Below are 72,089 nucleotides of genomic sequence, written 5' to 3'. Positions count from 1 at the left end.
TCCTTTTACTCTCTCTCTCTCTTTCAGCATGGTATCCAATGGTGTATTCCATGCCATAATCTCATTTTTTTGCTTGTTAACTAAATAACCTGATATTCTCCTGAAGTCATTTAAAATATCCAAGATGACAGTGTAGGCTCCTATAAGATCTGTGTAAATCATTAAATCGTCTACATAAAGGGCCTCTTTCTTTGTCCATTCTTGGTGTTGAAATGGCAAATTCGCTGTTCCTGCCTAATTCTCCTGGCTAAGTGTTCGATATATAAATTGAACAACGGAAAGGGGGCAACCTTGCCGAGAGCCTCTACCTATCTCTATTTCAGGCATAAGAGAACCATTAACCAAGATCCTTGCCATTGGAGACCTATATATATTTTGGATTGCGTGTTGGAAGTGTCGGAAGGGACCGAGTGAACGTGAGGCAAACCCGGGACCCCCATTTCCTTACACAGAGGGAATCACCTGGGGGAGAGAGTCACCATCCAAAAACCCGGGTAACTCTTGGTCTGGGTCTCTATTACAGGAAGTTGGAGGCGGGACCAAGGAAGGCAGCCAATCCAGAGACGACCCGGAAGAGGAAAAGGCAGAGCAGGACGTTGAGCGCGTCGTCCTGAGGGCCGGAAGAGAAGAAGAAGGAGGGGCAGCGCGAGGACGCGAGGAGACCGGAGCGGAGGAAGCACCAGAGCGAGATGCAAAACCAGAGGACTTCGCAGACGACAGCGGAGAAGCCGAGTAGTGGTGGATACCATCCTCGCCCCAGGAGGGCGCAGCTGCCGCCGTAACTCAGGAGAGTTACGGCCCGGACGGTGAGTGGCCTTGCACACGGGGTTGAACCGGTTACTCTGGGGAGGCGGGAGGATCGAGTGGGAGGTGGGAGGACCGAGTGGGAGCGGGTAGGACGGAAGGGGAGTGAGGTACTGACGTAAGCGCCGCACAATGTTAAATCCCCTCTGAAAGCACGACCTCTGTTGCCTGCCAATAGTCACAATTCTCCCCACCTGAATATCCTCTAACATTATGAGAATACCAGATAGCACCAGAGCATGACTTTGACTAAGCACCTAAATACAACCTTTAGAAACTATTAATAGGAACTTGAGCACTACCCCGGACTGTATCCAAGCACTACTGTCAGGTGATTTTCTATTCCCTCCTCACTCACCCTATCGATTTACAATCCTCTGCTACACCGGGTGTGGTGGTGGTTTTCCCCTCTCTAAAGAGTAGAACCTGTACAGGAGACCAAGGCACTTACCGTCCTCTTTGTTCTCTTTTCTTCTGAGCATCCTGGGGGTTGAAGGACGTACCAGAATCACATCGGCTACGAAGAAGATGCCAAGAACTTTGAATACCACCTGTAATATTCCCTGGATAGTGCTGTTCTAGAATAGATCCCACAACTTTCAAACTACTAAAGCCTTCTAGTGTCTATTTCCGCCCTTCCCTCCCACAGTTGGTGTCAGAAGTGGGATCGGAGGAAATGGAGGCTGTCATGAAGAAAATGGCCGACAATCAGGAACAATTAGGGAAAATCATGGAAAAATTCCTGGCAGTTGCAGAAGAAGACCGTGATAAATTACATTGCACTCTTACTGCACAGAGTACCGCTCAGGAAACAGTTATAGGCATACTAGCTGAGACCCTTGGTTAACCCAGACCGCAAACCACCTTACCTTCAGTGGTAATGCAGAAATATGTTGTTGGGAAAGACCCGGACTTCTATTTCTCTCATTTTGAACGTATGGCCAGGGCGGCAGTATGGCCACAGGACAAATGGGGGCAGTACTTAGGCCTATTACTCTCTGGAGAATTACAACCAGCTTACCAGGCAGCGAATCCCCTGGGTCTGACCCCATATGAAGACATAAAAAGAAGTATACTCGAACGCATGGGAATTGATACCGAAACCTATAGGATTCGATTCAGACAGATCCGGGAAGGGCCCCAGGAAACCCCAAGGGCCTTATATTACAGAGAAGGAGATTTAGCAAATAGATGGCTAAAGCCAGCAAGTGCCACAAAGGAGGAAATCATGGAGAAAGTCTATCTCGAACAATACTTGACCTCCTTACACCCTCCTACCCAGAAATGGGTCAGACAACATACACAACTGACCCTGGAAAATGCCGTAGAAATAGCTAACGCGTTTAGTCGGGCTCAAGAAAGCCAGAAAGGAAGAGAAGATGTTTCATGGAAACACCCAGACCGGGGAACTTCTACTCCGGCTATTAGACCTTTACCCCCCAAGAAACCGGAAACCGTGACCCTTGTACCCGGACCTTTACCTGTTGTACCAAGACCGCATATTCCCCAAAGGCCCCAGTTTTACCACTATGGAGCATATGGACACATTGCACGACATTGTCCCCAAAAAGAAGAACCAATGGAAATAGGGCTAACCCGATCATATCTCTGTCAGACAGAAGAAAACAATCCCCTGCCCTATCACCGACAGGTGTCTGTCAATGGAGAGCCCCGAGATGCCCTAATAGATACGGGATGTCTCCAGACTGTAATGCAGCCACAAAATCTTCCTGGAGGTGTCACAGAAACCCAGGGAACTGTAAACATTATTTGTGTACATGGAGACCAAAAATTATACCCCACCACCAAGGTCGAAGTACAACACAATCCCAACATAGACCCTGTACAGATAGAGGTGGGTCTCAAACCTAAGTTACCGGAACCCTTCATCTTGGGAAGGGATTACCCATATTTTGACGATATATTAAAAGAGAGAAAAAGCAGCGAAGATGAGAGGAGAGAGACAGCACCTTTTTCCTTCCTTACAGATCAGGAATGGCCAGCTTCCAAGCAGAGGAAAAGCAAATACCAAAAAAAGAAGGAGAAACGTGATTGGACACATGTAGCATTGACTAAAAAGGTTGATGAACGTCTGTGGTAACATGACCAGCAATCCCATTTCGCCCAAAGAGAAGACCCCACATTAAGAGAAGCATGGAACAAAGCCGTGGAAGTCAAGGACCCCCAAAATGTAGGTCCCCAATTTTTGAAAATAAAAGGCTTGTTATACAGGAAAGGAGGGAGAGACTAGAAACCCCAGTTGTTAGTACCTCAACCCTTTAGGGAGCAAGTCCTATTTCTAGCCCACAGTCACCTTCTAGGGGGACACTTTGGCGGGGAGAAGATGGAGAGCACTATCCTAGCTCAATTCTACTGCCAGGAATATACCATCAAGTCAGGAAATACTGTCAGGGATGTCCCATTTGCCAGAAAAACAGCAGATATAAGCCGCCTCCAGGCCCTCTTCACCCTCTCCCGGTGATTGATGAGCCCTTTTGCCCGAGTGGGGATGGACCTCATCGGACCCCTATTAACCTCTCGTAGCGGATGCAGATATGTGTTGGTCATTGTTGACTACGCAACCAGATTCCCAGAAGCCTTTCCGTTACACCACCCTAATACCACCCAAATTGCAAAAGCAATGAGTTCCTTTTTCTCAAGGGTCGGATTTCCCAAGGAGGTTATTACAGACCAGGGGACACCTTTTGTCTACAAAATTATGAGACAGGTCTGTCAACAACTCCAGATCAAACAGATCCTCCCCGCAGCTCATCATCCTCAAATGGATGGACTTGTGGAGAGATATAATGCCACACTCAAAACAACCTTAAAAAAGTTATTAGATCTGGAATATCGGAAATGGGAAGATATGTTACCTTTAGCCCTTTTTGCAATACAATGTCAACCCCAGGAAAGTACGGGGTATTCCCCTTTTGAACTCCTGTACGGTAGACGACCCCGCATCTTACTAGACATGGTCAGAGAAGATTGGGAAGAAGAAGAAAAAGGGGCTAAAGACCTACAGAGTATGTGCGGAGTCTAAAGACTCATTTAGCCCAAGTCAGAAGCATAGTCAGAAACCATATAGAAAAAGCACAAGATAGTCAAAAAAGACAGTACGATAAAAAAGCCTCTGAGAGAAAACTGAATATAGGAGACATGGTCCTACTCATGATGCCCAGTTCAGAACATAAGTTAATAGGTCAATGGCAAAGACCTTTTAAAGTCGCAGAGAAAATAACACCCGTCATATACCGTCTAGAATTAGATCCCAATAACAAAAGAAACACCCAGATATACCACGTAAATTTGTTAAAAAAATGGTTAGGTCCTATACCTACATTAGTAGCTAGAACAGAGGAGTCCCTTCCTTTGTTCCATCAGAGCATAGATAGTGACCTATCCCCATGCTTATGAAAGGATCTTTGTGGAAAGCTCTCTTACCTACAGGAGGTGTTTTTCCTAACTCCAGGAAAGACCTCTTTAGTACAGCATGAAATTCACACAATCCCTGGAAAAAAAGTCCTGTTACGTCCTTATCGGTTACCGGAAGCAAGAAGGGAAGCCATAGAACAAGAAGTCCAACAAATGCTCAAAATGGGGATCATTGAACCATCTCATAGTGAATGGAACTCCCCCATAGTTATAGTGCCAAAGCCTGACGGGTCGATCCGTTTTTGTATTGACTTCCGCTAGGTCAATAAGATATCAAGATTTGATGCATGCCCTCTTCCCTGAGTTGATGAGATGGTGAAACAATTGGGTAGAGCACATTACATCAGCACGTTAGATCTGTGTAAGGGTTATTGGCAAGTCCCTCTCAGAGAACAGGACAGGGAGAAGACAGCCTTCTCTACTCCTGGTGGGTTGTATCACTTCCTGGTGTTACCTTTCGGTCTACATGGGGCTCCTGCCACGTTTCAGAGATTAATGAACCAAGTACTCAGACCCTGTAGTGGCTTTGCAGCTGCCTATCTTGATGATATCATCATCTACAGTAATTCGTGGGAGGAACATGCGGACCATCTCCAGAAAGTGATACAGGCCCTAAAAGAGGGAGGGCTGACTATCAATCCAGCAAAAAGTCATCTGGCTGGAAGGTCAGTCAAGTATCTAGGATACCTACTAGGAGAAGGATACATCAGACCACAAGAAGTAAAGGTAGCCGCCATAGCCCAGTTGTCCTTTCCACTTACAAAGAAAGATCTAAGGGCCTTTCTCGCTATTCTAGGACATTACAGAAGGTTCATTCCCTCTTTTTCTCAGACCGCAGCACCCCTTACTGATCTCCTTAGAAAGGACAGGAAAACCGAGAGAGAGCTACAGAATCCTTCCAATGAGATGCAACACGCATTTCAGAGCCTGAAACAAGCTCTGATAACGAAGCCGGTGCTGCTCAGTCCTGACTACACTAAACTCTTTGTGTTACAGACGGATGCGTCTGAATATGGTCTGGGAGCGGTATTATCCCAACAAGACACATTAGGACAGGAAAGACCAGTCATGTATATAAGCAGAAAACTATACGAGAAAGGAACTATGCTGTAATTGAGAAAGAAGCGCTAGAGATCAAGTGGGCCATCAAATCCCTCAAATACTATCTAGAAGGACGAGAGTTCGTCCTTTCTACAGATGATGCACCCCTGGAGTGGCTTGCATGCAATAAGGGACACAATGACCGGATCCTCAGATGGTTCCTTGCCTTAGGCTCAGACCAATGCTGGCTTTTTATCTAGATATCCAATGGAACCCTTTCTTGTAAACGAGAAACTAAGGGAAAGGGGATGTCGGAAGGGACTGAGTGAACGTGAGGCAAACCCAGGACCCCCATTACCTTACACCGAGGGAATCACCTGGGAGAGAGAGTCACCATCTAAAAATCCGGGTAACTCTTGGTCCGGGTCTCTATTACCGGAATTTGGAGGCGGGATCAAGGAAGGCAGCCAATCCAGAGACGTCCCGGAAGAGGAAAAGGCAGAGCAGGACGTTGAGCGTGTCGTCTTGAGGGCCGGAAGAGAAGAAGGAGGAGGGGCAGAGTGAGGACGCGAGGAGACCGGAGCGGAGGAAGCACCAGAGCGAGACGCGAAACCAGAGGACTAAGCAGACGACAGCGGAGAAGCCGAGGAGTGGTCCGAGGAGTGGTGGATACCATCCTCCCCCCTGGAGGGCGCAGCTGCCGCCGTAACTCAGGAGAGTTATGGCCCGGACGGTGAGTGGCCTTGCACACGGGGTTGAACCGGTTACTCTGGGGAGGCGGGAGGATCGAGTGGGAGGCGGGAGGACCAAGTGGGAGCGGGGAGGACGGAAGGGGAGTGAGGTACTGACGTAAGCGCCACAAAATGTTAAATCCCCTCTGAAAGCACGGCCCCTGTAGCCTGCCAATAGTCACAATTCTCCCCACCTGAATATCCTCTAACGTTATGAGAATACCAGATAGCACCAGAGCATGACTTTGACTAAGCACCTGAATACAACCTTTAGAAACTATTAATAGGAACTTGAGCACTACCCCGAACTGTATCCAAGCACTACTGTCAGATGATCTTCTATTCCCTCCTCACTCACGTTATCGATTCACAATCCTCTGCTACACCGGGTGTGGTGGTGGTTTTCCCCTTTCTCAAGAGTAGAACCTATCCAGGAGACCAAGGCACTTACCGTCCTCTTTGTTCTCTTTTCTTCCGAGCATCCTGGGGGTTGAAGGACGTACCAGAATCACATCGGCTCTGAAGAAGACGCCAAGAACTTTGAATACCACCTGTAATAGTCCATGGATAGTGCTGTTCTACAATAAATCCCACAATTGACAAACTACTAAAGCCTCCTAGTTTCTATTTCCGCCCATCCCTCCCACAGGAAGATATTATCTAGCCCATTATGTCTTAGGACTGCATGAAGGAAGGGCCAGCTCACCCTATCTAACACCTTAGCGGCATCTACCATAATAATAGCTAAATGGAGCTCTTTGTCTGTGGGTAAGTCAATAGCACACACCAAGTCGTGTACAAGATCATGTAGGTGTCTATTCGTCATAAACTCTTTTTGGGAAGTGTTGATTTGCACTCCCAAAACCCTATCCAATCTCTTGGCCAAAATATATATGAACAATTTATAGTCATTGTTAAGCAGAGATCGGACTATACGGTTCACACTTTTTTTTTTAATTAGGGTGATTGTGGCGCCATTCCAAGTGTCGAGTATAGGGGCTTTGTCTAAGTATATGACGTTGAATAGAGAGGTCAGCACCGGGGCGATTTCCTCCACTAGAGCCTAGTAAATCTCACATGGAATGTCATCTGGGTCTGCAGCCTTTCCATTCTTTAGATGCTTGATGGCTTTAAGGACCTACCGAGACTTATTTGCTTGTTAAGATGTTCCTCTTTATCTTGAGTGAGATTTTGTGATGGGTCAAGTCTTAGCCAGTTATTAATCTGCAGGTCAGTCGCTGGACAGTCTTCCAAAAAAGATGTGAAAGCCCTCCCAATGTCTTGATCATTTCGACAATCTTTCCCCGTTCCGTCCACCACTACTTCTTTAATTGAATTTCTGACCAGAGCCCCTCTTGCCTTCCAGGCAAATAATTTCCCACAGCCTTCCCCGTATTCATAGTGCGCGAGTTAAATAGCATTCCATTTTTGTTGTATAACCTCATCCAGATTTGCGAGTTCCTTTTTAGCTTCATCTATTTGAGTTTGAGTTCCTATAATCTCTCCATGGTCAACTGCTATACTTAGATCTGTGTACCCAGCTGCTATTGTCCTTTCTAGCCCTGTTATTTTATAGTTAACTTCCCTCCTCCTGTGCGCAGCGTAGCTTATTAGTCTCCCATGTAAAAAGGCCTTCTAGGTGTTCCAGATTATTCTTGTTTGGGCAAAATCCTTTTTTAGATAAAAAAAGTATAGGGTGTCCAATTTCAGGCTAGTTACTATCTTCTGGTCTTCTACGACAGATCTGTCCAGAGTCCACCTATGGGTAAGTGCCCCACAGTCTAAAGTAAGCTCAAGTTTCACTGCGGAGTTTTCTGATAAGTGCTCTTATCAGACCACTGATGAGTGACTGACTTGACTTTTCAAAAAGAACAATTGATAGACAGAATGCAGAGCAATGTCATACATTCACCCCAGTACAGAGATCTGGACCTAAATCAATAGTTTTTTGCTCACCATACCATTCCAGTTTAGACCCAGCCATATGCAAATCAGTCTTGACCCTGTGCCCAATGGAACAGTCCAGCCCGAACTGCCAGGCCAGGTCCTCCCTGGACTGGTTACAAGCATCTTAAGACCGGTTTCGGGCTTTCAGTCCTCATCAGCCAGGATAGCTTGACTCCAGTGGCATGGAGAGCACGGGACCCATGTCTGGGCATACCCGTCCCACTCGGGTGACAAATTTAAAAAGAACAATTGATGGACAGAATGCAGAACAACGTCATATATTCACCCTAGTACAACGATCTTGGCCTAAAACCATCGTTTTTTTGCTCACCATGCCATTTCAGTTTGATCCAGCCATTTGCTGCTGAGGCTAGTATCAATCAGAAAATAGTCTATGCTGGAGGCATGGTCATATTTCTTGTTGTGATATGTGTAACCTTTACTGCTACCGCCTTGTATCTCCAGGGATCAATCAAACCCACGTTCTTCATTACGTTCTGTATGACATTCCTGAGGCGTCTGTGTGGAGGAACATGGCGGCCGGCTAAGGAGCAGGCCGTAAGCCACTCATCTCTCCGATGAACTAACCCACGGGGCCGAACTGATAATTATTGCTAAGATCCCACCCGAGTCTCTGCATCCACCATGGGGAAGGGGAGGTTAGAACGACCCTAACCATCGAAGCTGCATAGTTCCTGGCTTCTAGCGCTGCGGCCAGCCATCCATGGAGGTCCGTGGTTCCTGACGCTCTACAGCTATGCCTGGATCGGCGGGCTGCAGCCCAGTTCCAGCTCCAGGTCATGGGAGTCGGCGTCCGCACAAGCGTGCAGTCGAGCTTTCCAATACCAGCATCCTCCCCCAAGGGACTCCAACATCAACCTATGTGCCCTAAAAAGGCCCCCACGCTGGGCAGAAAGGAGAAAGCGCAGGGGAAACCCCCACAGTGCATCAGAAGGACATCAAAGAAGGTTGACAAGATTGGAACCACACAACCTGCAGAGGGAATACCACAAGGTATTTCTAGATACTCTTTAAGGAACTCTCGAATAGATTTGGTCTTTGGGTAGTCTGGGGGGGGGAGTAATCTAGTGGTGCCCCCCCCCCCAATAATTACATGTACAGCGCAGTCCTCCATTACTGCAACAACCCTGGTTGTTAAGGATCCTCCTCCTGAGCATATATAAAAGAAAAAGAGAGAGGGGAAGCTAACACACATATTAGACCCATTGAGTGGGAAAATTAAAATTACACCCTCCTTGAGATCTTTTTTTAAAGTACAAGGGAGAGAGGAAAACATACCTTCTGCCCAGACTAGTGTCCCGCCTCATACATACAGCTTCGACAGGATGGCCTCTCAGAAAACAGGAACGCCAGAGGAGCTCTGTAAAGTCAGGACGCTGGTTATTGAAGTAATAATAGATTTATTGCAGGAACACAGGAGCAAGGTAGGGTGCAGCCTACACAGGTCTTCTCCCACTTCAACTGCTCGCAAACATCCACCATGGAATGTTGCAGAGCAAGCACAGGGAGATAGAGGCTTGAAAGAAAACAATTCTATTTAACAATTCTACATGTGATCATGACACAACACATCTTCTCCTTTCAGGAAAAGAAACAAAAAAAAACACAAATAAGCCCAAAGAAAAATACAATTAATAAATTCAACAAATACAATCTTCAAACCATTTAGGTTTAGATACAACACGTTTCTTCAATGCAGATTGCACAACAGGAGTTGCAGAATCAACAACCGGAGTATCAGTATTGTTAAATATCTCAGGCAATTCAGATGTTTCATTATCATTGACATTTTCTGATGTAACAACAGATGTTCCAGAAGTCCCAGAAGTATCAGATGCAATCACATCACCTCGTCCCTCCTTAACAATATCATCAAAAATGCCTACATTCTTCCTAGTCGAAGGCACAGGAACAGTCAAACTATTCTTACCTTTGTAAATAGCAATTCTTCTAATGTTCCACACCTTCCCATCACTTAAAAGAACTGCATTGCATAAAACTTTTTTAATTTTCAGTGGTTCAGAAAATTGAGACTCTCCTTTGCGAACTTCCCAAGGTTTTTTAACTTTAACCCACATTCCACCCACAACATCAGCAGAACCTCCCCCAAACTTGTTGTCAAAAGTACATTTATATTGTAAATGTTTTTTGAGAACATTGTTCCTAACTGAATTCATGCAAATGTCATGACACACATTTTTATGCAACCAATCAGGATTGCACTTGGTCCGAGCTGTACGCCCTCTCATGATAACAAAAGGAGACATTTTCAAAGCTTCGTGAATATTAGTTCTGTAGGTCTACACCACTTTAAATACTTGAAGTTCCCAATTTTCCCTTTTTACTCCAGCAATTTGAATTGCGCTCTTGAGAACTTTATTAAATCTCTCACACATGCTGTTACCACTAGGGTGGTACAAAGAGATAGTTCTATGTGTCACACCAATTCTTTCAAAATACGATTTGGCCAATTTAGATACAAATTGTACCCCATTATCACTGATAACTTGAACTGGAAGACCTTCTTCCATTAAAACTCGGTCCAAAAATTGTAAAACTGCAGCAGAATCAACCTTGTCAACAATGGTGATACATCGCCATCTAGAAAATATATCAATGATAGATATTATGAATTTCGAGTTAGCACCAATAGGACCCATAATGTCTATAGCAACAGTGTGCCAAGGCCCATCCGGAACTATTGGTTCACACATATCAGGTCTTAAAGTTATAAGAGCTTTGTCTGAATTAGCACATACAATGCAATCTCATACCATTCTTTCTGCATTTATATCCATACCTGGCCACCAATACCATTTTTTAACATTCTGTTTAGTCTTAACTATACCACAATGATCCTCATGACACAATTCTAAAATAGAATTTCTTAAGGATGTGGGAGGAATAGCTTTATCTGCTCTGAGAACAGTGTCATCTACTACAGAAAATTCATCTTTTACTTCCCAAAAAGCCTTGGGATCCAAAATTACAATTCTGCCAACCAACACGAATGAAAGATATGAGTAATACTAAATTGCTCTCCTTAAGATATTCTTCACTCCATTTTTCCTTTTCAATACAAATTTGGATTTCATCATGAATTAAAGCAACTTGTAACGAATCCCTTTCGTTAAAATCACATTCTTGTAATTCAGAAGGCATACGAGACAAAAAATCAGCTAAAACATTACTTTTGCCTGGAACGTACTAAATTTTATAAATAAATTCCTGTAACCGCATGGACATTCTAGCAATCCTAGCTGAAGCTTTCAATAAAACTTCAGTAGTTAAGAGTTTTACCAAAGGTTTATGGTCAGACCTAACTGTACATTCCTTACCCCATACAAAACTTCTGAAATGTTCTAAAACCCAAACTACTGCCAAGGTTTCCTCCTCAATGACTGAAAATTTACACTCTGGAGCAGAAAGTGCTCTAGAAGCATAAGCGATTACACATTCTTTACCACATTCATCAATCTGTGACAGAACACCCCCCAAGCCTTTATTGCTTGCATCAACTGTGACTATGGATTTCCTATCCAAATCAAAAGGAGACAAGACTGGGCATGGATAATGGCTTCTTTAAAGGAGTTAAATTAATGTTCACACTCCTCAGACCATGAGAATCTAACATTGGGCTTAGGAAGTAGTCTGATATTAAACACTTTACTTGAAAAACCCTGGACAAACTTGGAATAGAATTCCACCATCCCTAAGGAAGACCTCATTTCATCTTTGTTAGATGGAGGAGGAGAATTTTTTATAGCCTCAACTAATTAAGGTTTAGTCGCTACGCCATCAGCACAGAAAACATGACCTAGATATGTAACAGATTTGACAGCAAATCTACATTTGGAATGTTCTACAGTCAAACCCTTCTCTTCCAAAATGCTTAAAACCTCATTTAAAACAGAATCATGCTCATTGTGATCTTTTCCAAAAATGAGAATATCATCTTGAAAAAATCTTACTTTTGGGTGCTTGCCAAATAATTGGTGCATAATGCGCTGAAAAATGGCAGCAGCAGACGCTAATCCAAAAGGCATTCTTTTAAATTGAAAACACCCCATAGGAGTAATAAAAGCAGTAAGATGTTTACTCTCGTCATCTAAAGAAATCTGATGATAAGCCGATGACAAATCAATCGTAGAAAAGAACTTAGCATCTTTAACCAGGGTCAACATTTCGGAGATTTTAGGCAAGAGAAATTTATCAATAACAATGTTTTCATTTAACCGCTTCAGCGCGGCGCGAATTTTCGTGCTGTGCTGAAGATTCTAAAACGGGCGTGGTCGTGACGGAACGGTTCCTTCACCAGCACAGCCCAACCGACGCTCGTGACGGATCCGTTTCGTCACGAGCATCGAAGGGGTTAAATGGCGTAGGTCTATGCATAAGCGGATTTTACCATTAGATCGTCTTGCTACGACTACTGGTGAAATCCACTCAGAGGACTCAAAAGGTTCTATTGTATCTTGTTTGACCAGTTTATCTAATTCCTTTTCCACTTCCTTGCGTAATATAATGGGAATGTTTCTTACCTTGTGAACTTTTGGGTTAGCCTTTTCTTTTAACACAATACGATGTGTAAAATCCTTGAAATTACCAACTTTTCCACTAAAAACTTTACCCAATTTAGAAAGCATGGAATCCCCAATACCACTCCCATCTTCAATCACCATGACGGGGTCAGAGCTATTGGGATTCAAAATAATGTCAAGATGTCCTTGGTCCTTCCATCCAAGAACAGAAGGTCCTTTTTTTGCAATATACAATTTTCCTAAGGATTCTCTTCCTTTAAACCTAAAATTCAGAAGTCTAAATCCTATCAAATCAATTTTTTCCCCTGAGTAACTTTCAGGAGAAATATCTGCAGCGTAAAGTGTGTTACCCAAACATTTTGAAAATTTTGAATTCCATACTTCTTTACTAATAATAGTGTACGGGGAACCCGAATCAGCAAATATATCAATAGAGATCCCTCCAATTGATATAATACAAATTGGTTTCTTCATCAAACTTTTGTTTGTAGGATCTCTAATGTTGAATAAAAATTGTTTTTCCTCCTGCAAATTTTCTTCATCTTCAATAGAACAATGTAAAATGTTCTTAACAATAAATTCATCCTCACTTGAACTGGAATCACAAACTACTTTAACTTTCTTGCTCTTCTTTCTAATACAAGCTTTAGTAAAATGTCCTATTAGACCACAATTGAAACATTTTTCTTAATTGCGGGGCACACTTTACTATTAGCTAAATGTGACTCACTAGCACATCGGAAACATTTTAAAACAGAATCTTTTTTAACTGCAGAAGGTTTGTCCTTAAACTGCGATTTAAGTTTGAACTTTTGTTTTTCTTGAACTTTAGAGACTACTTATTCCAAAATGTCCTTATTCTCTTTTTTTATAGCTTTGGCACTACGGACAGAAAGCTCGGCCTTTCTGACAATGGCAAGAATATCCTTAAGATCAGCATCACCATTGATCCAAAGTCTATCTTGAATTGCTGGGTCATGAGCATGCATAACTACTTGGTCCCTAATGAATTGTTCTTGAAGATTATCAAATTTACAATCTTCTGCAATTTTCTTTAACTCTGCCACATAGACATCGATGGTCTCAATTGGTTGTTGCTTCCTGTGGAAAAAATTATACCTTGTAATGCCTATACAAACCTTAGGAGAAACGTGGTTATCAAAGTCTTTTAAAATATCAGAAAAAACATTGGCATCACCCCCACCAGAAGTCTTAACCATTTCATCATATACTTTTAGGCCACCTGCGCCGATTGAATGTAGAAATAATTTCCTTTTCCTCTCTGGTTTCATTTTATTGTCTTAATCAATTGTTTCAATAAAGTTCAAAAAGTAAGCCTTCCATTGTAACCACTTCATGCCAGGTTCCGGGCCGGAAGGCCAAAATGCTTGAGGAAACTGAATAGTAAAATCTTGTGTGGCCATACTATATTAGAACTATTGTAACACACAAAAAAGACTTTAATGTAAAATATAATGTAAAATATTTCCTTTTTTTTAAAATGCAGTTCACTTGGAAAATAAATAAAGTCTTGAAAATACGTTTGAAATGCGGCTTACTTGAGGTAATGTTCATAAAATTGAAGTTGACATGAAGAAATAAATATCAAATGAGAAGTTGCCGACTGATACAATCAGCGTGAAAGGTAAATAAGTAAAGCTTTTCAAAATGTCTTCCGAGCGTATTGCATCATCGCTTTACGTCTAACGCGATGTGTTTGTGTCATGCGTTAGGAGCATAAGGAACGAACGCTGAAGATCAAGACGAACAAACACAATGGAACGCTGTTGCTCGTAGTCGCACTCTGGGATCCTTGAGGCAAACAGTAAGAGTTCCCTTTTTAAAAGATGCAACGCTTCGTATGGCAGGTGAAATGAAGAAAGTTCGTAATGAAAATATTCTTCACAAGGAAAGTTAGTAATCAACTATTCTTCACCATTAAAACGAAACGTAGTGACAAAATATTCTGTTCCTCTCAAATTAAGTTTACATTTAAACAATGCAAGGCTCACACCAAGAGTAAATCCGTCAAAGGTGTAATGAAGAAGGTTTATAATGAACTATTCTCCACGAAGAAAGTTAATAATCAACTATTCTCCACCATTTAAACGGATCGTTGTAAGAGAATATTCCGTACTTCTCAAACTGTTTAAAATATAGTCACAGTACTTACATAGAAGATGGCAATTCAAGAATAAGGTTGATCTTTTCTTTAAGTTCAAAAGAAAATCACGCTGAAGGTAATTCTCAAAATATTCACGCAAAAGATTATGGAAAAAAAATCGTGAAACTCTTAAAAGAAAAAGAAAAAAAGCAGGTTCGGTGGTGTCCTAGTGTTCGCTGCCAAGTCCTCCTTGCCAATTGCTTGAAAGAAAACAATTCTATTTAACCCTTCTACATGTGATCATGACACAACAAGCTCCCCTTAACTAAGCGGTTCCTAGCTCTGGGAGAAGACACAACACCACCCGACACTGCAACTGTAAAAGACAATGGGGTGACTGCATCTGCAGCAGAGGAGGACACGTCTCTTTCACCCATGACTCAGGAGAATATGAGGGGATTACTACGCACACTTTCAGAAGAGATCAAAGGAGTAGTTTCTCTCCTGTAACTCCAGTTATGTAGTTGGGGTATCTCTGTTATAGTCATAATCTAGTGAATAGTCCCGCCCATGTGCGTGGACCCCGGAGCAATCAAAAATAATCTCTTAAGGTGTCGAAAAAATGCAGACCTGCACAGACACTTAAGAGAGAATTTAAAGATAGATAATGCAGCCTATAAACAGGCTACACTGTCCAGTACTTCAACTAGAAATTCCACCAAAAAATCCACAAACAGCAAAGTCTGTCCAGATTTCCCTTGCCTCAGCAGCAAAAACCCTCTGGAATGATAGAGAGGAAGAGATGGACAGGCAAGCCCCATAGGCTGCCATTATGTGGCTCAAAACAGGATACTGTGAAAACTTTCCAGAACTTCACAATATCCCAGAATGCACTGCAGGTCCCTTTTACTTTCAGTTCTTTTTGAAGGCGTAACACGTCAGACCTGTAGCATTCCTTACATGAATATCTCTCTCCACCGGGGAGGAGGGCGGGCGCTTATGACTATAACAGAGATACCCCTACTAGAGAACTGGAGTTACAGGACAGAAACTACTCCTTCTGTAGTAGGGTATCTCTGTGTATAGTCATAATCTAGTGAATAGAATGGCAAGCCCATCCCCACACCAAAGCGGCGGTGGAGAAACGAGAAATAACACCACTTTTGTGCAAACAGATTTCGCAGCGAAGCCTGCCCAACCTGAGCGTCTGCCCTGGCATCCGTGTCCAGACAGTAATGCTTAGCAAAGGTATGGACCGACTTCCAAGTGGCGGCCTTGCGGATTTCTGCAATAGGAACATTACGGAGCAAAGCCGTCGTGGCAGTTTTGCCCCTGGTGGAATGAGCCTTAGGTTTACCCCCTAAGGTCTTATTAGCTTTCTGGTAACACAGTTGTATGCAGGACACAATCCACCTAGAGATGGACTGCTTAGAGGTAGCAAGACCCGTCCTGACTGATCCATAATTGATGAACAATTGGTCTGACCTACGAATATCTTAGGTCTTATCCAGATAAAATTTCAACACCCTCCTAACATCCAGGGAATGTAAGGACCTTTCCGCTGGAGATGAAGGATTCTGAGAAAACTTAGGCGAAGTTATAGTCTGGTTGACATGAAAATCAGAAATAACCTTGGGAAGAAATTTAGGGTGAGTACGCATAACAACCTTAGCAGCATGAAATACAGTATAAGGTTCTTAGCAACACAACGCCTGAATTTCACTCACCCTGCGGGCCGATGTAATGGCCACGAGGAACGCCGCCTTCCAGGACAGGTGCTGCAACGAAGCCTTATGATTAGGTTCAAAAGGCTCCTTCATCAATCTGGACAGCACCACATTCAATTCCCATGAAGGCGAAGGAAGCCTGACAGGAGGGAACACTTTCTTCAAGCCTTCCAAAAAGTCTTTGATCACAGGGATCTGGAAGAAGGAAGTCTGTGAAGGGCTTTTCCTGTAGGCAGTCAAGGCAGCGAGATGAACCTTAATGGAATGAACATTAAGGCCAGACCGCGCCAAATGTAGAAGGTAAGGAAGGATGACATCTTCCTTGCACGTCGTCGGGTCATAGTTCTTGGACTCACACCAGATACAAAACCTCTTCCACTTGTAAGCATAAGATGTCCGAGTGGAAGGTCGCTTAGACTCCTTCAGTATGTCCATGCAATCCTCGGGCAGATTTAAATGGCCATATTGCACTATCTCAGGAGCCATGCCGCCAAACTCAAAGACGAGAGGTTGGGGTGCAACATCTGCCTTCCGAACTTCGTGAGAAGGTCCGGCCTGCACGGCAGCCGTATGTGCGGAAGGAGAGACCGGTGAAGCAGGTCCGTGAACCACCACTGTCTGAGCCATTCCGGGGAAATCAGGATCATCCGTGCCCTGGACTGGGACAGCTTGATAAGCACCGCTGGAATCAGGGGATTGGGTGGAAAAGCGTACAGAAAGCTGTTCGACCAGTTGATCCATAGCGCATTCCCCAGCGTCCCTTGCTGGTAGTACCTGGAGGCGAAGTCTCGGCATTTGCTGTTTTCGGCAGTGGCGAACAGATCTACGCCTGGAGTCCCCCACCTTTCGAAGAGTTCTCCTAGTACTTCGTCGTTTATGACCCATTCGTGGTTTTCCTGAATCAGTCTGCTCAGTGCGTCTGCCTGAACATTCTACACACCTGGTAGATGGGTTGCCGTTATCGTCGATCCTCTGGCCAGAAACCAGTGCCAGATCGCCTGCGCCTCCTGAGACAGGGTGCACGATCTCGAGCCCCCCTGCTTGTTGAGGTAATATATCGTTGTCGTATTGTCCGTCTGTACAAGCAGAGAGTTGGTCTGGAAGGACGGATGAAAGGCCTTCAGTGCCAAGTGAACAGCTCTGAGTTCCAGGAAATTGATGTGATACGTGGACTCCATTGGAGACCACGTTCCTTGAATCTGTAAGTCTCCCGATTGCGCTCCCCAGCCGTGGAGAGAGGCATCCGTCACGATAGTCTGAGTAGGAATGTCCTTGTGGAAGGAAACCCCTCTGAGGAGATTCTCTGCTGAACACCACCACTTCAGAGACTGAAGAGCATGCAGAGACAGTTGTATCTTGTCGTCCCAAGATCCTTTCCTCTGGTCCCACTGGTCCTCCAAGCACTCCTGCAGAGGTCTCATGTGTAGCCGTGCATGAGGAGTGAGGAAGATACAAGAGGCCATCGACCCCAGTAGAGAAGACACCGTCCTCACTGTTGTAGATGGAGCGGTCATAAGAGCCTGAGCCTTCCGAAGGATCGATCGCCGTCGCTCCTCCGAAGGAGACACGCTTGCCGACAGCGTATTGATGGTGGCTCCCAAGTACTGAATGCACTGGACCGGGATCGGGACAGACTTGGACATGTTGCTGTGCAACCCCAACTTGTTCAAGAGAACGCACGTCTTCTGGAAGGGTGCTTGAGCTTCCGAGAAGGAGGAGGCCTTGATCAACCAATCGTCCAGGTACGGGTAGACAAACACCTTGTTCTTCCTGAGGTGTGCCGCTACCACTACCATACACTTCGAGAATGTTCTGGGCGCAGATTTCAGCCCGAATGGCAGCACTGTGTACTGATAATGATTGGTGCCGACTTGAAATCGCAGAAACTTCTTGTGTTTGCATGTAATGGGCACATGGAAGTACGCATCCTGTAGGTCTATTGCACAAAGCCAGTCTCCCTGTTGCAACTGAGGATAAATCTGATGCAACGACAGCATGCAAAACTTTTCTCTGCAAATCCACTTGTTTGCCTGCCGCAAGTCCAAAATGGGCCTGAACTCGTTCTTGTCCTTCTTGCGAACCAGGAAGAACCTCTTCCTCATTGAGACAGAGGTACGTCTTCTATCGCCCTTTTCCTTAACAGGATATCGGCCTCCGCCTGGAGCTCGCGCAGTTGATACTGTGAGCTGACCGGAGGGATCGCTGGGGGCGGGCTGATGAACCGAAGACTGTATCCATTGCAAACAATATTCAGCACCCACTTGTCCTGAGTAATTTTTCTCCACTCTGCCAGAAAAAATTGAACGCTTCCCCCCACCGGAGCGGGTAACGGATGAAGGGGAAGTAACCGCTCAGGGTCGCGAACCGGCCGGGCCCTTGTTCGCTATAGAGGACTGCTGTCCCCCTCTACCCTTCTGGCGCTTCTCGAAGGGTCTCCGGGACTGCTGCTGTTGTTGCTGCTGCTGTCCCGAAGACTGCCCTCGTCCTCTACCCTGTGCACCGAACCGTCTTTGGAACGGGCGGTAGGACTTCTTTTCCTTCGGCTTCTCCAAGCCCACAGCCGTAAGGGTCTCCGCCTCCGCCTTCATGCGGGCCATCTCGTCATCTGCGTGTTTTCCGAATAAGGTCTCCCCGAAAAAGGGCAGATTGGCCACCCGCTGCTGTGCCTCCGGCTTGAGTGACGTGAGCCTGAGCCAAGCATGGCGTCTCTGATTGATACCATGACAGTAACCATGGGCAGCCAACAGGGAGACATCCGCCGCTGCGCTGATGACTTGGTTTGACACCAGCATTCCTTTCTTGAGGATCTCTTGGAAGTCCTCCCTCTTGTCTCTTGGCAAAAGTTCCACGAACTGTTGCAGGGAGTCCCACAGAGCCCGGTCATAGCGGCCTAGCAGCGCCGCATCGCTGGACGCCTTCATAGCTGTGGACACAGTCCCACAAGCCTTCCTTCCAGCCGAGTCAATCCATCGACTTTCTTTATCTGGAGGCACAGTGGAGGACGGGGAGGTAGAGTGTAACTTCCTGGCCGCCGTCACTATCACTCAATCAGGGACCGGATCTATCCTCAGAAAGGCCGGGTCCGAATCTGGGGCCCTGTACTTCTTCAGAAACCGGGAGGGAGCGGCCTTCACTACCGCCGGTGTGAGGAACAGCTCCTCTGCAGGTTCGACCAGTCCAGGTACCAGTGGTAGGAGAGGGCGAGACAAGTGCCTCTTGTGAAGCGTTTCGAATATCACGGACGTCGTAGGTGTCGGAGCCGTCACCGTGATACCCGTTTTGCAGCCCCCCTCAGGAGAACCTCCTGGAATGTACTTATGTCGTCCACTGGAGACACTCTGGTCCTTGGGGAGCCCGTCAAAGTCGGTGGGTAGGAGCGGGTCCTGGAGGAGTCCGTGCGGGACCTAGATCCCCTTCTCCGATGGTGATGCCTTGATCTGGTGGAGGATCTGCGTCGACTCCTCGATCTTCCTCTCCATCCAAAGTGTGATCGTGACCTCCTCGGCCTAGGGCGATCAACCGGTTCCACCGGAGCAGGTGACTTGGGCTTGGCCGGGGCCTTCGGCTTAGGTGTCCCTTTGGGAGGTGTCGGAAGATTGGCAATGAAGTCGACCTCGGAGGAATCGGAGGCGGCTTCTCTGGCAACCGAGGTCCAGGTTGAGGTGGAGGTAACGGAGGAGGAGTAGGATTTCTCAGAGGGGGACCCCTCTGCAATGGAGGAGGTGGAGATACCTTCCCCGACGGGGTATACACCTCGGAATACACCGAGCCCGGTGAACCGCCTTCTTTACCAGCCTGGGACGTTGGCGAACCTCCCATGGCGTCAGATCTCCTTCCACTTCTCTTCGACGTCGAGCGTCGGCCCCGCGACGTCGAGTGTCTCCTCCTCAGCGTCGAACGCCTTCGCCTCGACGGCGACCTCGTCCGCCTCGACGGCGACCTTCTGCGCCTCGACGGCGTTCTTCTGCGCCTCGACGGCGATCTGCGCCTCAACGCCGATCTTCTATGCCTCGACGGCGATCTGCTCCTCGACGGCGATCTGCGCCTCGACGGCGACCTGTGCCTCGACGGCGACCTGTGCTTCGACGTCGATCTGTGCCTCGACGGCGATCCACTCCTCGACGATTAGGATCTCCTCGACGACAATCGTCTCCTCTTCGCCGACGGCGAACGGCGGTGTCGCCTCGACGGCGAGCGCCGATGCCTGGCCTTTCGACGTTGATCGCTCGACGAGGACGACGACGAAACAGTCACCGGGGACTTAGATGGTCTTGTAACATCCTTCGACGCCGAGCATCGACGTTGTTTCGCCCCCGACGACGGGGAACAGACCGTAGTCATCCCTCTCGACGCCGTAGTCGGTGCAATCGACCCAGACGGAGAATGGTGACGTTTGCTGGCCTTCCTGCCCCCGGGGAGCCCCCCAGAGGCCTCAGCATGGGCAGATGAAGCCCCTCCAGACCCACATTGTGCCTTCATTCTTCTTTCTTCGAGGCCCTGAAGTCTGATCTTCTTTCTGTCCTTCAGGGTCCTGCCAGAGAAGCCTTGACAAATCACACACTCCTCTGGGACATGGGAAGATGGAAGGCAGAGGATACACACCTCATGGGGATCTGATTTGGCCTTCTTCCTGGAGCACTCCGGGCATTTATTGAATAATGCAGGCATATTCGACAAAAAACAGAGTGCAAGAACCAGGGAGAAAGGCACCAAAGTACTATAAAGCACTTAACTTTGAGAAAAGCAGTGAAAAATCACCAAAAACCCTTAAAAAGGGAGAGCTCAGTGCTCCAGGGTCCTACTTACAGGAGCCGGAAAAAAGAACTGAAAGTAAAAAGGACCTGCAGTGCATTCTGGGATACTGTGAAGTTCTGGAAAGTTCTCTTAAAGGCACAGTATCCTGTTTTGAGCCACATAATGGCAGCCTATGGGGCTCGTCTGTCCATGTCTTCCTCTCTATCATTCCAGAGGGTTTTTGCTGCTGAGGCAAGGAAAATCTGGACAGACTTTGCTGTTTGTGGATTTTTTGGTGGAATTTCTAATTGAAGTACTGGACAGTGTATCCTGTTTATAGGCTGCATTATCTGTCTTTAAATTCTCTCTTAAGTGTCTGTGCAGGTCTGCATTTTTTCGACACCTTAAGAGATTATTTTTGATTGCTCCGGGGTCCACGCACATGGGCGGGACTATTCACTAGATTATGACTATACACAGAGATCCCCTACTACAGAACTAGATTTACACTATCCTAGGCAAATCAAGCAAAAATCTGCGACGTTTGCGAGAGTCTTGAAAACAAGCTCAGTGGTCTCGCTGAAAGAATAGGGAGTTTGGAAACCGCCTTGGAGACCGTGATAGAGGAAATAGCAGGGACTTCATAAATCTTAGGTTTAGTGAGAAATCACTACAGGAAAAGATTGAAGTATTCAAAAGCCATTCCAGGAGAAACAATTTAAGAATCCTCAATATCCCCGAGGGAAGAGAAAGGGGGGAACCTGAAAGAATTTGTGATGAATCTGATAAAATAATTTATACCAACTGTTAGGATTCTAGACCTCCAACAGGACATACGAGTGCATAGGGACCTGTTTAGGAAGAACCCCAACATAGCAAAGCCCAGGAAGATCCTTGTAAATTTCAGCACTTACCTTAGGAAAGAAATGATTCTCACTGGGGCGTTAAAAACAGGCTCATATACTAAGGCTGAGTGGTCCTTCCGCATTCGCTCGAATACAGCCAAGGAGACACAAAATCGACAGTGGGAGCTAGGGAAATACATACAAGAGCTCAAATCTTCAGGTGCCACCGCCCAACTAAAATTCCCTGCCACACTAAGGATAATGAGGAACAACAAGATGTACAACATAAAAGACCCAGATGAAGCACATAAATTATTCACGAAATGGAAAACCCAACGTTAGGCCTGGATCCTAGCAAGGCTATAGATCTGTACTAGAGAGGTGAGGGCGAAGGGCATGATGGAAATGATTGTCTGGTCAAAGGGAGGCTTCCTCTGGGGGCTAAACACAATATTGTTACTGTAAATAACACATTGGGTGGGTAGCAGTGGGAAAATTATTTTAAAAAATCTAAGGTCCTTAAATGTGGTAGTCATTATGAGAATGAAGTGTTCGAGAAAGGCAAATCTTTAAAAGATAGCAGCCCTTAATAACACCCGCAGCTTGAGGATACTAAGTTGGAACATAAATGGTTTAAGGGTACCGGTCAGGAGAAGGAGAATTCTCCATTACTTAAAACAGTCAAATAACGACATTTTAATGTTACAAGAGACACACCTCTGGCGGGCTGAGTGGGAAGAAATCATTAAGGGCCATAGATGGATTAACAGATTTGCATGCACAAATTAACACTGTAACATGAAAGTAGTCACAATTTTGATAAAAAACACAGCCAAATTAATAGAGGTCATTGCAGAACCCGAAGGGAGATGGTCATTTGCCTTTGTCAATATTAATAACATAAAATTGTCTCTGATCACCTACTATGGCCCAGGAACTATTTCAACAACTCCTAGATAACGACTACATTATTATAATGGCAGGTGATTTTAATGCATTACTCGATTCAGTCTTAGATAAATCTTCCCCTAGGCCAACTGGTGGTAAAACACCATAAATGAGGCTAGTATGTTATTGTTGAGGTTTAGGAGGGACAAAGCAATACACTGCACATAGTCTGGGATCTTTGGCTGGTTTTAACAGTAAAGTGAGTACCGCTTCTCTAAGTGTGTGCGATAGCATGCCCTCCTTGAGACTTTCAAGAGTACATGCACAGCAGGGGGGAATGAGAATGTGCTTATATGCTTTGTGAAATGCGCCTGTCAAGCCGTCTAGGCCGGGGGCTTTAATGCCATCCAAGGCATCAGTGGCTTAGGTGACCTCCTCCTCGGAGATGGGTTCACCTAAAAATCACCTATGGGTATCTGTGATCCACACCTTTGCAACCTCTTCTAGATAGGCTACTCTAGTGACATCACCCCTTTGAGTTTGGCGGAGTATAGCTGCTCATAATATCACTATAGGTTTGAGTAATATCGGCAGTACTGGCAACTCGTTCGCCGGTCTCAAGAATCAGCTCAAATATAAATCCGGGTTGTGACTCGGTTGGAGGAGTCTCTCGCCAGGGTATATCTAGGGTGCTCGCCCTCTACATATTGGTGGGCCTGAGCAAATTTGCCCAGAAATGCAGCCTCCCTTTCAGCCAGCGAACATAATTCATCCACAGTTTAGGTCATTGGGGCATGTCATTACCTCCCCTTCCCTACGCAGACGCCTTATTCAGAGCTCTCAACTAAGTTGCTATTCTTGCTATGCTATTTTGGATATCTTGGAGGTCTCCAGCATGCATGGAGATACACATACCCCAAATATACACTTTCAAAGCTTCCCATAGAGTGGCCTGCCGGGGGACAGAGCAGGTGTTAAATCCAAAATATTCCAGTATAAAATCCCTTCTCCCAGAATGGAATATAGTATCCCGCAGAGAGTAGCTGGAAAAGCACCATCTCATTTCCAATCTCCTACCAAGCGGAATGGGAATGGTCATCCTAACTTGGAAATAGTCTGATAGGGTACAAGGTAGATGATGTATGCTCTGCAGCCATTAAAGAGCTACAGTTGATAGACACCAGTAGTCAATGAGTGTCCCCACAGCATGAGCCGCGCAGTAGAAAGTGTATGTTGTAGTGGTGGGATGTATGCAGCGCCATATGCCAGCCAGGCAATAGTTATCTCAGATATCTTGGAATACCCTAACAGCTTGGGGTTTGCTAACACCAGGGGCTCCAGGAGTGTTGAGTGTTATTTATCAAATTGAAATCCCACCTAAGATGATTTAGGGAGTATTGATCTGTGCCATTAAGGATGAGAGCTCATAGAAGAAATCTAGGCTGTCTACATTTTGAGCATAAACATTCATCAGCAATGCATAGTGATCAGCCAGTTGCCCTTCCGATACAACATATCTACCTTGCTTATCCATGAGATGGAATGGGATGCTTCTGTGGATGAGGGTGCAAATGACCCGCGAGTAGGTACTATAGTTAGAGAAAAATCTGCAAGTTCCCCATGCTTTTATGAATGGAGGGGAATCTTGTGGCGGTAGATGTGTTTCCTGCAGGAAAGCAATTTTTACTTTGTGTCTATTGAGGTAGGATATTACTTGCTTGCTTTTGCATGCTTTGCTTAAGCCTCTAATGTTTCAAGTGAGGCACGTTATCGCAGTAAAGGCAACTCGGCCCACGGGTGTCATGAGTGATATGAGAGCTATGTAATCTGCATTTTTTTTGTTTTTTGTTGCTCTGTTTTTTAAATTTTTGTACATAACTGCAAAACAGTACATCATTGTACATATTATCATATAGAGCCAGCATGTAGTCAGCCAGGCTAGATTTGTAACCCAACGCATACAAATATCTATGGCCTATATACAACTTATATGGCTTCACTCCGCCATAGCACATCAATCTGCTTATGCAATCAAACAGTCTTATTAATAACTCTTAACATAGAAACATCATCAGGGGTAATTTCCTAGGAAGGGGGGCAGGAGCCTTATAAAGGTGGGTAATAAAACATGGATCTCAGTTGCTATGAGACGTTACCTTGTCAACAATTATATAGTTGTACTTCATGTCTGTTTGGAGACGTTTACATAACAATTCGGGGTGTATGGGATATTCTTTTCAAATCACTGTATATCACGGGCCACGGTTCAACACATATGTTACACAGTATCAATCTGGAAGCGAGGGATCCGGATTGTCATCCAGTACCATCAGTCCCTGAAGTGTACATAGCATTCCATTCCATGCAGTAGCGATAGGGAATTTACGAGGCCCAAGCACATCTTCGCGTATTAAGGAGACCGCCTCCGCCTTAACCCAATTGAGCATTGAGAGAAACCAAGCCTTTTTCGGTGGGGGCTTTTCCGCTTTCCACCGATGTGTAATAAGACCTTTGGCCACAATCAAACCCAAATCTAAAAATCTAGAAGATGCTTTATGTAAAAATGTAAATGTAAATGTAAATTGATACTTGTATAGCGCACTACTCACCCGCAAGGGTCTCAAGGCGCTTGTACGAATACCGCTGTGGAACCCATCCTGGCTTTCCCTGTGAGGCGTCCACTCCTGGGCACCCCCAAGGTGGAGGCCAGGCATCCTTAGCGTTGTGGAGATTAAGCAAGCTATTGCCCAGAGTTGCAGAGTGGGACTCCGTGATTGGAATAGGCACCGAGGCGAGAATTATCAGGTCCGTGGAATTTTGAGCCCAAGACGGCCGAGGCGGGGAATTGAACCCTGGTCCCGGGCTAGTCCTCTGCATCAGGGTCTGCCACTCTAATCATTGAGCCACACTTCTGTCTTTTGTTTCTCGAGCAACACGCCCGTGATACATGCCTCCCACGTCCGCGGTACCTCCCTGTCAGTGCTAGTGGCCAATGCCCCATTCACCCTGTCCCAGTATGAATGCAGCCCAGGGCAGGACCAGAGCATATGCAACAGACCATCTACCAGTTTGCAACACGGACACCACACGTCCCGTCTATGAAAGTACCTATTTATCTTGTCTGGGGAGAGATTTGCCCTGTGAATAATGTAGAATTGGATCAATCTAAAGCGGGCATTTCTAGGGATCTGTGTAGGGCTCGCCAAGACTCAAGACCACTCCTTCTCTGAATAGGGCCTCCCCTGATCTGCCTCCCATTTAGCTCGCACCAGCGCGAAGTCCACTAAAGTGTGCTTTCGGATCGACTCTGCAAACCACTTCACCAGGTGCCATCCCATACCATTACGTGTACATATTACATAAGGAGATGTGTTGGAGGTTCCTGCGCAATAAGAGCTATGTAATCTGCATAATGTAATGGATAGTAATCATAATACCTTTCTAGTGAGTACAAGAAATAAAAAAAAGAAAGCCTTCAAACAATCCCCTTCGAGACAGGAAACCCCACACCCACTCACACAGAGCAATAAACAGTTCAGTGAATCCCTAATAACCAATGACAGAGCCACAATCATTTAGGTCAAAACGTGGTAAACACCTTTACAGTGGGCAACGCATCGGCAAACAAAGCTCATCAAAATAAACATCTATTTTATTCCAATATATGTGTACAGGCTGATCAAATGTGTCCCATATGGATTGGAACCATAGCCATGAGGCAAGGACAAACCACGTCTCAGAAAAAGTCTCCATGGGAGCCAGCGATGGGCTAAGCTAGCCAGAGGGGGTGGGATCTTCCTGATGCAAGGTCTGGCAGCCAGTCAGGGCAGGATCCGGTGAGGTGCATGGTGAATGGGCCACGTCTGGTGGGAGTTTCTTACAGTAGGAGAGCGCCGCAGTAGGAGAGTCAAATATCCGGGCCATGCACTTCACCTCCACGCAGAGCCTGGCCGGGTAGAGCGTGCCATATTTAATGCCTTTGTTTTTGCAAAAGGATTTTGGTGTCTTGAAATGTACATCTCTCCTCCTGTACCATCAATGTAAAGTCAGGATATATAGAGATGGCAGCCCCCTGATGATTTAGTGGATCCCATTCCCTGGCCAGTCGTAGTACTGTCTCTCTGTCTGATGTTTACCAGTAGGCTATTATTTGGCGAGCAGGTGCTCCAGGCGGTGGTCTAGGACCAAGGGTTTGATGTGCTCTAGTTCACAAAGGTGTCTGTGAAGCTGGCTTGATGAAATAGCTCGACAAGTAGCTGCTCCAGAAACTGGTCTGATCTGCCCCTGCCATTGGACTCCACAATTCCAGTGATATGGATGTTGTTTTTTTGGGATCTCACTTCAAGGTCTTTATTTTTAACAGCCACTGCCTTGAGGAGCTTCCCCAGCTTGTCCACACATTTTTGGAGGGAGGCAGTGCCATCTTCAAGGCTTGAGACGCGCTCTTCTGCTCCATCCAGTCGTGCTCTATAGCGGTCAATCTTTTCCCTTGTGTGGTCCAGGCAGTTTGTCAGTGTGTCGAATTGCGCATCTATAGAGCGGAAACCAGCCCTCAGCTCCGCCATAATGGCGTCCATTCCAGCCGCCCCCTCCGCCGCTCCCAAGTTGGATACCCAGCCCTCAGCTTCAGACATGGTCCCTGATATATTGGATTGCCTGGACTGTTCAAATGGGAATGTATGAAAGTAGGACCTGCTTTCATGGTTACCCCCACTTTTTGCTGGCGTCATGTTTTTCTTACTAGTGTGACTGGTATCCTGCTAATCAGGACCCCAGTGTCTGTGCTTCCTCCCTCAAGCCCTGATCTTTGGACTGGGTAAGAGTGGTCTGCTTAATTCAGACACTATTCATCACTACCCCCTTTTCTGAATCGTTTTTGGCCACTATAGGTGTGGCAGGGTATACTCAGACATGAGTCCCTTGCTCACTGCACCATCAGGATTCAAGCAAGCCGGTCCGACGACGGCTGAAATGCCAGAAACCGGTCCCCGGAAGCTTGTCTCCTTTCTGGTGAAGAATTGGCTTGGTAGTTTAGTCTGCCCTGTTCCCATGATGCACTGGGCCAGGGATAGACTGATTTGCATATAGCCAGGTTCTGAGCTGGGATGGTGCAGTGAGCTAAATAACGGTGATGGATCAAGCCCTGATCTTTTGACTGGGTAAGAGTGGTCTGCTTAATTCAGACACTCTGTTCATCACCACCCCCTTTTCTGAATCGTTTTTGGCCAATATAGGTGTGGCAGGGTATACTCAGACATGAGTCCCTTGCTCACTGCACCATCAGGATTCAAGCAAGCCGGGCCGACGACGGCTGAAATGCCAGAAACCGGTCCCCGGAAGCTTGTCTCCTTTCTGGTGAAGAATTGGCTTGGTAGTTTAGTCTTCCCTGTTCCCATGATGCACTGGGCCAGGGACAGACTGATTTGCATATAGCCAGGTTCTGAGCTGGGATGGTGCAGTGAGCTAAATAAGGTGATGGATCAAGCCCTGATCTTTGGACTGGGTAAGAAAGGTCTGCTTAATTCAGACACTCTGTTCATCACCACCCCCTTTTCTGAATCGTTTTTGGCCACTATAGGTGTGGCAGGGTTTACTCAGACATGAGTCCCTTGCTCACTGCACCATCAGGATTCAAGCAAGCCGGGCCGACGACGGCTGAAATGCCAGAAACCGGTCCCCGGAAGCTTGTCTCCTTTCTGGTGGAGAATTGGCTTGGTAGTTTAGTCTGCCCTGTTCCCATGATGCACTGGGCCAGGGACAGACTGATTTGCATATAGCCAGGTTCTGAGCTGGGATGGTGCAGTGAGCTAAATAACGGTGATGGATCAAGCCCTGATATTTGGACTGGGTAAGAGTGGTCTGCTTAATTCAGACACTCTGTTCATCACCACCCCCTTTTATGAATCGTTTTTGGCCACTATAGGTGTGGCAGGGTATACTCAGACAAGAGTCCCTTGCTCACTGCACCATCAGGATTCAAGCAAGCCGGGCCGACGACGGCTGAAATGCCAGAAACCGGTCCCCGGAAGCTTGTCACCTTTCTGGTGAAGAATTGGCTTGGTAGTTTAGTCTGCCCTGTTCCCATGATGCACTGGGCCAGGGACAGACTGATTTGCATATAGCCAGGTTCTGAGCTGGGATGGTGCAGTGAGCTAAATAACGGTGATAGATCAAGCCCTGATCTTTGGACTGGGTAAGAGTGGTCTGCTTAATTCAAACACTCTGTTCATCACCACCCCCTTTTCTGAATCGTTTTTGGCCACTATAGGTGTGGCAGGGTATACTCAGACATGAGTCCCTTGTTCACTGCACCATCAGGATTCAAGCAAGCCGGGCCGACGACGGCTGAAATGCCAGAAACCGGTCCCCGGAAGCTTGTCTCCTTTCTGGTGAAGAATTGGCTTGGTAGTTTAGTCTGCCCTGTTCCCATGATGCACTGGGCCAGGGACAGACTGATTTGCATATAGCCAGGTTCTGAGCTGGGATGGTGCAGTGAGCTAAATAATGGTGATGCATCAAGCCCTGATCTTTGGACTGGGTAAGAGTGGTCTGCTTAATTCAGACACTCTGTTCATCACCACCCCCTTTTCTGAATCGTTTTTGGCCACTATAGGTGTGGCAGGGTATACTCAGACATGAGTCCCTTGCTCACTGCACCATCAGGATTCAAGCAAGCCGGGCCGACGACGGCTGAAATGCCAGAAAGCGGTCCCCGGAAGCTTGTCTCCTTTCTGGTGAAGAATTGGCTTGGTAGTTTAGTCTGCCCTGTTCCCATGATGCACTGGGCCAGGGACAGACTGATTTGCATATAGCCAGGTGCTGAGCTGGGATGGTGCAGTGAGCTAAATAACGGTGATGGATCAAGCCCTGATCTTTGGACTGGGTAAGAGTGGTCTGCTTAATTTAGACACTCTGTTCATCACCCCCTTTTCTGAATCGTTTTTGGCCACTATAGGTGTGGCAGGGTATACTCAGACATGAGTCCCTTGCTCACTGCACCATCAGGATTCAAGCAAGCCGGGCCGACGACTGCTGAAATGCCAGAAACCGGTCCCCGGAAGCTTGTCTCCTTTCTGGTGAAGAATTGGCTTGGTAGTTTAGTCTGCCCTGCTCCCATGATGCACTGGGCCAGGGACAGACTGATTTGCATATAGCCAGGTTATGAGCTGGGATGGTGCAGTGAGTAAATAACGGTGATGGATCAAGCCCTGATCTTTGGACTGGGTAAGAGTGGTCTGCTTAATTCAGACACTCTGTTCATCACCACCCCCTTTTCTGAATCGTTTTTGGCCACTATAGGTGTGGCAGGGTATACTCAGACATGAGTCCCTTGCTCACTGCACCATCAGGATTCAAGCAAGCCGGGCCGACGACAGCTGAAATGCCAGAAACTGGTCCCCGGAAGCTTGTCTCCTTTCTGGTGAAGAATTGGCTTGGTAGTTTAGTCTGCCCTGTTCCCATGATGCACTGGGCCAGGGACAGACTGATTTGCATATAGCCAGGTTCTGAGCTGGGATGGTGCAGTGAACTAAACAACGGTGATGGATCAAGCCCTGATCTTTGGACTGGGTAAGAGTGGTCTGCTTAATTCAGACACTCTGTTCATCACCACCCCCTTTTCTGAATCGTTTTTGGCCACTATAGGTGTGGCAGGGTATACTCAGACATGAGTCCCTTGCTCACTGCACCATCAGGATTCAAGCAAGCCGGGCCGACGACGGCTGAAATGCCAGAAACCGGTCCCCGGAAGCTGGTCTCCTTTCTGGTGAAGAATTGGCTTGGTAGTTTAGTCTGCCCTGTTCCCATGATGCACTGGGCCAGGGACAGACTGATTTGCATATAGCCATGTTCTGAGCTGGGATGGTGCAGTGAGCTAATTAACGGTGATGGATCAAGCCCTGATCTTTGGACTGGGTAAGAGTGGTCTGCTTAATTCAGACACTCTGTTCATCACCACCCCCTTTTCTGAATCGTTTTTGGCCATTATAGTTGTGGCAGGGTATACTCAGACATGAGTCCCTTGCTCACTGCACCATCAGGATTCAAGCATGCCGGGCCGACGACAGCTTAAACGCCAGAAACCGGCCCCCGGAAGCTGGTCTCCTTTCTGGTGAAGAATTGGCTTGGTAGTTTAGTCTGCCCTGTTCCCATGATGCACTGGGCCAGGGACAGACTGATTTGCATATAGCCAGGTTCTGAGCTGGGATGGTGCAGTGAGCTAAATAACGGTGATGGATCAAGCCCTGATCTTTGAACTGGGTAAGAGTGGTCTGCTTAATTCAGACACTCTGTTCATCACCACCCCCTTTTCTGAATCGTTTTTGGCCACTATAGGTGTGGCAGGGTATACTCAGACATGAGTCCCTTGCTCGCTGCACCATCAGGATTCAAGCAAGCCGGGCCGACGACGGCTGAAATGCCAGAAACCGGTCCCCAGAAGCTTGTCTCCTTTCTGATGAAGAATTGGCTTGGTAGTTTAGTCTGCCCTGTTCCCATGATGCACTGGGCCAGGGACAGACTGATTTGCATATAGCCAGGTTCTGAGCTGGGATGGTGCAGAGAGCTAAATAACGGTGATGGATCAAGCCCTGATCTTTGGACTGGGTAAGAGTGGTCTGCTTAATTCAGACACTCTGTTCATCACACCCCCTTTTCTGAATCGTTTTTGGCCACTATAGGTGTGGCAGGGTGTACTCAGACATGAGTCCCTTGCTCACTGCACCATCAGGATTCAAGCAAGCCGGGCCAACGACGGCTGAAATGCCAGAAACCGGACCCCGGAAGCTTGTCTCCTTTCTGGTGAAGAATTGGCTTGGTAGTTTAGTCTGCCCTGTTCCCATGATGCACTGGGCCAGGGACAGACTGATTTGCATATAGCCAGGTTCTGAGCTGGGATAGTGCAGTGAGCTAAATAACGGTGATGGATCAAGCCCTGATCTTTGGACTGGGTAAGAGTGGTCTGCTTAATTCAGACACTCTGTTCATCACACCCCCTTTTCTGAATCGTTTTTTGCCACTATAGGTGTGGCAGGGTATACTCAGACATGAGTCCCTTGCTCACTGCACCATCAGGATTCAAGCAAGCCTGGCCGACGACGGCTGAAATGCCAGAAACCGGTCCCCGGAAGCTTGTCTCCTTTCTGGTGAAGAATTGGCTTGTAGTTTAGTCTGCCCTGTTCCCATGATGCACTGGGCCAGGGACAGACTGATTTGCATATAGCCAGGTTCTGAGCTGGGATGGTGCAGTGAGCTAAATAACGGTGATGGATCAAGCCCTGATCTTTGGACTGGGTAAGAGTGGTCTGCTTAATTCAGACACTCTGTTCATCACCACCCCCTTTTCTGAATCGTTTTTGGCCACTATAGGTGTGGCAGGGTATACTCAGACATGAGTCCCTTGCTCACTGCACCATCAGGATTCAAGCAAGCCGGGCCGACGACGGCTGAAATGCCAGAAACCGGTCCCCGGAAGCTTGTCTCCTTTCTGGTGAAGAATTGGCTTGGTAGTTTAGTCTGCCCTGTTCCCATGATGCACTGGGCCAGGGACAGACTGATTTGCATATAGCCATGTTCTGAGCTGGGATGGTGCAGTGAGCTAAATAACGGTGATGGATCAAGCCCTGATCTTTGGACTGGGTAAGAGTGGTCTTCTTAATTCAGACACTCTGATCATCACCACCCCCTTTTCTGAATCCTTCCTAAATATGACCTTGGTGAGTACTTAGGTCCCCCTAGATTGGCTACTGGTGTACCCTTGTAAGTCCATAGTTTATGGTTAAACTAAGGTACCCAGGGCATAGGTACCCCAGGGGTCCACCTTGGGCTGAAGCATATATTATGCCACCCATGGGAGTTTTCCTATATCCAAGGTCACTACACTTAAAACCTATAAGTCACCCCCAAGGCAGGCCTTTCAATCCATCCCGAAGGCAGGGTGCTTGGTTCAAAGTGTGAGAGTGTCCCTGCCTGAGCAGGACACCCCTACAATTCTCAGAGTCCATTCTCCAGGCGTTGTAAGTGCATCAGCCATTACAATACATGGAGTGGCCATGCGTAATTACGCAATGGCTTACTCTAAACTGGCTGCAACAAACCCTGGCATGTTTGGTATTTGCTGACCAGAGACACAATTCTGCCCTCCTGCTGCTGAGCCAAGCTCAAGAAGGGGATGGTAGGTGAATAGGTTTCCTGCTTCACAGAGGTGGGGCTGCCTCCCAGACAAGACTTAGGGACAAATGTAGGTAAAATCTAATTTGTGAATCCTTAATATCTAATTTTACCTATTCGCTATTAAGGACTCGCAAAATTGAATGTAGGTGGGAATCGCTAAAATATTAGCGATTCCTTAATATTCCTTAATAACGAATCATAAATTGAGATTCGCTAATAAGGAATACCTACCCATTCATTCCTATGGGCTAGGAGGCCCATAGGAATGAATGGGAAGATATTCACTATTTGTGATTCGCTATTAAAGAATCGCAAATAGCGGGCGCTATTTCAAGGGTGCCAGGGAGTCAAAAGGACACCCTGTTGCACCGCTTAAATGTGCATGTGTGCACATGTGGCACACATACATGCCCTAAGAGCATGAATGTGTGCCACATGGAGGGGCGTGGTTTCGGCGCTGATGGGGACAGCGGCTTGAGCCGGGAGCTCTGTGCCCGAACCCACCGGTTATCCGCTTAATTCATCCTGATCGCAGCGCACAGCGTTGGTGGCCGTGTATGAACGCCAGGGGAACATCCTGAGCTGTTCGCGACTCCGACAGGAGGCTCCGCTGGGCTGCCGGACTCGAGCGAAGTGTCGGAGGCGACCGAGATGACCCGCAAGATGGCGGAAGTCGTTGGGAGAAGGCAGTGACCAAGACCCGAAGAACCAGCTGACGCGTACCCAGGGCCAAAGGCGTGGGGGGCGCTGGTTGTTGGAATCGACGAGTGACTGGCGACCTTGCTGCCGGAGCCGGGGAGGCTGGCCCAGCTGAGTGTATGGGGCCGGAGTTTGCCAGGAAGAAAGTGGCCTGAGGGCGGACTTAAGTTGGCGGGCATCAGTGGGACCAGATTGGAAGTGCAGCCCTGACATCCTGCCCCGTAGGGCTCTGCAGCTGACGGGTGCTGTGTGCTGATGCCGCTGTGCGCAGTGCGGCGATTGTGTAGCGCTCGACCCGAGACCGGCGGGGAGTTTTGAATCACTGCCCGGGGGGGTCGGTCGAGGCCAGGACATCGCCATAGACTGCCCGCTTGATCGGCGCCGGCAACCGGCGGCGGCTCGGAGACGAGGGACAGCGATGTGGGACGTGCCGGTGCCGGCGGACGGCAGTAGAGTACAACACTCCTGTTCCCCCGGTGAGTGTGTGGACTGGGAACTGAGCCTGGAATAATAACAGAGAGAGCTGGAACGGGCACGTGGCACTGTGGCAACGGCGGGAGCTGCCTCACAGCAGGGTGCATGACATTGAGGAGACCTGTTGGAGTAACGTACCTCCTCCTGAACAGATTGGTGATGAGCAAAGCGAACTGTGGTGAGACGGCCGTGAAAGCGACTGCGGAATGGGTGATGGCCGTCTGATGCCCCGCTGCACTTATACCAACAGCGCACCCTGAACATTGTTTCTGTACAGTTGGTGGCAGATGACATTATAGGGGTCCGCACGGTGACGTAGACACTGTGGTGCAACCGGTTTTCGCAGCGGAGATCTCCCTGCCCTACCCCTGAGCGCTGAAGCATGAAGAAAGCGCTGAGGGGACGCGGAGGAATTACGGGCTGAGGGATAGTGGTGTGGTCTGCTCTGAGCTCCTTGTTGACTCGCTGGGCCCGCGTGAACAGTAGAGCTCCCCTTAAACTTGAACGTCTGTGGCTGGAGACTGCAGGGTGCTGACAGGAGATATAGGCGGCCACTGCTGAAAAGGGAGAGCGCGAAATAGCTGCTGGGACTTTGGCACCCTGCCAATAGAGTGAGAGCCATCATTGGGGTGCCTGAAGGTTTCTTGTCCATAGACTTGTACCGGGGCGAGGTCACTGAGGGCACTCGGGACAGCATGAACGGCCGATCTGGAGCTGTAGGCCGCTGTTGAGCACGGGATTGTGCGACCTGGTGTAGACTGAAGGACGCTATTGACTACATCAGCCCGGTCAGTCCACGGGTGCTCCTGGGAGCGCGGACAGCTCTTTCCTGTGGGTTGAGCGGACTTCATAGACCAAGATGAAGCCGAAATCCAAAGCAGAGGATTATGGAGCACAAGCTGGCACCCAGGATGACGGAGGGGGCGACGAGGGCTCATGGGTGGAACATAGGCTGAATGAACGGTTGGATAAAATTCTGGAGGCGATCACGGCGTCAAAGGAGTCCTTACATAATGACATCTCGCAGGTTGCAACAGGGTTGGGACTGCTGAAAGTCGACCACTTGAAATTGGTGGACAGGGTGAAAGAGACGGAGTTGGTGATTCAAGACCTGAAGCCGGCAGTGGTGACGGTGGAACGCAAATTGGAGGATGCCCTGCAGCGCCTGACGACACTGGAGAGGAGGACCGAGGATGCGGAAAGTCATAATCGACGGAACAACGTGAGAGTGGTCGGTTTGCCAGAGAAAGTGGAGGGGACGGGCATGGTGGAGTACTTGGAGAACTGATTCCGAACGCAGGTTGCCCCGGAGGGCCTTTCGCCTTTTTTTACGCTCGAGCGGGCTCACAGGGTCCCGGACAAGCCACCCTTGCCGGGCCAGCCACCTCGACCTGTGGTCGCTAGAGTCCTTCATTTTAAAGATAGGGACTTATTGATTCAGAACGCACGCACGACGGGACCCTTCAAGGTGGAGAATGGCACTGTCACGCTTTTCCCGGATTACACACAAGGCGTACAGCGTCATAGGGCCTCCTTTCTAGCCGTCAAGAAGGAGCTCGGAGGAGAGGGGATCCAATATTCGCTGTTGTTCCCAGCTAAACTGCGAGTCATTCTGGATGGGTCGACCCACTTCTTCCTGACCCCTGACGACGCCTGGACGTGGCTGGAATCGTATAGGGCAGGTACTGATCGCCAAGGATACGCAAATCGCAACGTATCCGGAAGCTGAACAAAAATCACCAGGCCCTTCTGCAGGCGCAGTTGGCAGCTGACAAACAAGGTGCTCTGGTGGCAACGGCAACGATAACAGGGTCGCAGAGAGAGGAATCGAACAAAGGTTCCGACACGGATGTGGACAAGAGACAATTGGGAGCTGAACTGTCGGATGTAGACAGTACCATGGGACCGGAGGTGACACCGAGGTCGGCGGATGATTTGTAGACGTACTATACCACAATATGCCTATGGACTGCATTCTGAGGGTTAGGAGCCCCTGGTAACGTATCAGATTGCTATAGCTGTACATGCTTCTGTTTGGGGTTGTAGGGCTGGAGGCAGGGGCGGAGCTGCTGACCGTCGGGCCGAGCCATATCCCTATTGCCCTTAAGGCAACCTGTAGTGACTACTGCAGGATACCACGGTATGTTTGTTGTGATTGTTTGGATGGAGTCTGATTCTTTGGGTCCTGTCCTGGGGGGGTGGGATGAGGGGGCTTTCTGGGGTGTTGAGTTTCTGGGAGTTGACAATGGTGTGGGCGCTGCTATTGTGCTGAGGGCAGGGGTGCGGAACTACAGTGATGGGGACGTTACGTGAGTTGAAGTGCATCACCTGGAATGTGAGAGGCTTACACACTATGACTAGACGGCATAAAGTCCATGCTTATTTATTGCGGAGGGGGTGCACATAGCTCTGTTGCAGGAGACACATCTTACCAAGGTGGAGGGCCAGGCATTACAACGGAGATGGAGGGGAATGGTCTTCAGCACAGCTTACTCTGCGTTTGCCAGGGGGGTACTCATCTGGATCCGAGCAGGAGTCCCATTCCAGGTCACTAGACAGGTGTTAGATCAGGAAGGCCGCTTTGTAGCTGTAGAGGGTAGGTTGTATGGTAGAGATGTTGTGTTGTGCAGTGTTTATGCCCCGAATACTGAGCAGGCTCGCTTCCTAGCTATACTGTCAGGAGCACTGGCGCCCCTGTTAGCTGGTCCGGCCATTGTGGGGGGCGGGGGTTTTAACGCTATCTCGAATGTGGACTTAGATAGGTCGCATCCTCCTCTGACGGCAACACCGGTTATGGACGTTAGCTAAAACTAGATCCGATTGGCAGGACCATTGGGGATTCATTGATGTGTGGCGGGCTCAGCACCCTCATGATAGGGACTATTCGTTCTTCTCATCTGTGCATGACCTACACGTACGCATTGACGCTATACTGTGCTCCCCTCTGATGGCTCGTATGGCAGTATGCACAGAGTACCTTGCTCGTACTATCTCAGACCATAACCCGCTATTGATGTCAATGGACTGGCGGAGGGTGAGAACAGCGACCCTGACGTGGCGCCTACGCCCTGAGACTCTGGAAGACCAGGTGTTTCGGACGGAGGTGGGTGAGGGTATTGGCAACTACTTTAGGGAGAATTGGGGAACAGCAAGTTCAAGGGCAGTGGAATGGGATGCCTTTAAGGTGGTTATCAGGGGGCTATGCATCAGTAAGTATTCGGGAGCCAGGAAGTCGGTAGTAGATGACGTAACGAGGGCGGACGAGGCCCTGAGAGAACTGGAGCGGAGGAGGCCCGGGTTGTCGTCCCTACAGGAGCAATTGCTGGAGGCCAAAGAGAAAGTGGCGGCCGAGACGGATCGGCTGCGATATTTTGACCAGAGAGGATACCTGGCGAGAGTGCATGCGGAGAGGGATAAGGTTGGCACGCTGTTGGCTAGACTGGCTGACCCGGTGCAGCGGAGTGGGCCAGTTATGCAGATAGCACTGGATGATGGTACCCTGACCCACTCACAAGAGCTGGTGCTATCTCGCTTTGCTACTTATTATGAAGCTCTATATAGCAGCAGGAGGGGGGAAGCAGTTGCGGACGTAGAGGAGTATTTAGAGGGGATCTGCCTGCTGCGCTTAAAGGAGGACGACGCTGATGGGCTGGGTCAGGACATCACACTGGCTGAAATACGTGGGGCAATTAAACACATGGCCAGGAACAAGACGCCGGGGCCTGATGGGCTGCCCGTCGAATTCTATTCTCAATATATTGATGCACTGGCCCCCGCCTTGTTGGAGGTTTATCAGGAAGCAGGGAAAGAGGGTCACCTGCCGGGATCGATGCGCGAGGCACTGATAGTCCCACTTCTGAAGCCAGGACGGCCAGAGGCGGATGTGGCCTCATATCGGCCCTTATCCATGCTGTCGGTGGACTACAAAATCCTGAGCCGTATTCTGGCGTCCCGGTTACTACCACACATGACGTCGTTGGTCCACGTGGACCAGGCGGGCTTTATCCCCACGAGGTGCACAGCTTCGAACATTCGCCGACTTCTTAGAGTCATGGCAGATAACCAGACCGATGAGAGCTCCGCAGCGGTGCTCTCTGTGGACATAGAGAAGGCGTTTGACAGCCTGGAATGGGCCTTCCTATGCAAAGTCTTGGATGGATTCAGACTGGGAGACGGGTTTGTAAAATGGACAAAGGTGTTGTGCACCTCGGCCACAGCTAGTGCAAGACTGGGCGAGGTGATCTCGGATCAATACCCGATTCAAAGAGGCACAAGACAGGGATGCTCGTTGTCACCCCTGTTGTTTGCACTGGCGATCGATCCCTTGGCGGCACAGGCGAGGCTGGGGAGATTCTATAATGGGTTGGTGCATCGGGGTGGCCCACACTACATCTCATTGTATGCTGATGATCTGCTTCTATTTCTCTGGGAGGCAGAAGAGGACTTACGAGGAGCGACCTCTATGCTGTTCAGTTTTGGGAGGGTCTCCGGTCTTCGGGTGAACTGGTCCAAGACATGCCTCTTTCCGATGCAGCGGAATCTTTCCCCGCCAGCTGAGCTGGGTACCCTTAAGTGGGAACGAGCATGCATCACCTATCTAGGGGTCCGGATTTATCATGTAGACCAGGATCTGCTGGAGGGTAACGTGGGCCGGGGTATTAGAGCTCTGAAAAAATGCATGGAGTTCTGGGCGACGCTACCGCTGTCGGTCATGGGCAGAATTGCACTGCTTAAGATGGTGGCACTCCCCAGGCTCCTGTACTATTTCCGTATACTGCCGATCTGGATCCCAACAAGGATCTTTAGGGAACTGAGGTCGTTGGTGGGGGGTTTCATCTGGGGCAGCGGTAGGCGGCGCATAGCCCTGGCGACACTGCTGAGGCCCAGGTCGGGAGGTGGCCTGGCGGTGCCGGACTTTGAGCTCTATTATTTAGCGGCCCAATTGCAGGTCTTAACGCAGAATATAGCGAGGGAATATCGGGCCCGGAGAGTAATTGGGGACAGGGGATCCCTCGCCATGTGCAAGCCTACATAGTTCTGCAACAAAAGCTGGGCCTGAGGGACTTGACGGGGGAAGAACGGAGCCTCAGACTTTGCTGGAAAAGGATGCAGCGACGAGCAGGGACTCCCCACCCGTACGCACCGGAGATACCATTGGGCATGCTGACAGCACTGCCACATGGTGGGGATTGGACCCCGCTAGCGGACTGGGAACAGATGGGGGTTCAGGTGGTGGGAGACCTGTATATGAACCAGGAGTTGGTGCCCTTCTCAGTGCTGCAGGTAACGTTTGGGCTCCCAGGAGGGGACTTCTTGCTTCATGCTGCGGTCACGACTGCAGTTCAGAAGCACTGGAAAACCGGGAAAATGGAACCGGTGGAAACCCTTGCTTGCCAATACGTAGTGATGGCGGCGGGTACGGTTAAGGCGGTGACCTGCATCAAATCCCGCGCTGCTCCGGGAAGGCATGCCTCCTTTGGATGCCCTTAAAGCGAAATGGGAAGAAAATATAGGTCGACAGATACCGGATACAGCTTGGGACCAAATCCTTAAACGGGCATGGAAGGGCACAAGAAATGCTCGTTTCCAACTAATCCAGTACTTTGTGTTGCATAGGGCAAGGCCCGGAAATACTTCCATGTCCAGGATGCGGCGTGCCCGAGATGTCAGGAGGAGGGTGCAGAGCTAGAACACATGCTATGGCTTTGCCCACGCATCGAGGGCTACTGGGAGGAAGTAGGGGAGCTTCTGAACGTGATCACAGACAGACGGATAGAGTATGATATGGCCACCTGCTTGCTGCACTGGTTCCCACACATGGCGCAATTTGCGATTCCTTAAATGCAAGAGCAAAATAAGGAATTGCAATTTTGCGATTCCTTATTTTGCTAGTAGGTTTAAACTCACCTACATTGCTCGCAGCCAAATAGCGATCACAAACGCTGAAATTCGCAAAATTTCAGCATTAGCAAGCGCTATTTGGCCACCTACATCAGGCCCTTAGTGTATTGGGCCAGGGTGGGGTGCTTGCCAGCACCACTAGACTGCGTTGAAGGGCACATTTGGTGTGTTGGCTCCCGCTCTGGTGCAAAACTGCACAAAGGACATAGGCGTGTCCTTCCCATTGTCCAGCCCCTCCTCTGGGAGGGACACTTGAATCGTCCCGAACCCTTTCTTTAGGGTACTTAAGGGCTTACCTGTGGGTGGTTCTTTAGATTCATCATGGGATAAGATTCAGATCCAAAACCAATTCATCTTCAACCGTCTGGGCACTTCGCTTGGGGAACCAAGACTGCACTGGGAAGACTCCTGCTGCTCCTAGTCTTGTCATCCTGACAGTCTTCTGCGTCGTCTGTATCTGTGCTCCATACATGTTCTTCTCCAGGACTGTGGACATCTAAGATACCTGAAAGAATCTCTTTTGGAGTGAAGGAGTAACTCCCCTGCATTTGCAGGCACCAAAACTGACTGGTCTACTGTTTCTGAGCTCCCATGGACTCCAAAAGGTTCAGCAACACAGGTGGTGGTTCTGCATTTCCCTCGTGGCCTACACTGTCTTCACAGCAAGTTTGAAGCCAGTATCCCTTGCCAGAACAGCTAGAGCAGTACCCCTGTGCACCGTGTCGACTTGCCATTACCAAGGCTTGTTGACTCTCTTCACCAGAGATCTTTGGGCTCGAAGAAGTTCCAGCATCTCTTGCTACCAAGATCTCCATCCTCACTGCATATTCTGCTCTGTGGATGTGCGTCTTTGGTGAGCTGCTGAGGTCCTCTTGGCCTCCGGCCTAGGGGTCCTCTTGAGGGTCTTCTTTGGCTCCAGTGGGCTCCCCTGCCTGCTCGGGCCTACTCTGACTTACCTGCTTGTGGTGAGTCACTTGGACCTTGCTGGTCCCAACACTGCACCTTTGTTGTCTGCCACCGTTGTTGGTGCTGCAAAGGCTTGTTGGTGCTCCCTCCGAATACCGACCTCCTGGCAGTTGACATTTGACATGGGAGAGCTCGTAAGTGGCTTCTGGTCATCCACACCGTCGCCAGGTCTGCACGGCTAAAGAGTCAAGGTCACGTCAACTCTGCTACATCTTCCGACATTGGTGGGCATTCGTATTCCTTGCCTCCTGGTGACTCTGAGTGGCATAGACTCTGTCAACTCTGCTTGCAGGTACCTCTCCTCCTGAATCCACATTTGGGTTCCACTGGACTCTTTCAACAACATCAGCACCTGCATCTTTACTGAAGTCCTTCATAGCGTTCTACTGCGGTTTCCGACGTCACTTAGCACCTATGCACCCGTCTTTCCTGGTGTAGGTATCCTGGTTCCCGGGGTGTCCACGGATGGGGTGACTCTCCAACCTTCTATATTCCACAGAGTTTCTTCAGGGTCCTTCTTTTTAAAAACTGCAATTGCGACTTCCCCGTTGACTTGTGTTGATCGTGCGGTTGTGTTCCCACTCAGCACATGGGTCCGTGGGGTTCTTGGGTACTTGCCTTGGGTCCCCAACACGTCTACTTCTTCTGGGGCCAGTCTCAACTTAGGTCGTGGTTCGCATAACAATTTCTTAGTATATGGTTTGGTCTGCCCCTGGAGACCACGTGTATTTGTGCCACTTACCTGTTCTATTGTTGAAGTATTGTGTGTATTGTGATTATGTCCGCGTAGGAGATATTGCAATGTGTTAGTGAGTATTTATAAGAAATACATATTTTTATACCTACACTGTGTTGTTCTTTTTCACTTAACCAACACTTTATGATTAGTACTGATAAAACAAGCTGCCTTACACTCCTTCTGGACTAAGCTTGAATGCTGTTCTCCACACCTATCACATAGAGAGCTTTCAAATATTGTCTAAGACCACTAAAATCACCATAAGGGTTGTCTGGATTAGTGTAGGGTGCTTCACTTGAATAGGTGTGCACCATATACTAAGCCAGCCTACTACAGGGAGCATCCGCAGTCAGGGGTCACCCTTACCAATATCGCCCTATGGATAACGGGGTCAGCACAGGGAGATCGCAATGAGTAGCGTGCTTTTATAAAAAGAGCTGCTTCGTATCAGCAGTGTTCAGGATCCTGAGCCAGGGGTCCATGCAGCACCCACAGCAGGATACTCCAAATGAAGAACTAAGGGGGAACTGGTCACCACTGTGCAATGGTGGTTGCTTGGCTAGGAGGTGGGACCGGCTAGATAGGCTGGTCCGAAGGTTCGCTTGCAGCCGCTATTGCCGCTAGGCCTTCGAGGAGGGCTGGGCCCAACCAATTGTGTATAATTGTATGCTCCTTTTCATTGTTTGGTCAACTGGCTGGGTTGTCTAACCCACTTCTGAAGAAGGCAATGTAGTGAAGAAAGTAATTGTTCTAAATAAATCTTCTCTAAGATCTCTTGTTTAGTGGCACGGTCTGTCTTCAGCCATCTATCAGTCATGTCCATCACCCTGTAGTACAATGCCCAAGGGGTTTCGTGAGGACCCTCTCTGGCCTGTCTCAACTTTATCCTATAGGTCCCGTCCTCTATACCAAGATGTTCTATGATACTTTCTTTGTATCCCTATATTGGGTGGTACCCCGTGGGTTGAATGCTTGGTAGGCCGTTTGTAGATCCCCAGTCAGGTGTCCCAGATATCCGTAGCCACCACAGTCCATTACCTTAGTGGTGACACGCCTTTCTAATTTTAATTGGGACCATAGACTTGCTGATTAAAGTACCCTTGTGCCTCGTTTTAGCCTTCTCTGCACATTTCCTTCACATTCTACACCCATATCTACACTACGAGGACCTATACCCACACTGCACCTAACAGCTTGGGATGAACAAATCTCCGATAAAGAGCCTCTCATAGGGTGCCCGCCAGGCATTGCAGTGCCGGTCTGATGAGGAGCAAGCCCTATGATGAAGCATGACAACCAGCCAGATGTGTGAGGGCCCCAAAACCCAAAAGCGGGGAGACACCCAGTCTCCACTACAGAGTTAGTGTGTTAGACCGGCTAGGCCTCCTCTTCTTCTACTCTACTCTCCCTAAAGGAATTACAGACCATAGTTGCTTGGTTTATACCCAGGGGTATGTATGCTGAACCTACAAGCGCCCCTGGTCCCTCTTTTTTTGTGTATCCCAGATACCTGTACCATCATTCCTCTGGCCTCCCTAAGGCTTGGGCTAGTCTCTAAAATAAAAATTGAGATAGTCTCCAGTCGTATATTTTTGAAAGACAACGGAAGCAGCGAGATGTGTCCTCTTTGTTGTCCTAGGGCGTCTGCTAATTCTAAAAGGTTTCCCTGTCCTCAGTAGCGGTGCCCATGAATCTGCCCAAGGCCATCTCAAATTTCTGTGGCCCTTTAGCTAGTTTGGTGAAGACAGCCTCCACACTGCCTAACACAGAAATAACAGAGATTAGTCCATGCATTTGGTCAGATCACTCTCTGATAAAATGCTGGGTTCCTGGTGATCCTGTGAGGGCTGCCTCAAATAAATCTCTGAGAAAAATTCGATCCTGGAGTAAGGTGGAAGTCAACCTCCTAATTACGACCTTGCTCTCTTCTACCCCTCCTAATATGAATGGCATAGACCTAGACAATGATGTTAGGATGTTAGAGACCTGGTTGCTCACCGCGCTGGACAAACTTGTCCCTGAGCAGATGGAGAGCACCAGAACTAAAGGGAAAGGAGCGCCATGGTTTGATGCCTCCTTGAAACAGAAGAAGCAAGTCCTTCGTAAGGCAGAGAGAAGGTGGAGACTCCATTATAGTCAATCAGAGGCCGAAACTTTCAAAACTCTGCTTTCAAAATATAAGGCAGATATTTTGGAAAAAAAGGCTGCTTTCTATGAGGGAAGAATAAGAGAGGCAACTAACATTCAGCGAGAGACCTTCACGATTCTCAGGGAACTTACACAACGAGAAGGGAAAATCGCGGCGGAAGATCAACCTGACTGTAACTCCTTTCAAACCTTCTTCCTTCGGAAGGTACAGGACATCATCTCTGACATCAAGGCACGGTCAACTATAACCCTGCTGCCCAGCCAGACTACTCAGGTGCCATCCATGACTCTGAATAGCTTCCCTCCCATCGACGACAAGTGTCTTGGGGAACTGGTCGGTCAAATTAAATCAGGTTCCAATATAGATCCTTGCCCCCCCAAAATTTTTAAAATGGCCCTGCCAGGCATTCAGCCCCAGGTACTGAATCTATTGAACAACTCACTCAAATTAGGTTATTTGCCTACTCAGATGAAAGAAGCCAGGGTCTCCCCACTTCTAAAGAAAGCAGGAACGGACACGACAGCTTTAAAAAATTACAGGCCCATTTCGCAGTTGCCTTTTCTCAGCAAGATCTTAGAAAAGCACGTTCTCAACACTCTAGCCGGCCATCTGGAAAAACACCATCTTCTTCACACTAGGCAGGCTGGGTTCCGGTCCCAACACAGCACAGAATTAGTCATGGCTTCGGTCGCCGATGAGCTAAGAGTCAGGGCAGATAACAAGCAGCCGTGTGCCCTGATTCTATTAGACTTATCGGCGGCCTTCGACACGGTCTGCCATACCATCTTGCTGGACCGTGTCGCGAAGTTGGGGATCACAGGTCAGGTGCTAAAGTGGCTAGAATCCTTCCTGTCAGGTCGAACCCAGAGAGTGCAGCTAGGAGACCAACTGTCTGAGACCTGCGAAGTGACCTGGGGGGTGCCCCAGGGGTCGGCCTTATCCCCCCTGATTTTCAATATCTATTTACAACCATTAGTGGAGGAGCTTATGAGTATGAACTGCGAAATTTTTAACTACGCAGATGATACTCAGCTCTTAGTCCGGCTGGACAACACCACTGAGGCTCAGGAATCAGTGAGGAATCTGCTCTCATTCACAGTCAACTGGATGACTAACAATCTGTTGAAAGTGAATGCTGATAAAACAGAGGTGTTGGTGATCAGCAACAAAGAGGACCCCTGGAGTGACTTGTACTGGCCCCCAGAGCTGGGAACCACCCCGTCTCCTGGTACCGTAGTAAAAAGCTTGGGGTTAAGGATTGATGCAGACCTCTCAATGGCCCCTCAAGTCTCTGCAGTTGTCGGATCCTGCATAGGTGTGTTGAGGCAATTGCGTAAGCTAGTCCCCATCTTATCTGCCTCCACCCTGCAATCAATTGTATCCGCCACAGTCATTTGAAGACTCGATTATGGCAATGCCTTATACCTGGGTTTACCACACAAACTGCTGAGAAAGCTGCAGGTAATACAGAACGATGCAGCCAGGCTGATCCATTCTGTGCCTAGAAACTCGCACGCATCTCCCCTGCTTCAGAAGCTGCACTGGCTTCCAGTGAAATTCCGAGTCCAGTTCAAATGTCTCTGTGTGGCCCATAAGGCTCTTTTTGGGAAAGCCCCAGAGTACATAAAACAATGTCTGAAGAGGTACATTCCCGGGAGACCCTTGCGCTCAGGAACAACCTTCAACCTGATTCAACCTAGGTTCAAATTAAAGACCAAAGGGGGCAGGGCCTTGTCTGTGCTTCTCCCGCAGCTGTGGAATGAGCTCCCGTCCACCTTGAAAGAGGAATCGCAGCTTCTACCCTTCAGAAAGAAATTAAAAACCTATCTTTTTAGAAGGGCTTTCATGACAATATAGGAGGTGGAACAACTGAAGTTCTAGGAGCATTAGTGTGTTGTGTTTTTGTTCTGGTAACATTTCCTCCATTCCTGCTTCTTACACCACTTTGTGGAGGGAAGGGCTGAAATATGGCTCTGGAGGTTTTTCTGTTCTCTTAATGGGGACTTTTATTGGGTTAAAGGTGACACATGAAGCATGAACAAAGAGGGATCTTTGTAACATCAGCCTTTAGAGTTGGCTATTGATTGTTCTGTGGCTTAATCTGAAAGAGATGAGAAAAACCCCAAGGTAAGTTTTGCACCCTGCCAGGCCCCTTCCACAGTTAGTTTATTCAACAAATATCCCAAACAAAACTGGGACAGGAGAGAATGGGTATATGTACTAGTACACAACCACTAAAAAGGGTTCAATACCAGAGTGGGTTTTTAGTGCTAAATAGCATTTTACCGAAGATTTCTGTAATTCTGCGGTCTCTATATCCACACTTATCGGTTGCGCATAATTATTCTTGATCCACAGTATATTTTATTTCTGCAGTGTCTAGGGGCAAGAGTTTATTTCAGGTTTGCCTTTCTCGAGGCACAATTAACTAATATAATTAATCCAAGGTATATTGCTATTTCCATCTAAATTAACACAATCTGAGATGATTTTACGGTTAAGTACTGCAGCTGGATTCGCCCAGATTGATATTCTCAATTGAGGGGTAATCTTGATACAATTCTCAAGATACGTTTTCCCCAACTGCTCATGACACATGAAGCTGGATGTGAAATGAGGATGTTGCTGTTTTTAAGGTGATGATGAATTATTTATTTGGCTCTTTTTAATGTACTAATTGTTTGTTTTTAGAGTACTACTTTTTAGATAATGTTCTATTTATTATGTTTATTCTTTTTATTGAATGACATACGTGCACTTTATCCCTGAAAAATGCCAAGCCCTATAGACTGTTTTAAAAATGAAATAATAATTTTAAGTTACCCCGAACTGGAAAAAGTTAATTGATTGCGGTCAATTTTATGCATTGTATCCTGGAATATTTAATTAGGTAATGTGTTGTGTTTGTATTTATTTCTGTTCTATGTTGTAATGGTTTTAATTAATCAACAAATAAATAAATAAATCAATCACATGAAGCTGGATGCACTATGAAGCACACCCAGGAGACTTCTGTAGAATGCATAGTCTACTATCTTCAGACAGGTAGAGCATGGATACCAGATGGAGCCAGATACCTACTCCATAACTAACAGCTGAAGATGTATTTGCTTTTATAGATGTGATCATATGATTCAGCATTACAAAACAAACTTAAAAGCCATTCCTTGGGTCCATAACAATTTCAACTTTTTAAGTTGCATCTGCCATTCACAGTTGCTCAAGCAATGAAAAGTTACTCCCAAAGGGTGAAATTCACAAACCATCTCGGGTTTATGCTTATTTTTTTTTTTAATCTTTATTTTTCAATATAAAAAAACCACAATACAGCAGTTAGTAGAGTACGATACACATGATACGAAGAGTATGTTATGTGAAAGCGTTTCATCAACCATCCATCACCTACTTTCTTGAGTTCCCTCCAGGGTACAACACACTTCCCCCTTGTTGCAAGCAACACACCTTGGTGGTGCTAAGTCTGCTACCCATTCTCTCCTGAGTTCGAGTCATCCCCTGTGTGCTCATTGGTACCTGTGCTAGCTTTTATGATGGCATTGGTATCTAAGTCTAGGAGTATTTCACATAGGCACACGATTCTGAGAGCTCTTAGTTTAAATTGTGTCGTGCCTGCTGAGTTTCATTTGAGTAAACTCTGCTAGTGACCACTGTTGTATGTCACTTTGCCATATTTCGATCTCAGGTGTCCTCTGGCCCATCCAGGTGATGTCGACTACTCCTGGCCAGCACCAGTGGCAGTTGTAAAAGTTTATTTGCCATTTTTTGACCCTTTGTCCTTTTGATACTGCCCAGTAGACAGTTCACCTGTGTAAGTTCTATTCCGAGGTGTATGGTTCTCCGTAAGTCTTCCACCACCCGGGTCCCATAGCCCTGCACCTCATGGCAGTACCAGACCAGGTGGCAAAAATCTGTCTCACCCCCCTCCTCCCCCCACAGCATTAAATGGTTTTTAAGTCTAATTCGCTCATAAATGACACTGATCAATCACCTGGATAATCCATTCCCAGTTCTAGCCATAACAACTGCATCATCAGCATACAGTAATACAAGTAAGTCTTGTTTGCCTACACTTGGAACATTCAATTTCTTATCTATTAGAGATTCCTGTAGACCATTTGTATAATGAATGTAGAAGACTTGGGCTAAAACTCAGCCATGCCTTACTCCTGTCAAAAGAGCAAATTCCTTTGTGCATTCCCTTTCTGGGCCCAACCCAACTCTGGCACATAGATTGATCTGGATAGGCTTTAGAAAGTCCAGAATATTATTGTAAATGGCCGCAGTAGCCAAAATGGACCAACGCTTGACTCTGTTCACACAGTCAAATGCCGAGCTTAAGTTCACAAAGGACAGATGAAGGCAATCGCCAAGAGACTTTGCATACTTCTGTATAATATGTTTTAAATTAGGACAATGCTCAATGGGTTCTTTCAAACAGTGCTGTTTATATGTAGCACTGGCCTGTGAGCAACGGTGGTTAAACCATCTATGACACCTATCAGGCAAAAAGTGCCTGAGTTTATGAACTAGCTTAGCACTGATAACACCTATGTTCCCAAAGGCATTCACAATACAACTACTATTAAAAAGATCCGTAAGGCACAAGATTACGTCATCAATACATTATCTTAAAAGATTACATGTCAAAGTATGTCGGTACACCATTTGCCATCTTAACTGCCCCCCTTGATAGTTAGAAACACAGTTAATGCTAAGTTCATTATATAAAAAAGTCGCCAAAAAATAAATTCCTCCTAAGAGTCACGACTAAAGGAGTATGATCACTATAAACATTTACTTGTGCTTTTCTGGAGAGAATGTGATCAGTACAAAAATGAAATCAATAGTGTTGCAAGCAAACCTTGCAGAAAAACTAGGTACCTTTTTGTTGTCCTTGTCAAAACGTTCACAGGATTACACAAATTATATTCAGTCAAAAGTTGTGATAGTGCCTCCCCTTGTGTCATACAGCTGACCTTTCAGCAATAATTATTATTAATCTATCTATAAAACTTAAATAAAATTTAATTTCACTTAGTTAAAATCACCTAAAACCAATGAGCAATCCTTGCTAGAGTTAAGTAGAAAATGGTCGGCCTTCCCCTTCAGTATGTTTGCGAAAGAAAAATTTCCTAGTTAACATAAAGGAAAGTTTCAATTCTATTAAGGACGCCGAGGTGAGGATTATGCATTACTTACTTGACTCTTTATTAACAGCACGTTCAAAGATAAAGTGAAAAAAATATATCACTGAACTACAACTCTCATGAACACTAGGGGTAACCTTGGCCACCAACAGTCCAATCACATAGCAGTCCAATAGTCCATATAATATTGCAGGTGTCGTAGTCCTTCCTCTTTTTCACTGGAGGAAGTTAAGCCCGTTGGACCTTATTATGTCTTAGATTCCGAACCTAAGAAGTAATGGATAAAATGTTAACGACTCTTCTTCAAACCGTTATTACCATTGTATCCTATATTCAAGGCAAAGAATCTCACATTAAGAGAATATCATTAGACGTGAAAAAAATATCAACTAAATCCAAGTAATATTGTAGTCTCACATTAAATATTAAAATATAATACAGGAATTGGGAGCCATTACCAGCAATACCAATACAGCATACACAAGCATACCAATAAACCACAGTATAACAAAAATTCATTACTTTCCTGGCAATCACAGGATCTCGTCCTCTTATCTGTAGATCCATGAATGTCACAGCATAAGCCCTACTAGGGAGGAAGGCATAGATAGAGTAGGCCGGGGGATAATCCTCATGTTCACATCCTTAATAGAATTGGAACTTTCCTTTATGTTAACTAGGACATTTTTCATTCTATATCAGGACCGGAGGCAAGGATTATGCATTTTTAAAGCTTACTTAAAACCAGTAGCTGCGTGATGTATAGGGTTAAAATAAAACTTCTTGAAAGTAGAGTCAGATGACCAATCTGCTGCATTCATAATATCTTCCAATCTGCCCCCTACCTGGACAGCTTTGTAAGCCATAGCCCCTCGAGTGGAGTGTGCCCCAAACTCAGTAGTATCGATGTTAGCCTCTGCCATGATCCATCTCACCCACCTGGCAATGGTCGGGGATGACATCGCCTTGAAGGTTTTTTTTAATGGCAATCAGCAGTTGCCGTTCCCCTCCAATGTTATGTTTTCAAAGGGCTTTAGGCATCTGACCACACACAATTTAGGAGATTAGGGAAAAGCTGGATAGGATACCGACCAGGTACTCGTCTTCGTCCTCCTAGAGATGTTGAATGTGACCCCCTCAGGGTTAAAAATTCTAGCAGAGAGGACTAAGGCCCTCACATCTGAAGATCTCTTGCACGAGTGAGGCAGAGCAACATTGTCAGCTTTGCCGATATTTCCTTCCTGGACAGGTAATGATTGTCCTGCCAAGATGACAACAAGTCAAGGACCAGGTTGACGTCCCAAAGACCCTCGTAGCGAGGTTCGGGGGGGACGAGAAATCCTGATGCCCTTGAGGAGTTTACTCACCCAGGGGTGCTCCCCCACCGGAACATTATTCACCAGTGTATTACCTGCTGAAATAGCAAAACTGAATGAGATGATGGTACAATAAGCCACTCCTTCCCGAAAAATTTCAGCCAAGAAGTTCACCACATCAGTAAAGCTGGTGCCCACGGGATCCAAGCATCTCTCCATACACCAACGTACCTATCTCCTCCAAGCCAATCTATACCTCATGATGGTCCCTGGTGCCCAAGCCTGTTGAATAAGGAAGTACGCTCCCTGCAGAAGTCTAACGTCCTGCCAGCGTCGCCTCAAATCTTCCACGCCATGAGAGGCCCTGGAGAACCAAAGGGTGAGGATGGTCCAGAAGGTCCATCAGGATCTCTTCGTACAATGGAAGACGTACCAGGATGGCCCAAACCAGCTCCAGGTGAAAGGGAAACCATTTTGCAATCACCAGATCGGGGCGACCAGGATTAGCGTGGCCCTCTGGCGTTGGGTTTGTGCTGCCAGTCGCAGGATGAAAAGGAATGGAGAGAAGGCGTAGGCTAGGTCCATCGACCAGTCCTGAAGGAAGGGATCTACCGCTTCCGCCCCCGGGTCTGGTCTCCAGCTGAAGTATCGGGGCAGATGAGCGTTCCATCTGGAAGCAAACAGGTCTGCCTGGCATGGACCCCAAAGTGTGGTCAGTGCCTGGAAAATTGCTGAGTTGAGCCTCCAGTCGCTGGCATCTCTGAAGTGTCTGGAGTTCCAGTCCGCAACAGAGTTCTGTGTCCCGGGGAGATATTCGGCCATCAAGGACATCTGACGGTGGAGGCAGTAGTGCCAGAAGTCCTTGGCAAGCTCCAATTGGGCTCTGGATCGGGTGCCACCCAGACTGTTGATGTACTGCACCGCTGTCGTGTTGTCCATCCTTAGGAGTACGCAACATGAAACTCTGTCCCTAGTGAATGACCAAATAGCAAAAGAGCCTGCCAGTAGCTCTACACAGTTGATTTGGAGAGCTAGCTCCTCCTCCGTCCATCTGCCTCCCATGGAGGTCGAACCGCATCTGGCACCCCAACCTAGGCGACTGGCATCCGATTCTATCACCAGATCCGGTAGTGAGCCAAAGATCGCCCGTTCATTCCCTTCTTTCATGTGGTCGATCCACCATTGGAGCTCGTCCTGGCTTCCTGCGTCAGAGAGAATAGTTCGGAGTAAGTGAGTCTCCTTCAGTCTCTGCAAAGCCTGCAAAGCTCTGTAGTGCAGCGGTTCCTGGGAAGATGGCTTGTATTGAGGATGATAACAAGCCAACAATCCTGGCCGGCTGACATAAAGAGATTCTATCCGATCTGAGAACCTACCTCAGTTCCTTCTTGTTCTTGGCAATCTTCTGTTCCTGTAGATTCTGGGTCGCCACCCTGGAATCGATCCGGAAGCCCAAGAATTGCATGCTCCTCTGCGGGACCAGGTCCGGCTTCTGTTGGATGATGGTGAACTCTAAACTCTTGAGCAGAGTTATGGTGATATTCAGGTAAGTTATCAGTTGTAGACAGGACTGATTCATCAACAGCATGTTGTCTAAGTAAATAATCAGTCTGATGCCCAGGGTCCGTAGGTGTTCCACCACTGGCTTGAGGAGTTTGGTAAAGCACCATTGTGCTAATGACAGGCCGAAAGGGAAGGTCCGGAATTCGAAGACCTGCTCCCTCCACTGAAATTTGGAGGAACCTGCAGTGGAGGGGGAAGATGGGGACAGACAGCTAGGCGTCTGTGAGGTTGAGATGTGCAAACCAGTCGTCCTGCAACAAAAGATCCCTGAGGAGGTGGAACCCCTCCATCTTGAAGTGGCGGTACCCTGAGGTTGAGGACGCAGCGGAAGCCCTTTCATTCTTTTCCACTAAAAACAGGTTGCTTAGGAATCCTCTGGGATGCAGTTCTGAGTGACATATTGCCCCTTTTGTCAGAAGGTCCCATACCTCCAGATCTATGATGGATTCGTCCTGAGAGGAAAAAAAAGTAGATGGGGTTTGACTGTTTGTACTGGAGTTTCGTAGAACTCTATGTGGTACCCCCTTACCGTCTCCAGAACCCACGGATCTGAGGTGATCTCTGCCCATTTGTGAGAAAATAAGCTTATTCTCCCTCCCAACAAAGAGGTGTTAACAGATTTGCGCTTACCACTGTATCCACTGGAGCTGTTGTGGGCTCCTCCGCGGCTGCGGTGCTTTTTGCCTTTCCCGCAACGAGAGAGATAGAAGGTTCTACCGGGGTAGCTGTGACCTTGTTGGTCAGTGATGGTTGAGGGCATTCTGACCTGAGGCAGGCTCTCACCTCCTTGGTCAGCGGCAGTCTAATCTTGTTGCCCACGGACTCAGCCACCTTCCTGTGAGGGACTCTTTCCGCAGAACGCGGCCTAAAAATACCTTCAGGGTCAAACATGTTGGAAGGGACCCCACCCCAATCACAAGGGTCGGAGTTGATCGACTGTGGGCGCCTAAACCTGTGTCTCTACAGAGGAACCCTCTTTCTTCTCAAAATCACCCTCTCCCATGTCGGGAAACCCCTCTTCAGGGTCGAAATCTGTGGCGACTTCGTCGCTTGTAACATCAAGGTATGTCTACCTCCTGGTCGGGTGCCTCAATAATCGTTCACACACTCTTGTGAAAGACTTCAACCTGCTGGCTAAAGACTTCAAGGTGCCCCGCGTCACGCTTATTAGCCTTACGTGGGCGAACTGGGGTCGCCCCACTAGGCCCAGCCACCCCCATCTCCCAGTATCCCTGTGCTCTTGAAGACCTTGGCAAACAGTTTATCAGCACTTTCCTGCAAGGAGCCAGCACCTGGGAAACGGCTGTAGAAAGGAGCTTATCCACCCTTGCAGGAATGGCTGTTGGGGGTGCCATTCCTCCTCAGAGGAAAGAGAAGGTGCATAATCATGGTCCCGCTGGGTCTGCATCTTATGTGGAGAGTCTGAGCACTAAAAAATATATATACACCCTTAAAACAGTAATGGGGGCAGCCCCCTCGCCAGTGCTCTAAACGTTCCTGCCAGGCAAGAAATGAGTGCAGGAAAACCCCTTGAAGAATGGGGGAATCTAAGCAAATGAATGGGCTTACTGCAGCGCAGTGTCAGACAAGGGTTGGGAGGAAAAAGGCACGAGCGGGAAGACGCTCAATTTCCCCAAGAACCACGCTACCAACGGAGCACAGCAAGCTGCTCTGTGGTGCAATTGAAGAATGTTAGAGGCGTGAAAGAGTGCAAATTTGCGCACCCGCATGGGAACAAGGATTGATGCGCTCGGGCAAACGAGCCTACCGCACGGATGTGAAGCGGAGAATCCGCTATGAAGGAAGCGCTTGCAGAGTGTGTCCCATTATAGCAAATTGTAAAGACGGGTCATAGAAATACAGCCAAAGCCAACACAATTAATAAGCAAACAGCAGATAAGCCCTCAATCTAATCCCTGTAGTCAGGAAGAAGGAATTAAGGGGCTTAACTGATGAGGCAGCAGTGAAGCAAGAAGAAGGACTACGTCACCAGCAATATTATATGGACTATTGGACTGCTATGTGATTGGACTGTTGGTGGCCATGGTTACTCCCAGTTTTCATGGGAATTGTAGTTCAGTGATATGTTTTTTTACTTTATCTTTGAACGTGCTGTTAATAAAGAGTGAATAAAGTAATGCATAATCCACGCCCCTGGTCCAGACATAGAATCTAAATGTGACAAAGATGTTATTATAGAAGTGTGAAAGGTCTAGATCCACAGTCATTCACTTACCTGAGAGGAGGCCCAACATTCATGTTCTAAAGAGTAATAGACATGACAGACCGAAGGCTGAAGCCCGACCTCACTACAATAAAAGAGATGTTGGCCAAGATTTATCTAGAGCAAATTTTGAGTTCCTTGCATTCACCCATCCAGAGATAGGTCAGACAGCATAGCAAAGCAAACTAACCCTGGAAATGGCGTAGAGATTGTGAAGGCCTTCAGTAGGGCATAAGAGAATGGGGGGAGGGGGGTCTAGGCAGTAGAACAAAAGGTAAAGGATTTATACCTGTGCAAGGATCAAAACCTTGTGTCACTAAGGAATTGGACGGAGCTTCTCTGAGTCAGGGTGGGGGACAAGTACATATCCCAGCCAGACACCCTCAATGTTTCATTTGCAGAGGTTTTGGATATACTGCTAGGTATTGCCCCTAAACACCAGATCCTATGGAAATAGCGATGTCTCGGTCAGTAAGATTCACCAGTTCGAGTTTGGACCAGAAGACTTCTTATCATTGTTCCCTAAAAGTCCATTGAACACCAGTTAGGACCCTTTTAGGAACTGGGGGGATATGTACAAGGGCTGACGATAACTACAACTAACGCTAGTTAGCAGCAGTTTTCTTACCGCTGTTTACCGCTAAAAACGAACGCCTTGTTAGCGACGTATTCACAAGGCATTGCTACATGGTGATAGCTTCAGGGATCAGCGGGGAAAACATTAACATGGTGGCGATAGGAATTCCGGCGTAAGCGGACAAAAACTAACGAAAGGCCCATTAGTGGCAAAAAATCCACGTTAGTCAGCCCAATGTGTTTTTATTTTTGCCTCTATAGCCAAAAATGGATGGGTGACGGTACAACGCGTACCGTCACAACGCGTGCTGTTACAACGCGTCCCTTACAACGCAAGTCATTACCACGACTTGCGTTGGGGGCGCGGATATCGAATAGTATAATTTACTATTCTAACACCAGTCCCCGTGGACACTAGGGAAGGTGTTGGAATAGTAAATTTACTATTTTTATTCTTCTAGCGCCCTCCAGCGCAAGTCGTGGTAACGACTTGCGTTGTTACGGACGCGTCGTAACAGCACCGCGTTGAAACATCCGCGTTGTAACGGATGTTTCCCGCCAAAAATAGCCTATCAGTCGTTCTCCAATGAAAAATAGGCAAAAAAAACAATGGAATGTAGAATGGAGCAGCCAGGACCAAGTGCAGCACAGATCAACAACCCCTCAAGCCCCCCAACATCCAGGCTGACCAGCCAGAGTCCCAGGGGAAGAGGAAATGCAGGGCTACTTCCATGAAAAGAGGCGCATTGCGGTGCAACACCAGTGATGCATCACTTCTCATTGCGCACTCTTCGCAACACCATGGCATCCAAAACCTTGAAAGCGCGGACAGTCCCTGGGGCACGGATGCCTCACTGGTCCTGCATCTGGAGCCTGGATGCCTCGCTGGTCCTGCATTTGGAGCCTGGATGCCTCGCTGGTCCTGCGTCTGCATCCTGGATGCCTCGCTGATCCTGCATCTGGAGCCTGGATGCCTCACAGGTCCTGCATCTGGAGCCTGGATGCCTCGCTGGTCCTGCGTCTGGAGCCTGGATGCCTCGCTGGACCTGTGGTGGGATGTGGAGGCGCAGTGGAGTCGATGAGCCGTGGCAGTAGACATTGAGGCGCAGCGATTGCCCTTAACTCGTGGTGAAGTCTGGCAGGGCACACAGAGACACGTTGCTGACCTGTGTGAGAAGACCGCCTTGAGCCCCTTGGAGCTATGAATAGTAGAGGCATTCCTGCGCACCAACGTAGGGAGGTCTGTATTGCGTACTACGATCCACCACTACACCGGGGTGCATGAAGAGGATTACCAATGGTGGGCAGCGCCTTTCTGCATTACAGGCTGGATGAATTTGTGCTGGCCGTCTGCTGTGGAGGGTGAGGCCCCTGAGCTGCACCGAACTTGTGTGGCTGGAGCGCAGCAACTTCATGCCTAAGGGAGCCCTGCTGCACCACCTGCATCTGGAGGTTCCCCAGCGGACTTGGCAGCGACTACTGTACCCAGGCTTGTGAAATCCCTGGTGGAGGCTCCTGCTGGCTGAGTCACAGATTTGGAAAGAGTGCAGCTGATTGCGCCATGGTGTCAATGTCCAGGTAAGGAGAACATGGGACGCGTAGCAGAGGAGGACTAGGGTTCAAGTCGCCCAGTACTAGTGCCTGGTGTGATGCACCCCCAGTGGCTGCTCATCCGCAATGACGGAACAGCATCACCCCACTGCTTTTAAGCAGACTCGGGAGGGCAGGAGCAGCGAAGACACAGGACCTGGCCTCGAGTTAAGATGTCTTTCATGTAAATATTTACAACACCCGCTCACACACACACCCCTGCGTCCCGGCCCCATCCAGTGTCCTTTCAGGCGTTTCCCACCTCACAGATGTCCAGTCCCCCGGAGCACTTCTCCATGGCGGGCCCTGCGCGCCCATGCGCAGCGGGCATACCACTGGTGTGCCAAAGGGATATATGACCTTAAAACGCATACCATTAAATCGCATTCCATCACAATGCATTCTAATACTACGCATATTGCAACAGTTCCATTACAATGCATTCGAATACTACGCATATTGCAACAGTAGGGAAAGTGCTTGATAGCGGAGATGAAAACATTACTATTCCCACTTCAGTGAGTGCAACCCTAAAACTAACCTTTGCACCCCAAAACCCACCTCAGACCCTACAATTCATCTTCGACCTCCCAAATCACACCCTGGACCCTAAAATTAATCTTTAACCCCTCAAACCACACCCTAAAATTCTTATTTAACCCCAAAACACCCCCAAATTTAATATTTGACCCCATAATACACCCCAAATTTCATATCTGACCCCTGAAACCCATTCCCACACTAAAACTTAAAAAACAGCATTAATTACCTCACAGTGGGTTGGAATGGAATGCGATGTAAAGGCACCTGCGGTGTTGTAGTTGCATTGTAAAGGCATTGTGTTGTAATGGACGTCTAACCGTGCCAAAGGCAAGCCATAGGCAAGCCCGTCTGCATCCGTCTGCCCCTGGACAGCGCTCAGCACCAAGGCCTCTTCCTCTTAGACACTCCATCGCTACGACGCCAGCACCTTCCTCGCCATCAACCCTGGACGCCACATCGTCTGCCAGGATCCAACCTATGCCCTGGACCGGACATCGCCATCACTGACTGCCACTAAATCACCCGCAAGTACCACCCCGACAGTCCAGGAGGAGGCATTGCCATCACCTACAGAAGCACACTCCTACTGACCACGCACTCAAATGACCCAATGGTGACCATGGAACACCTCAACTTCCAGATCCGGACCAACCCCAACCTCATCCTCTGCAGCACCCTCATCTGCAGGCCCCGCCCAGGCCTTGGACCCCCAATTCTCCAATACCATTGTAGACCTCATTGCACCCTGGGCTCTTCCATCCACGATGACATCCTACTCTGTGAACTCTACTTTCACCTGGACAACCCAAGTGATCAGAACACCACCCCTTCCTGGGGAAGCTCGCCAACATCAGAATCAAGCAGCTAGTCACTGCAGCAAGCCACATAGCAGGACACACGGTCAAGCATGTCTCCTCCGCCAGAAGGAACTTCAACTACAGCCACACCACGGACTCTCTTGGACCGACCAACACTGTATACATCACGTCTTCACCATGTCCACTGTACACCACCGTCACCATCGCCCCCCGCAGCTCTATGAAGGCCACTGAAGAACTTCTCGTCAACTCCCTCAGCTCCACCACTCCGGCAACGCTTAAAGGCGATAACATTGCAGCGCGCAACTACCATCGATGGATCTCCAGCTGCGCCAACACCCTGACACCCCTCAAGAAAAGACCGGGCAAAATCTAACACCACGTTGCGCCGTATTTGCAAAGTGACGCATGTAGGCATATGCGTGACCTTGTGAAGCACTTTGCCACATCATACCTGCATCAGGTGATCTCTTCCCCTTTGTGAATGGATGCAAAAATATTTTTTAAGAGCAGACACCATCCCTGGGAGTGCTAGCCATTCCCAATGGGGTCGCAAATTGCACCTGCCTCGTGAATATTAATGAGCCATGCAATTTTCTACCCCATTAGGAATAGCAAACAGTGTCTGAGACACTGTTGTACATTACATTTTGCGAGTCGCAAATTGCGAGTCGCAAAACTACGCAATTTGCGACTCGCAAATTGTAAGGATCGTACATTTGGCCCTTTGGATGTTAAAACACTGAGAAAATGATTTTGGATTATTTTTATTGGCCTGGTATTTATAACAAGATAAAAAAAATATTGTAGGGAATGTGCTATATGTCAAAGAAAGAGCTGATATCAGCCTCCGAAGGCACTTTTGTATCCTTTGCACATCATAGGGGAACCATTTTCCAGGGCGGGAATGGATATTATAGGACCTTTGACGCCCTTCTGCAATAGATATTGTTTTTTTCTTGCATGGTTGATGACATAACCAGCTATCCAGAGGCCGTACACCCATGTCAAGATAAAATAACCCTAATAGCTAAGGCCATACTGGAGATATCTTCTAGGGTGGGGTTTCCAAAGGAAATACTCACTGATCAAGGAAGCCCCTTCACTTCCACACTTATGAGGCATGTGTGTGAGCAGTTAGGATCCAACAAATAAAGATATCCACCTACCACCCTTTTTAGGTTTTGCCTAGACAGTGGTTGCGTGGTCTCTTCGAGACATACTATATTCAGTCCCTTCTTAGTAGCGCCTTTTCTACTTTTATAACCTCTCATGTGGACTGGCCCTTTTACTTGTGTTGTTACTCTGTATGTTTTATTTACAGTCTGGGAGCACTATTTTGTTAAACGATGTTCTACTATTGAAGGCACTACATGCTTTCCTGCAATGGTATCCCCTTTTCCTGTGCTATTTGTCTGCTCCCTATCGCCCTTCTTCCTTCTGGTGCCGTACTTTAGATTACAGAACGTCGCCCGGTTTAATATTTTTTATTAGTAATAGCAGCCACGCGTGATATTTTACAAATGAGCAGCTCATCTAACTTGCAACTTTTCATGAACATTATTTTTGTGTTATTTTTAGGCAGCACACTTTAAATATTGTGCAGTGTGCTTTCAATTCTTTTTTTGGGCAGTGTGGCATGCTTTAACTATAGCTATAACGTGCCTAGCTTGCCTTTCTTTTTATCGGAGTACAAGATAATGGCGGCCTCAGTCCTTTAGTTGCCCTTCTCCGTTTCAGTAATCAGTGGCACGCCTGCGAGACTGGCCTACCACCAATGCTTCCTCCCCGGCCCAGGGGACGGCAGGCTGGTGGCTGCAGCGTGCTCTTCTCCGCCTGTAGGGCGCTAAAAGGTACACAAAAAAATCTTAGAATTCTCAGGGAGGGAAGGGGTTCCTAGTAGGTTTTCTAAGTTTTTATTTTAGTAAGGACTTCTTAGTTTAGGTCATGGGTCCCAACGTTTGATCTTTATTGCTCAGCTATCCATACCTCCTCCTCTGCTCACCGCCCGCCCCCTCTTCCTCCACTCACCCTCTTTCCCCCTGCTCCCCCCTGCTTCCCTCACATTGTGATGTGTTTCCTGGAGTCACTCTTGCAATGCCTACGAAAATGTTATGGCTTCCAAGGTATACAATGGGCTAGCTTCCTAGGGTGTCTGTCACCGCTTCCACTCCATCCCCTTGGTGTGTATGCCTTTCTCAACTTTGCAAAACAATCTCCGCGTGTGTCTCTTTGTATGTACATATTTATTGCCTTCTCTGTGTGAAATTAAGCAGAAGGATAATCTCTTTGTTATTAAATGACAGGCTGAGCAGCTGATAATTTGGATCCAGATGTACTACAGTTGTTTTTAATCCCCGTACTGTATTAGCTATGAAAATAGTCAATCCTCCCTTGGCCCGATCCGAGGCTACTGGTAATGCGGATGTAAAGGAAGTTTTGTATCCTACCAGATGTAGTTCTGCGATGGCCCATGTCTCCTGGAGAAAATTACACTGTGATTTTGAAGGAAGTTCAAAGCTCTTTATCTTCAACCTTTGATTGAAGGCCTGCAATATTCCAGAAGATGACTTTAAATGATTGCTCGTCATTTACTGGAATAGTAGCCTCCGGGGGGTGGTCTGAGCTCCCATCTGTACCTCAGCTGTAGACGAGTCCATTGTATTTGTCCCGCCTATGTTTCGAGCAACTCCTCCCATGGGATTTTCAGCTTTATTTCGATTTACAGTATTATCTGCCTTCAGTAAGGATTGCCTTGAAGGGAATTTGACCCTGGTAACCTCTTCCTGGATGTCTAGACCATCTATTGCTGAAATTTAAGACATTACAAACTTTGGAGCAATACAGAGTTTCGCGATGACCGTAGGCTGGAGTCAATCCACACCTTCTTATCCGCACAACATCGAAAAATAGTTAAAAGTTGGAATGTTGAAACCGTAGTGTTCTGTATTATGCCTATCAGGAGGGTGGATTTCCAAAAAGGGTTTATGAGGATAATTGAAGGTTGATTGATTATTATCTTGGAATCCTGTGGTGTGCCTGTATAGAGCCTGATTCCCTAAAGAAAAACCTTGGGGCTTTGAGAACGACGACTGGAGGTAGAAGTGACTTAGATAGTGCGTAGAGATTTCTTCACTGCCTCTCACGTCATACCAGTCTCCCATGTGCCTCACTGCTCTATGGTCTTTAAAGTTAATAATAATGGCATCCCCTTTCTATGTTTGGGCCGGCTTCCAACCCAATTCACACGCCTTACGTTTAGGATTTCTCCATTGATGTGTGCCTGCAAGGGTCTATTGTTACACAACCAGAATATTACTTTATTTTTTAGGGCACGTTGATCCTCTTTTACTCCCTTAGACAGAACCGGAACTCCTGCTATGATTTCAACAAAAGGAGCAGATTCTGGTGGTAGATCTATTCTTCTGTGGCTTAGTCTATTAATGTTTTGTGAGTCAATAGGCCCATTAACCGATTTTTGAGGAAGTTCAGGTGTGTTTCCTGATTCTGTTTTATCCCCCTTTTTTTGATTACTCGTACTTGGTTTTAGTGCCACTTTGGGGGCTAATATCTTCTGTGAGGAGGAGGGTTTTTGGCCCTTTATGGGGGATTTAAGTGGTGGCCTGTCACCTACATGATTATCTTTTATGGGGACTGTAGAACACAGAGAACATTTTTTACTTAACAACAGCGAATTCTTTACCATCTCCTTTTCAATAGAGCCTAGCTGTTCGTCTATTCTCTTAACCCTTTCTATTAATGGAAGGATTAATGATTTAACCAGTTTTTCCATACTAGGCAATAGCTCATTTATAAGTATTGATGGGAGCTGTTGTACTGTGAAGAACCGGGTTTTAGAACCCAGGGGCACGCCCAATGTCTTCGGGTTCAGCTGTCTTAGAATACAGAGACACAAGATACTTCTCGGTGACGTCAAAGATCAAATTTATTGGCTGCAACCAGGAACAGAAGTCTACGAAGTACGACACAAGTAGGTTCGCTAGAGACTGCTCAATTTTCGTATTGCGAGACATCCTCTTTTATGCTAAAAATCACATTCCTGACAAACACCCATTATTTACGAATTGTCCAATCATAGGTAACATTGCAAAAGGTATCGCATGACGACAAACCCAGTTTTCAGTTGTGCAGCCCACCATCAATTACACGGGAAAGCCCAACATTCTTGCTCGGACAGGCCGGACAAACCCATAATAAAAGACCACAACCCAAACCATAAACAGGCCATAAAAGAAGGAACAGAAACAGATGTGAAGCAAGATAGAGGGGTGTGTGCGTGTACAATAAACTCAACAATGTCCTGCTCTTTGATCTCTATCTCGACCAGCTACCGGACAAGGAACTGGCTTAGCAAGGTAGGTTCAGGCAACGAGGTCAGTTCGCTCAGGTCATCTAGAAGTCAGCTAAAGGTGTACATGACCCAAAGACTCGTTCGGCCTTAGTCATTGGCCTATGTGAGGGCAACTACAAAATGGCTGCCGTACACAAAATGGAACCCGAGAGTTCAGAACGAAATCCCTAAATACATAGTGAATCCATCGACCGAACATGACGAAAACACTCATACTTGCCGCACTCGCCATTTACGGTTCCTACTACCAAATTCGTAACGAGACCATGACCTTTATGACCCTCCTTTTGCCCTTACATAGGCAATAACCTAAACTCACGTCAATCTGAATCCAAGTCTATATTCATCAGATCATCAAGATGTTGCTGAAGCATCATCCTATTACTTAGTAACTCTCTCTGGACAGGTCTCCTTGCACACGAAGTAGCACAAAGGCCACATATAGCAGGAGCACACTGTACGCAAAGACAGAACAGGAAAAGAATAGCTAAAACCATCCCAATGATCATCAGAATCTTCCATCCCCAAGTGGATAACAATCCCCAAAACCATCCCATTAACGACCAATCTCCTTTGTCCACATGTATAGACTTGGAGATCTTATGTAGCTTGGAAATGGCCTGGTACACTGTCGGAGCGTTGTCTGGAATGAAAACGCAGCAGCTCGATTGAATCAATTTACATACCCCTCCTCTATCTGCAATTATAACGTCTAACGCAACTAGATTCTGCAACGTCATAAGACGATCCGATTGGAGCTCAGCAGTCAAATTACTAAGGGCACCGGCAGTCCCCACTATGGTGGACTCAACCACTCTCGTCAATTGCCGTATGTTCCTGCTGTTGACCATAGGTCCCCAAAACGGCAGAAAACCCTTCAGAAAATCTCCTAATTCTTGTCCAGCAGTATCTTCCTTACTGACGACACCTCTAACAACTCTTGTTCTATGGTAATCTGCCGCAGCAGTATACGTAGGGGGCAACAGGAACGAAACATAACATGTTCCCGAAAAATCAGGGGGCAACCATGTATATGCTCTATCGTGACAAACAAAATAGGTACCTGTAGCTGCTAAAAACCATGGGAAAATCTGGGACGCAAAAACATACGTCTCAGTGCAAACACTCTTCCCTAACTGAGCTCTCTGATTCTTGCCATTACCTTGCAGACAAAAATGACCACGATCGGGTACGATCCAAATCGCAGACAATCTTTTTGCTCGCTGGTTTTCACTCAGACTAACACCATATCCAGTCACGTTCCATCCAATATATGCTAGTGTCTCATCTTTCGGGATAGTCTCATAGGAATTAATTCCTCTAATCATGTCTACTATTCCCTTAACTAGAGCACTATTCCTCGGATTGTCTTTCACAGAACGCAGGGGGTAAACTTCACGGGCATAGATGAACATCATCCTATACGCCCACACAGAACCATTATAGCTGAATGGCAGGACCAGGTAAGGAATACCCTTATCACTGGTATCAGGCATAAAACCACACACCCAGTAATTAGTGGTGTTCACTACTAACTGATGCAGAAGTTGAACAAAAGAGTTACTAGCAAATTCCAATCTTCTAATGGACTCATGTTCAGGCAAAGGATGAAAAGAATGCGAAGAAATAGTAGGAAAAGGCATTGGTTGTGTAGTGGGTGCAAACATCACTTGAAAAGAGAAAGTAACATATCCCACCAAAAACATTGTCATGCTAAGTAGCATTAAAAGACACGTTATCAAAAAACATTTTCTACTCATTATTTTACATAGTCTTGTCTTAAAGTTCATTTCTTCAACAGCTCTCTCCATCTCGGAAAACTCCATCCTATAACCGTGCTGTTCGCGGCAGTTGGCTCTCTTCTGCTCAAGTATACCTCTGAATGTCCCAGGGAACGCCCTAGAACAAACCAGAACTGTCGACCTTGTGTCTTCCAGCTGTACACTCGGAGTCCTTATACCGCGACCCTACAGCTGAACCCGGATGGCGGTTCGAAAATCAAAAATAGATCAAAACAGTTTCTCAGATGAGAGAGCGTAGTTTAAAAAATAGCAAGAAAAGATTTATTTTATTAGTCCAACGACTCCCGGTCGTAAATTATAGCGGCCTTTACCAGGCAATGTCTGATCACGAAACAACAACTCAGGCTCAGTAGTGTTCAGTCGAACTGATGGAGGCACAGCTTCCTGTCGTCGTTCTCACGCTCAGAGCTTGTCCCAATCAAACGTGCATCGCTGAACGGAATGAAAAGTGGCACAGTCTCAGTCTCTGAATCACCTATACCCTCCTGGACCCACTGGTCGTACAGCAGAGGTAAAGAAACCCTCTTACAATGTACGCTGTGGATCCAGTTCTTTTTGCCGTGCACTCTCACTGCAGTACACATCGCCAACAAGACTTGGTGGGGTCCAGTCCAGCGGGGCTGATCGTTCTTTGTCCGCTGAAAATTCTGAATCAACACCCACGAGTCAGGATCGATGGCGTGTCCTGGATCTTCAGATGCTTGTGGCAATGTATCGTGAACCTGTTGGTGTAAGACACACAATTTAGCCGTCAAATCGTACAAATAATCAATCAGTATAGGATGTTCAATCTCGCTAAACTTTGTCGGCCTCGGCACTCCCCATATGTTTGCCGGGCGACCAAACACTATTTCATATGGACTAAGTCCCACTCGAGAATATACTGTCGTTCTGGTTGACAAAAGTGCCAATGGCAAAGCATCGGGCCATTGGAGACCAGAGCTTGCCTGAATCTTGGCTAGTTTCAGCTTTAAGGTGCCATTGTAGCATTCAACTAAACCAGCTGATTGGGGGTGACTTGCAGCGTGAAATTTCTGCCTGATGCCTAAACCTTCACATACTCTCTTCATGACTTGACCCACAAATTCACTCCCGTTATCACTCCACACCATTCTTGGCAAACCGTACCTAGGGAAAAATTCCTTAATTAGGGCTTTAGCTGTGGACAAGGCAGTATTATCTTTCAGGGATATGCTTCTACCCATCTCGAAAAGGCACACACACCCACAAGGACATATTTCAAGTTATTACATCTCTCCATATGGATGAAATCTAATTGCAAAACCTCAAACGGATACGTCGGAGGCGCAAAGTGACCAGCTGGAGATGGAGTTCCCTTGCCAGGATTACACATCAGACAAACCATACAATTATTGACCAGATTCTCCGCACACTTAGGAATTCCATCATTCTGCCACACTGGAGCCAACAACTTACAAATCCCTTTCGCACTGTGAGCCATTCCAAGCGCCACTATAACTACTGCAAGCACATACGCATCAGGTAACAACCATCGCTGATGCTCTGACAACTCAATCCAACAACCAGTAGAATCCAATTTTCCCGTACTCTCTCTCCATACATTTAATTCTTTCTCAGTAGCTTCAGCCTGAATTGACTTCACACTCTCTATCGTATCTTCACACATTCGTCTATCCGGAACCCATCTTGCTGGACCCGCAACATACATTCGACTCATCACATCTTTCGCCACCTCTTTCGCAACTTCATCCGCAAACGCATTACCAAGACCAACGTCATCGGTAACCTTCGTATGTGCACTGCATTTCACGATCGCAACTTGCATCGGTAACGTAAGCGACTCAAGAAGTTCATTCACCAACTGACCATGCTGAATTTTCGTACCATGAGACGTGAGGAACCCTCGTTCCTTCCACAGCCGACCAAAACTATGAGCCACACCAAACGCATACTGGCTATCGGTAAACACAGTCACTCGTTTTCCTTTCGACAACACACACGCTCTTGTCAGTGCAATCAACTCTGCTGCTTGAGCTGAATTTTGTGGGATACGTGCAGCTTCAACAATCGTATGCAAAGTTGTACCCGCATATGCTGCAGTCGTATCACCATTCGGGAGCTTGAAACACGAACCATCTACCCATAGGGTACCATCACACTTTGCAAGAGGAGTGTCCTTGAGATCTATTCTACCCTTCACTTCCTCCTCTGTCCTAAGAAAGCAATCATGCTGTTCCTGAACATCTGTCTCTACAGAAATCGGCAACAACGTAGCTGGATTCAACGTGTTGCATCGCTTTATATGCACATGACTTGCCAAAAATGTCAACTCGTAACCTGACAATCGAGCACTAGTCAAGTGCTGTGTCTTGGTCCGGTTTAACAAGGTATCCACTGCATGTGGAACCATCACAATCAACGTATTATCCATCACAAACCAGCAGACTGTCGAATAGAAACAGCTGCTGCCGCTGTAGCTCTCTAACAACTCGGCAACGCTCTAGCTACCGGATCCAAAGTCGACGAGAAATACGCACATGGACGTTATTCATCGCCAAACTGCTGTGTCAGGACTGACAATGCACATCCCTCTCTCTCGTGAACATAGAGTGTAAAAGGCTTGCTGTAGTCGGGAGTACCCAACACAGGAGCCGAACACAATGCATTTCGCAATTCAGAAAAACTCTTCTGGCATTCGTCAGTCCAAGGAAGAGGATTCGGAGTATCCTTAACAGTAAGTGCTAACAAAGGTTTCGCAAGAAGCGAAAAATTCGGAATCCATTGCCTACAGTCCGAAGTAATACCCAAGAAAGCACACACTTCTCTGTGTAGTTGGCACATTCATTTTCGCAATCGCTTGAATTCATTCTGGGGTCAATCTTCTTCCCTCCTTCGATAAGAGATGACCTAAGTAGGTCACTTCTTGTCGACAATACTGCAACTTCGAAAGTAACACTTTATGATGGAGGTCAGACAAATGTCGCAACAATGAAAGAGTAGCTTTTTTACAGATCTCCTCATCATTAGCAGCAACTAACAAATCGTCGACATACTGAATAAGAGCAGCACCATCAGGTAAGACAATAGTATCAAGCTGTGTTTTCAAAGCCTAACTATAGATGGATGGACTTTCACAATAGCCTTGAGGAGCGCGCTTGAATCAGAAATTTCGGCCTCCTAAAGAGAAGCCAAAATATCTCTACTTTCCTCGGCAATCGGGATGCTGAAGAAAGCATTCTTCAGATCAATCACCGAAAACCAGGTAGCAGAAGCAGGAATCATAGTCAGCAAAGCAATAATATCCGGAACAACAGGAAATTGTGGTACGACGATCTTGTTCACTTCCCGAAGATCGATCACAAACCTATACACAAGCGGTTGCGAAGAATCAGTACGTTTCAAAACAGGCAAAACCTGACTATTGCACACATTACCTCTTGTTTCCTCAATCACACCCTTCTCAATTAGATCATAAATGATCGTTAAAAGCGCTCTTTCACCTTCACTAGAAATCCGACATTGCGGAATACGTGGCAATCTAGCATTCGCTTTCAACGTCACAACATATGGTGGAATCTCCTAAAGACCCACATCATTAGGACCAGTAGCCAAAGAGAATCGGGGAGAGAACACAATTCCAATGGAAGTTGATCTTTAGACAAGTACATCGGAGAGATCACTCTCTTACCTAATGTAAGCTGTACTCCTGAAGGGGAACAATGTAGTGTCGCATACAATCTTTTCATCAAATCCAATCCCAGCAAATTCTCACCACGACCTGTCGTTAGAATAAGGGGTGCTTCAAAGTCACAAGGTCCAAAAGAAAGAGACAAAGGACCAGAAACCCAATTACAAACTGGGGCGTCAGAAAAACCTACCGAAACATTTGTCAAGCCAGACAAAGGTGCGCCAGGGAGTCTAGAGTGCATGATAGAACTCTTCGCTGCACCAGTATCCAACAGAAAAGGCTCTGACACACCTGATGTAATCACTTCAACATAAGGTCCACTCTGATCTACTAGAACTGACACAACTCCCTCTCTTTGTCTATGGCTGTCCTAGCAATCATTACCCTCAACATTCTCACCCTCAACATAGTAGTCATCAGCATAGTACTGAGTCGTCCTACCAGACGCAACATTCTGTTGATCAAAACAGTTCAGAGAATTCTGTGGAGGAAAGGATCGTGCATTCGGGGGAACACACCACGTCCTCTACCTCTAGGAGCTTGCGGAACACCTCGACCTCTCACACCAAAAGCACCATTCGTACGCTGTAACAGAACCGGACAACTATTCTTAAAGTGACCCTCTTCTTTAAAATACGAACACTGATTAGGGCGTACAAGAAAATGCTGTTGAGAAGGCTCGGACCTTTGCGAACCTCTCTGAAACTGCTGAGGTTGCTGATATTCACGCTGATTATTACGAGGCGGATACGGCTGCTGCAAAACAACCTTCGTCTTTAAATCTTTAGTCTTTCTGTCTGCTTTCTCTTTCTCATCCTTATCCCTATTCTCATAATATTGTGCAGTAGCCAAGATCTGCGCCGACGAAGAAACAGCCCATGAACTCTCTGAATCCTTCAACTTAGTACACAACTCTGGAAGCAAGTTATGCACAAACTTATCTACGAACAACCGTTGGCCACCTTGCGTACTCATCTCTTGACCACTATGGTCAATAAACTTCTCTTAAAACCTAGTGAAGAAATCAGACACACTTTCGTCTTCCTTCTGCTTGCATGCAGACAACTTATCCCAATTCACTCGTATAGCAGGCATTAAAGTCTTCATATAATTAATGATCCTACCGGGGAGTTATGCAACTAAAGCTTCAGGTTTAGCTCCTCCACCTTGAAGACCATCTGCAGCTGTAATGTTAGTCCATGTATCACCTAACGCTTGCGCATGATCCACATGACAAATTATTCCTCACAAGGGTTGAGGAACCACATTCCCAAACAACATATCTATATCGGCTAAGTTCATAATACATGAGTCTGCTGTCTGTGACAACTCCTTAAAGTACCCGGCAGGATTCTTTCGGGGATCAGGTAAAGTCTGCTTAAGAGCCAAAACTTAAGCTCGCTTCCACGGAACATGTACCCAAACACGCTGAAAATGAGCCGGTACACCTGGTGGAATATTATTCGCACCAGCATGCACTGCATCTTTCCATACCGGAGGAACCTCTATCATAGGATACTGTCGCGCTTTTCTCCTAACAGAAGAATCAGGCTCAAACAACAACTGAGAAGGACGCACATTCCTGACGAAAGCAACTTCACAACTGCTTTTTCGACTTAGAGACCCACTATTGTTCCTTTCGCAAACTCGGACTGTACACGAAACAACTCTGATGGAGTCTGTCCCAACTCACCATCTTCCCATTCCTCACGGAGGAAAGTACACATCATGTCGAAGACATACCTCTGCTTTGGTGCTTCCCATTGGCGGAATACATCCATAACCGACTCTAAATCATATCTCGAAGAATGGATAACGCACTTATGAGCCATATGATCCAATACTGCCCGCTCTTCGGGACCAGGCATCTGGCTATGCAACTGTTTACGCGCAGAAGCAGGGGTCATACTCAATGACCTAAAGAAAGGAGACAAAAGACCAGTAACAGTATCAGTCATTCTCTGTCAAACAGAAGGAGAAGCTGCCAAAAGGACAGGAGGCAAAGCAGGTTGAGATAAAGTATACGTAGAAGTAGTATCAGAAGGAGTATCAGAGGAAGTAGGAAATACAGGAGACAAAGTCGTAGGAATTGGAGACGGAACTGATAGCAAAGTCGGTGGCCCTTGAGAAGGCTGCGCCAAAGGAGTAGGAACCAACTGAAGAGGAGCTGGCGGTTGAACAACAACAGGAGGCAAAGCAACTGGAGGTTGCGCAACTAAAGGTTGCGGAGGTGCTGTAGCACTCTGCACATAAGGGGGTGGAGAACTCAACAAATGTGACATCAAAGGATCCTTTTAAGGGTCCTTCGTTGCACCTTGTTGGAGAGGTGACAAAGCTGGATAACATTTATCGATGGCCATTTTACGTTGCCTGTGCAACTGCTCACCGGTTGTTCTTTTTCATTATCTTTAAACTTTATAGCAGTCTGCATTAGCGATTACCCTTCTCTCTTTTATTTCTCTTCGCTAGTTTAATTTCTCTCTGTTTGGCTTCCTTTCGCCAGAGGCGGAAAGAGTCAAACATCGCCGGCCGGGCTTTCTTCTTAAATAGCTTAACTTCCAGATTATCTAAAATCTCTGCGTCATAGCTACCATGTTGGGGCCATTTTAGGACACCGTCTTTCCTCGTGTATCGGACCCATACTTCATTATACGTAATAGGGCTCACACCATGTTTAGAATAGAGCTCATAAGTCGGAGTTCCAACCGGAGGTATCAGACACGAGTCCTCCAATCGGGAATCCCTGTTACAACCACAACAAAATATCTTTCCAAGTTTGCTAAGACCAGGCATCTTCGCTTACTAATCTAGCTTCAAACTTCAAGGGATTACCAAACTCGATAGTCTCGCAAATATACGAGTCCCTCGGCTTTGGCACTTGCAAGTTCCAAGTCAAAGATCCCTAAGGATACCCAAAAACTAAGGACTGGGAGACGCTCCACTTATACTTAACTGAGGTATCGATCACGTCACCAGAAGACCCGTCTATCGTCTCGCTCTACAAATCGTCTCAAAGGGCCCAAGACAGGGCGACAGTCAGGGCAGCAGTCCTTTGTAGCCGTCAGAGAGGGGGAAGCCTCGCAGCAAAAACCTTCAGTCCACTTTGGGCGCCAACTGAAGAACCGGGTATTAGAACACAGCGGCGCCAGGGGCACGCCCAATGTCTTCGGGTTCACCTGTCTTAGAATACAGAGACACGGGATACTTCTCGGTGACGTCAAAGATTAAATTTATTGGCTGCAACTAGGAACAGAAGTCTACGAAGTACGACACAAGTAGGTTCGCTAGAGACTGCTCAAATTTCGTATTGCGAGACATCGTCTTTTATGCTAAAAATCACATTCCTGACAAACACCCATTATTTACGAATTGTCCAATCATAGGTAACATTGCAAAAGGTATCGCATGACGACAAACCCACTTTTCAGTTGTCCAGCCCACCATCAATTACACGGGAAAGCCCAACATTCTTTCTCGGACAGGCCGGACAAACCCAAAATAAAAGACCCCAACCCAAACCCTAAACAGGCCAGGTGACCGTCCTGAATCATCCAGAAGCGGTCGCTCCCCCACGCAGTTCCCCACCCTGACTGCAGTGGTATCGTAGCGCCTCACAATTGCTATCTGCCTTTCTCTTCATATTTATCATTGCTGCCAATTCAATATTTATTTAATTCATTTAGCCTCGCACACACGCGCATTTGTGACTGTCTGCTGTCGGGTGAATTGAATTACCGAAACGCTACAATTTACAAGCGCGCAGTCAGTGGAATCGCATTGTGCCTTTAATTAATTTATTTGACTGTATGATTGCATAGTTTCGTTTCTTGCCTGCTGCCATCTTTAAGTTTGTTGTTGTGCCTCCCTGCCCGGACCTACACCCCGCCCTCCGCCTCCCAGCTGACCCTCCCTCGCCCCTCCCCCCTCCACCATCCATTTATGACAGATGCTTTTGCGCGCAGCGTTCATGCACAGCGGTCGCGCCGAAGGTGCGCCAAAGGTAAGCCCGTCTACGCCCATCTGTGCCTAGACCGCGCCTAGCGCCAGACCCCCTGGCCCCCGCATCCCGCACTCCTCCCGTTTAACATATGACGCCTCGACCCTCCTAGCCCTTAACCCCGGACGCACACCGCAATGCTACGAAGCGGCCCCGGGACGTTCCCACGGTCCCTTCACCTGCCACTCCTGGAAATTTACCAGCATCAAGACCCATACCATATCCACTAACCCCAAACACTGCTCCGACTCTAACCACCTGAAGTGCATCCACAAACACGCCACCGAACTCTGGGACCTCCTCGACACTGCTTCACCGGACGTCGCCTTCCTTACTGAAACCTGGATGAACGCATCATCAACACCCGACATCCCCATAGCCATACCGGACACTTACAAGATCACCCGAAAAGACCGCACCAATCAAACAGGAGGAGGCATCGCCATCGTCCATAAGAACACCATCAAAATCACGACTAGCTTCGACGATAACCTTGCAACCGCCGAACACCTCCACTTTCAGATCCACACCGACCCTAGG

This window comes from Lissotriton vulgaris, chromosome 10 (assembly GCF_964263255.1).
Source record: "Lissotriton vulgaris chromosome 10, aLisVul1.2, whole genome shotgun sequence".
Classification (NCBI taxonomy): domain Eukaryota; kingdom Metazoa; phylum Chordata; class Amphibia; order Caudata; family Salamandridae; genus Lissotriton; species Lissotriton vulgaris.
The sequence above is the reverse complement of the archived record's forward strand: the minus strand, read 5'-3'. Positions refer to the sequence as shown.